The sequence below is a fragment of the Pteropus alecto genome, unplaced genomic scaffold (assembly GCF_000325575.1).
Source record: "Pteropus alecto unplaced genomic scaffold, ASM32557v1 scaffold45, whole genome shotgun sequence".
Lineage (NCBI taxonomy): Eukaryota > Metazoa > Chordata > Mammalia > Chiroptera > Pteropodidae > Pteropus > Pteropus alecto.
The window spans coordinates 20,075,083-20,145,681 of record NW_006442491.1 but is presented as its reverse complement, the minus strand read 5'-3'; the positions used below and the strand labels follow the sequence as shown (position 1 = coordinate 20,145,681).

The window sequence follows — 70,599 nt, the reverse complement described above, 5'->3', positions numbered from 1 at the left end:
TCTGCTGAGTTGAGTCCCAGGCCTAGATCCTGACGTGTTGCCTTTGTTTCCCCGAAGGGGTCTTCAAGAGACCGCAGAAGCAAACAGGCTCAGGGTCTCTGAGTGATCTTTGACATTCTTGTGGCCCCAACTGCAGTTGTTTTATTTTATTTTTGCATTTTGAGTGTATCTGCTTAAATGCTACTAGGCAGTTTTAAAAATATACAGTATAGTCTATGGCCATGCCACCCTGAACAAGCCCGATCCCGTCTGATCTTGGAAGCTAAGCAGGGTTGGGCCTGGTTAGTACTTGGATGGGAGACCACCTAGGAAGACCAGGTGCTGTAGGTATAAAAAATAAAAAATAAGGAATTGTAGGCTGACAAGATCCTTGCAATCTGTGAGGTCAACCGAGGGTTGCCTTGCCAAAACAAACAAACAAACAAATAATAAGAAATAAAAAAAAATAAAAATATACAGTATATGCTTTAGAAAAGCTTACTTTGTAGTATTGGTCCCTAAAAGCATAAGTCTATCAATCGTACTTACACAGAAAAATTAAATAATGAGATTGCACATATATTTTATGGTTTTAAGAGACTTTTTGAAACTATTAGTTGCCTCATTACTTTGATATTTATAGCCGGTAATACAGTTTGAAACAGCTGAAATTCATCAAAATGTCATATTTTGGTTGACTTGAAGCGCTCTTTTAGTTTCTGCTGTTTGATAGTTTAGTCTATAGATGGCAAAATTTCTACTGTAGACACATTTCTAATTCACACTGAGGTCCCCCTCAGCCTCTCATCCTTAGGTTGAGAATGTCTCTATCTGGATTCTTGGTGTGGATCATTCTGAGAAAGTAGCATCTCTGAGTGTTAGATGCCTGGATCATCTCCTGGGTTAGCTAATTCCCAAGACTTTCGTCTAACTCATTCACACCATTTCTTCCTCACTGAGCCAAGAAACATTTGCAGACCTACTATATACCTAATGTGCAGAGAACTGAGTCAAAAGCTAAACCAGACCCAGGCCTTCTCCTGAAGGAGCTCACCATCTGGAGGTGGGGCAGTGGGGAGATAAAATATAAACACTGTCTCCACATAGACTACTTAAAAATCCTGTCTGCTTTGTGGTGAATCTCTGGCCTTAGATAAGACCCTTACTTAGTTTCCATATTGGTTGAGTTTAGATCAGAGATCACCAATAGCTTCCATTTTGAGAGTCAGCTTCCCTGGTGGCTGCTAGGAGTTCTATATTTAGAATGGTTGGGAGGTCTTGTCTGGACTCAGCAGAAGGGAACTGGAATTGTTTAGCAAAGTCTACCATGGATACAGCAGGGAAGATGTGTAGCATCCCAGGACAGGTTCCCCAGTGCTTATGTTCTCTGAGATTTTTCATAGGACAAGATCTTTCTTGGGCAAACTCTGCCCCTGGTCTCCAGGTGGAGCTTGGCCTATCTCTTGCCTAGGATAGGATTTGGCACATAGTAGGCACTCTATAAATGTTAGTAATGCCCCTCTTCTCCCATTGCATGTATGTAGAATTGATATTATTTCCTCCTTAAGTATTTGGTAGCATTCTCCAAGAAGCCACCTTTATAGAAAGGTTTTTAACTGTGATTTCAATGTCTTTAATAGCACAATTTAGATGATCTATTTTTCTTGAATGAGCTTTGGCAGTTTCTGTCTTTCAAGGAATTTGTCCATTTTGTCCAAGATGTCATATTTATCAGCATCAAGTCATTTGTAATCTTCTCGTAGTATTCCTTCCTTTCGGATGAGAGCCCTCTTCTGCTTTTTCTTTCTCTCTCCTCCCTTTGTATTGTTCTACTTAGTGGTTTCAAGGGCACTCTCAATCTTGTGAGAGAGATTGCTTAGCAAACCCACCAGCTCACCAATGTGTCATAGATGCTGAGATTAGTTCTGTCCAGGGACTGGAGGAAGAGGCAGTGGTTACTTCTCTCTGGGTGGTCAGGAAAGACTTCCTGGAGGAGGAGATGCTGGCACTTTATGAACAATAAGCAGAGGTGGATATGAGGTGGAGGAAGGGCATTCCAGGCAGGGGAGCTGTCTGAGCAAAACCATAGAGGAGTGAAGTGACTTGACTTACTGGGGAATTGTCTGGGAAGTAATTCAGCATTGTTTGAGCCTAGTGTGTGAAGAAGGGAGTCGAGAAAGAGGAGACTAAACAGATTGATAGATCCTGCAGGGCCTTGAATGCCATGCTAAAAGAATTGGATTTTCTCTGGAGGGGAAGGAAGAGCCATTAAAAGATTTTCAGCAGGGGCCCACATGGTCAGCTTGAGGCTTCAGTAGTATCAACCTGGTTTGGAGAGAGGCACAAATAGTTGCAGAATGGGTGGGGCCATGAATGGGAGGGAGAGGCTGGTGGTTTGTCTTAAGCAAGCTTGGATAAGAGGAAGAGTCTGGAGCTTGTGGCTTTCTTGATAGTTTTCTTGAGCTTTTTCTTAGTTGAAGTCTCTTTTGAACTTCTCTCCTGACCCAGCAGTCTTGTGGAAGGAGTGATTTCACCCAGGACAGCAGAGGGGTGGACGTGGGCACTGGGTCAAGAATCTTTGGATCACAGCGCTGATCTGAGAAGCCTGGAGTATGTGAGGGAGCTAGGATGCTGGATTGTGGCTGGACCTTTAGATATGGGAAAGTTTGTGGAAAAGGTAAGGACTGGGCAGTAGCCCCAGTCTGAGACCAATGCTCTTGGGAGCCTCTCTGGGCCTAGGTTTCTAGAACCCAATCACTGGATTCTAGAACTTCCCTGCCCCATCCCACTCCTAAGACCATCTCCAAGGGGCCATAGAAGGGTGGTCTGTCCTTTGGGTGAGAACTCAGCAGGGCAGCTGGACATCTTTCCTGAGGGCTGGATGGGTACAGAGCCCCCTCAGAACATCCTAGGACAGATATCACTGGCAAACCCTGGGCGCCAGCCTAAGTCAGGGGCTCAGCTGGACTTTAGGAACCCCCCATCTGCCTTCTGGACCTTTTCCTCTGTGAGGGCAGGGGTTTGCATAAATATATTGAGTCTATTCTCAGTCACAGGGGTGTGTTTGTGACCAGAGTCTGGGCCCAAGCTGGCAACCAGCACGCCTCTGTCTGCTGCTTAGAGAGGCCCATTGTGTGAGCAGACCTGGAGCCAGGGCCAGCCTGGGCCCTTGGAGACCAGGCCTGCGGGAAGAGGGGGCACAGCCAAATGCCTTCCCTTTCTCTACCCTCAGTGTGGCTGTCAAGCCAGCGGCAACAGTGAGCCTGTGATGCATTAAAAATAATACTAAAGGACAGTTAAAATTAATAAAGTAAATCTTAATACTTTGTACAAAGGGAAAAATATATCCCACATAAAGATTAGGCTTTTAAAAGATACAGGAACAGAGTAATATGTACATAAAAGGCACATACAGTAACAGAAATTACTATAATCCCCATTTTACAAAGTCACCAAGGTTTGTCGAGAATAAATAACTCCCTTCAAGTCATACAACCAATAAATTGGCAGACTCAGAATTCACACTGAGATCTGTCTGGTTACAGAGGCCGTTATTGCTTCAGTGTTGAATAATACCTACCTCCCATTGTTATTTGCAAGGTTAAAAAGTAATGCATGTAACTTGCAGAGGCCAGTGCCCATAGTAGGTACTTATTTATTTATTTAATTTGCTATTTATAAGGATGAGACAATGCATTTGAAGTACATAATACAATGTCTTTCACATGGTAAACATTCAATAAAAGTTAATTTTACCATCATCGTATCAGCATCAGCATTATTGTTTTCTCCAGTAAACTCGGAGGTCTTTGAGGACAGGAGTCATATGTAGTTTGTCTCAGAGCCCCAGGCCTGGCACTGAGCCCAACACAAACATTATATCTTGGTGAAGTGAGAAATATCACTACGGTACATCTTTGACCCTTTCAACTTTATTTTTAACCTCGTTAGTTGAAGTCGACTTTCCTAAATGTTTAAGATGGAACTCAATGCTCAAGCTGGGCCTGACTCCTGAGAATTTCCATTATGAGTCCTCAGAACTCCAAAGCCAGGCCCCTGCTGACTTCTCCACTGGGAGATGGACACTGTCAGGTGTCCTGCCTCAAATTTGGCTCAGTGCATCACCACTGTCAAAAGTGGGATGTTATTAATGGTTGCAGCTAATTTGAAGCTACCCTGCTCGGCTTAGCCAAATCATGCTGTGCTCCTGACGTGCCTGTGGGACTTGTCCTGGGAACAGAATCATGAATGGAGCCCCCGTCCAGTCCTCCCATAGCTGCAAAGACCTGTTGTTCTAAAGGGAACATTTGTTTGGCTACATGGTGTGCGAGTGCATGCACACAGGCGCGGCACATGCTCACGCACGCACGCGCACACACACACACACACACACACACACGGTTTTGGGCCATGTGACTCCCACAGGCAAAACTTGGCTAAATCCAGCCGTGGCCTGTTCCCTGGATCTTGATTAAAATGCCTGTGGGGTTCTGGGGGCAGGTTCTGGCCTAGATTAGCTGTGCGAGCTAGGCTGCTGATGGTGGTGGAAGAAATAATAATGATAATGATGATAATGATAATAATAGTGATGGTAGTGTCTGCTGTTCATGGAGTACCTACAATGTGTTAGGTACTACGCTAAGTGCCTTCCGTATGTTATCTCACTGAATCCTCAAAACCACCTCTGTGAATTAGGTACATTGTTCATCCCATTGTGCAGATGAGAACACTAAAACTCAGAGAGGTCAAGCTATATGCTCAAAGTCACACAGTAGCAGAGATGGAATTTGAGCTCAGATCTGTCAGATGCAAAATATGTTCTTAAATATTTATACTGCACTGCAAGTCATGTCACTCCTATGAGACTCAGTTTATTCAATTTATTCAACTGTTAAAAAAAGACATGGTTCCATTTCATTAAATTGATGTGATTAGATGAAGATGTGTTTGTGAGAGTTGAACTTGGTGCTTGGTATATAGTAGGCACTCAAAGTATTTTATTCTCTCATTACCAAGATCCAAGAACCCTTCACTTCCTGAGTTGACGAGGGCCTCATCTCTGAATACTGGCTTAGATGATGTGGAATGTGGTGGTATATTTTTAAAAAATAAACTAGATTTTAAAAAAATGTAAAAAGTAATATATGCCTATAAGAACCGCCCCCAGAAGAGCATAAAGCAATTATCTTTTCATAGAGATAACCATCATTGATATTTTTACATACTTTCAGAAAGCGTCCATTTTTGTTTTTGTCATTTAACAAGTTGAGGACATATTTTCAACTCAGTAAATGTAGCTCTGTTTCATTTTTTAAATGATTGTATAACATCCTATTATTGGGATTCATACATTCATTTACCGAATATTTACAGAGCCTTGGCTCTATGCTGGGACTTGATATAGGCACTGGGAATATAGCCATGGACAAGACTGAATGGTCTGCTGGTCAGAAAGCTCACATCCTGTGTTTAGAAGCCCTTACCTATGGACATTCAAGTTTTCCGAGACTCTTGCATTATAGACATTTGTGCCATGACCTCTCTGTGTACCATGAGCGTTTATCTGAAGTGGGGTTCCTGCAAGATAGATATTGTTAGGTCAAAGATTTCAAGTGCCTTTAGGATCTTGGTAGATGGTGCCCCCTATACTGCACAAGGGTATAGGGAGGTGAGATTATTTTTTGCTCCAGAGTGTGACAACCTAGGCTCTGTTGGTCAGCCCTTCTGCAGGGCCTGCCAGGGGCTGGGAACTATTTATAGTCCAGCCTTGTTGGACTAGCAGGACTTTAAAGGTCATCCCTTTCAGAGCCCATTGGAATCCCATGTCCACTCCACACTATCTTTTGTGGGCGGGTGGGCAGCCTGGACTTGAATCTTTACAATGCCTTACTCAGAGAGCTGGTGTATCAGTGTCCATTATATAGGCGAGGAAACAGGCATAGAGAAACCTTGGGACTTGCCAAGGCCAGATAGTAAGTGACAGGACCTGGATTAAAATCTTTGTTACCATAATCTGTGCCCATCTCCTTACACTGTCACATTAAGAACAGCAGCAGAGATAATAACCACACTACTATTTATTGAAGACCTATGTTATACTAGGTGGGACAAAGTGCTTTACAGATATTAAATTTCAATATGCTGGAAGGTAGATATATTTTGCTCCCATTATAAAGATGAGGAAATAGAGACTCACAGAAACCAAGTCACTTGTCCAAGCTCACAGTAAGGAAGTTAAACCCAAACCTGCATCACTCCAGAGCTCAATTCAACGCCATCTCTCCAGGCTGAGAAGCCCTAGGCCTGTCAATATTTATTCATATAACAATTTTCTTGTTTACTGATTACCTGGTATATGTCGGGTACAATTCTAGATGCTGGGAATATGAAAGTGAACAAGAAAACAAGTCCCCGCCCTCATGGAACTGACATTTTGGTTGGAGGAGAAAGGCCATAGACTAGTAAGCAAATGGATAGATCTTGTAATTTCAGGCGGGGGCTAGTAAGTGATTACCCACTGAACAGACAAGGAATAGCTTGAGCTTAGAGGACAGGCTTTGGCCAAGACTCAAAGCCAAGACATTCAGTCACAAACATTTATTGAGCACTGGGATAAATACTGGGGATACTGTATTGAGCCAAAACAGATGTATCTCCATCTCTCCATAACACATGTTCCTTTCCAATTGTGTTGGGCCAGGCAAATGGTCCTGCCTTGTCTATTACTTGTGTTTTTAGTGAAATCTATTACTGGCTTCTTGGTTCCAGGGCTAGGTCCTAGCTTCTCTCCTTGGCAGAGCTGAGAATCGGGGCCTCTGGAAGGGGCAGTGTTTGTGTCTGTCTCATCTTCCCTGTGGAGGAAGGGCCCATGTATCACTACTTTACTAGGCTCCTGGCCATGGCCTTGACTCAGGAGGGTGTGAACACTGAGTCTATCCTTGGAGTCTCAAGAATGCTGGCCACCAGGCCATGGTTGTGCCCTCAGCTCTCCAGGCTACTACCTTTGGGCAGTCCTGCTCTGCCTGGTAGGATGACTCAGGCAGAAATCAGAGCAGGGAGGAGGCCTCCGAGTTGGGCTATTTATGGCCATACTCTGGGGCCTCTAGGACCTCACCCCCACTTTGGGACAGGCCAATGACTTGTGAAATCCAAGCCCCGTTTCTGGCACCAGCTTGGACAGGGTTGCTGTTCATTTATAGCATGTTCTTGTGGGAAAGGAGGAGGACCCAGTTCAGGGACAGCCCAGTGAGCAGGGGCTCTAACAGTTTTTCTGGCTTCCAAGTTGACAAGTGTTCATTTGCTGAACATGTAGCATAGGAGATCCCTGCTGTATTCTGGGGACACAGAGATGAGTCAGATGAGGTCCCCGCTCTCACAGTGTTCCAGCTTGGTCAGGGACACAGATTTCCACAGAGACACAGGGGGATGGGCTCTAGAGGACTTCAGAAGTGATGGCTGTGTTGGATCAGTGTGGGCATCTGGGAAGGTTTTCTAGGAGGGTGATGTCTGAGCTAAGCTGTGACCTCCTGGACTGTGGCACTTTCTCCTTTCTGCTGTCCTGTCCTGGCATTTATTTCTCCAGTCACAGGACACTGATTCTGGGTTTGAATCAAGCGCAGTTTCTGTCCTCTGGAAGCTCCCATTTAGGGGGGTAGGACAACCCCAGTACACAAAATCACAATAGAGTTCTAAGAAGTGCGGCCAGGTGTGGCTGATAGGTACGAAACATATTTCTTGAGTCTCTAACTTGTTCCATAATCTCATTTAATTCTAACATCTCTCTGAGGTAGACATTGTTATTCCTCTTTTATTGACTAGCAGATTGAGGCCCGGAGAGATGAATTACCTTGCCCATGCTCACACATCTAGACAGTACTGAAGCTGGACTTCAAATCCGAGAATACCTGTCCTCAAGCCATGTACTAAGGGCATTCTGTGCAGAGGGAACTGCATTTTCAAAAGTGTAGAAGTTCATACGTCTTCTGAGAGCGCTGGGGAGGTCAGTATGATTAGACTAGATGGTGAGATTCGGGATGTGGCAGGAAATGAGGCCAGAGAGTTAGGCAGGGTCCAGGTCCTGGAGAACCTTGAAGTTGGATGAAGGGTGCAGGGGAGCCAGAGCTGGCCTTTGAGCTGGGCAGGGACATGGCTAGTTATAGCAAGGAGATCAGTTGTATCCCTGAGTGAGGATGGGGGCTATATTAGTCAGGATGTTTTTATCTGCAAGTCACAGGAACCCAGTTCAGAGGGATTTAAACATTGAAGAAAAAGTGTTTTTCTTCTGGAATACCTAAAGGTAGCATGACTCCAGGGTAGATTAATTTAAGGCCTCACCATCTTCAATATGTAGATCTCAAACCCTTGTGGTCAAAAGGTTATTATGATTGCTCTAGGACCAGATCTCCTCCTAGCAACTTCTAAAGGCTAGAAGAAAGGAAGGAAGTGTACTTTCCCTCGTATCTCATTGGCCAGAATTGTATCACCTGCTTCTTTCTAAACCAATCACAAGCAAGAAGAATGGAATGATCATGATTAGCTTTGACCAATCGAGATTCTCCCCTTGGGTTGGGAAGAAGCCCAGCCTGTAGGGCTCAGGGTTCTGTTAGCAAGGAGGAAAGGGCTGGGGGAATGATTTAAATGTCAGATAGGCTGTGATGTGTCTCACCTCCATTGTTCCTTGAGACATAATCCAACAGTCAGTCCTGGGGTAAGTCATTGCTGTAAAGATGAGGTTGAGTCATTTTTAGTACTAGTCCCCAAAACTTTGGACCTATGCTTAGTTCTCTCACAAAAACTTGTTCTTGTTTTCAGCATAACTTCTCTTCCAACCCCCGGTAAGGTTTCTAATGCTCTCTCACTTTCCCCCCTGTATGCCTTGGATCCTATCTGAGCCTCCAAGGGCAGTCTCCTGTGACAGAAATAGCTTCTTATCTGGTTCTTCCAGGGACCTGGGCCAAGAACTGCTTTCTCACCCCATCCTGGCCTGAGCATACTGGTTGGGCCTTGACTGCAAACATCAGATGACTCGCAAGCCAGATGCCATGGGAGCAGGGTAGGCTGAGAGAAGAGGAGGGAGGCAGGCATAGTCACCCTTCAGTAGGGCAGCAGAGGGGACAACCTGGCTAAGAAAAGAGAGACTAGTGCTTGAGCAAGTCTTTTAACTACCTTGATATACACACTGTCTTCCTAATAGCTCATTTTAGAGGTAAGGAGACTGCTGCTCATGATAACTGGGAATAGTCTTGATGCCAGGGCATATGTGGCAGACACTGTTGGTTGCCTGCTTCTTAACTATTTCCTCTTTTTCCTTGCTAACAGGAGCCTGATTTTATTGGGTGGAAATATGCTCAACCCCAGAGGCTAAATTGTGATTGGTCTAAGTCTTGACTATCCCTTCTTACTAATGATTGTGCTGGAAGTGGGTATGCAGCCCAGGTGGGCCAATGAGATATAAGGCTTTATGGAAATATTTATTTCTTTGATATGGTTTTAGGAGATAGCCCTATTTTTGCCTGTCTCCTCCCTTCCTGCTTTGAGTTTTGTCATATAAGGAACAGCTAGCTTGAGCTGTGGCAGCCAACTTGTGCTCATGAGGGGAAGACCAAGAGAGTGGCAGAGAGACTTATCTTGAATCTGGTATTATTGAGCCACTGAACTAATCCTGAAATTGCTTTCCTCTAGTGTTATTGTTATATGAAATCATAAATATCGTTATTGCTTAAGGCACTGTTATCATACATTTTATTATTTGCAGCCAGACTCATCTAACTGGTGTAGCAAGAATGATCAAAATGTTTTATATTACCTATCAGCCTTAATTGATTGATAATGGCTGCTATAGAACACTATGATTAATTCATGATGTCTTCTATGAACAAGAGATAAAGAAGTGGTAGTGCTAGTGTTCTATGTTCAGCATCCCAGTCCTACCTAGGGCCAGTCCAATACCTGCCACACAGCAGGTGCTCAAGAAAACCGACTTGTCTCTGAATCTCTCCTCCTACCAAGCTCTTCTCAGATCAGCCTTGTCTTCATGATGCCTTTCACTTTTAGCTGCTATTGTTAGTGAGATCTTTCTTTTCTAGAAAGGCATGGGATCCAATGCCAATCAAGACCCTTTCGGTTGAAAATATAACTCCTGTTGAGATGGTAGCCTGACTTTCTAAAGCACAAATATCATCAGAAACTAGAACATTAGCAGGTGCCTGGCAGGGATTTCTCACTGTCTCTTGACACACATCTTCACTGATTTCCTATGTACAAACCAGCTTCCTCCTCTCCTTTGTTCCCACAGCAGAAGGTAGTTGCCTGTCATGGCAAGTTTGTTCAAGACGCCAGTCTAGGAAACCTTCCATTCTCAATTCGAGTAGCCTAGTGTGGGTCAGGTGTTCACCCCTGGTCCAGCTAGCATAGCCAGGAAATCAGGATCATATATAAGAACATGACTTTATGAGTCAGTTGGGCAGAGAAATAGCTCTGGGCTGCTATTCTAGAACTATACTTTCCAATATGGTCACCATTAGCTCCATGTGACTATTTGAATTTATTTTTAAATTAATTAGGGGTGTTTCCATAGAGTAGAGGTTAGCACGTCTACTTTACACACAGAAGGTCCTGGGTTTGAGCCCCAGTGGAGCCATGGTCCATACCCCGGGTGTGCCAGGCCCCGGGTGTGTACCCCAAACGTGTGGGAGGAGATGCCCCACCTTCAGAGATCCAGTTTTTAAGGGGAGACGGCAATATCCGTAGGTCAGGGGTGGGAGCTTAGGGGGTGTTGGAATTAATTAAAAAATTTTTTTAAATTAATTAAAATGAAATAAAAAGCCTCTTCCCCCGTGTCTGTGTGGAGGTTTGTGTCTCCTGCTAGGCTGGGAAGCACCATGAAGGCAAGGAACCTTGTCTGACTCATAAAATAAAAAATTCAGTTCCTCATTTGTATTAGCTACATCTCAAGTTAGCTACACCTCATATGGCTAGTGGCTACTGTAATGGACAGTATACATATAAAACATTTACGTAATCACAGAAAGCTCTGTTGAACAATGCTCTTCTTGAAGGTATCCACTATACTCGATGATGACTGGTCAGAGCTAAGAGGGCCCCTAGGTACCTATATTGGTTAGATCAAGCTATGCTGCATTAACAAGAGACCAATAACATACCATGGCTTAAATATAATAGAAGCTCCTTGCTTTCTTAGGTAACAGTCCAAGTCTGACCTGACATCTCTAAAGTGTTAGCATCTATTTATTTCTCTTTTATTGGTCGGCCGTCCTTAGAGTGTGGCTCATGTCCTCATGGTCAAGATGGTGCCCCACTAGTCTGTGTTCCAGCTAGCTCAACCTGTCAGGGGAAAAGAGGGGGAAGGAAGGGTATGCCCCTTTCTTTAATAGACAGAACTTGGTAGTTGCGCTTTCCTTCTGCTCTCATCCTATTGGCCAGACTTAGTAACACGGGCACTTATAGCTGCAAAGGAGTCCAGAAAATGAAGCTTTGAGTTGGGAGGTTATCACTATATTGGAAGACAGTTAGGTGCCTCTACCACAGGACTATCTCATTCAACCCCTCCTTTTTGCAGGTGAGAAGACTGAAGATATAGAGACAGACAATAGGACAGTGGCAGAGCCGTCACATCTCCTGACTCCTGTCTCAGTGCTCTTTTACTGCCTTGCTGCAGTTGTTGTCTATTCCCTTTAAGCAGCCATCCCGAAGGTCTAAACACTTCTACTTACCTGGTTAGAACTTAGTTATATGGTCACACCTAGCTTCAAAGGAGGCTGGGAAATGTAGTTTTTCTTCCAGGTGGTCACGTATCTGTAAACCAGGAGAAAAATGAGAGAATGGATGTTGGAATGCATATAGTATTTTCTACCACACTGCCCTGTCAGAGACTTTAGCCTAGAGGAGGATAACGATATTGGACATATATTAAACTCTTAATGAATTAGTGACACTTATGATATGTGCTGCATGTGAGCCCATGTCACATGGTAATTGCTAACCTGTCCCCTGACCAGTCAAGTACATGAAGGAGGTCTCACCATATTTCAAGAACTCTGCCGGCGGGACTTCAGTTGGCTGGGACTCACCTCCTGCCTCACCCCTTCAGCGGCAGCCTTCCTCCCCTGGCCCTCCACCCCGGGACCACAATGGTGCCAAACATGTGTCCTTGAAGATGGCATATGTGTCGAGGAGGTGTACCCCCAATGATCCGGAGCCTAGGTAAGCCTGGGGTTGGGGGGGCACCCCAGATAGACATCCTCTGGTATTAGGTGATGGGGCCAAAGGAAAGGTACTCCTTGTGTTGCAAGGGACAAGCACAATGCCTGAACATAGTAGATGCTTAAGAAATGTTTGTTGAATGGATGCAAGAGTGAAGTTATGGGGATGATGGTGTGCTTTGCTTCCCCTCTTCTTCCTCTGGGCAGTTCACATCTGAGGAGGAATTTGGTCTGCGGAGGAGCCCTGGATTCCAGTCCTGATTCCCTTTTCCTCACTGACCTTTAGATTTCCTGTTGTGAAATCAGGTTGTTGGACTCAGTGATTCTCCTCAAGGCTCTTCCAACTCTCCTGAGGTTCTGAGATGTCTGGTAACATTTGTGTCAGGGCCATGGAAGGTTACCATCCTTCATATCTGAGCAGCTCTTAACAGTTCACTGATGATAAGATTGATACCAGCCAACATTATCGAGTGTTTACTCTGCATAAAATTTCATTTAACTCTTACAGCAACCCTATGAGCAAAGTCCTATTATTTCACTCCCATTTTATAGATGAGGACAGAGAGAGGAGGTAAGCTGACCAAGATCACACAACCAGGAAGGGATGGAACTTGCTTCATTCCAGGTAGCTCTCTCTGCTTTGGCAGCTGCAGGTGCCTGAATGATGGTGGTGGTTGAATGGAATATATGTTGATCAAGTGGGGTATGCCATTTTGGGTGTGGTGTATATATGGCATGGGCATAAAAGGCTGTGCTGTGGGTCCTAGTTACAGCCGAGGTTCAATGCCAGGCAAATACCCAATATTGGCCTGGAGGGCGGATTAATGTTCAGCATCCGAAGCTCCTGGCCCCACTTCATGCCCCAGCCCCAGCCTGCCCCCATGAGGCAAGAAGTGGTAATTCACAGGTCATTAACAGGTGCTCCGTAACAGGGGCCTTTTATGTTGGGTGAAGATGAGATGATATTAGTCCTTCCTGAGACTCATAGAACCTTAGGTTAATCATAGTTCCCAGCCTGATTCCGAACATCACCTGAGGCATGTGTCTACATGTACTTCTATGTGTTTGCATGAGAAGATGGCATGCAAATGCAAGTGTTTGTGTGTATATGTGAGCATTTGCAAGGGGATGAGTATAGATTTGTGCCTATGAGTTTGTGTCTGTTTATGTTAATATTCACATATGTATATGCATGTACACGTGCTTGACCATGTTCACACATTTGTAACTACATGTATAACTTGATTATAATTGGGGTCCCATATCAGCACGATATCTTAGTCAAGAAAACATAATCTGGTAACTAAAATATAATGGAAAATATTTCATTTTCACTTTTACTTAGGGTTACATTGGGTTGCAAGTATCAGAAAAATCCCAATAAATGACTTAAATAAATAGGAGTTTATTGTTCCACATGTTTAAAAAGAAGTTCAGGGGTCAGCTGTTTATTTTGGCTACTGTCACTACTCAAGAATGCCTTCAAGGAATCAGAATTCCAGCTTTTTCCGTTGTCATCTTTATTGTGGATTTTCTTCTTGGGGGCAGAATGGTGGCTGTACCTCTAAGCATGTGTCCATATTCCTGACAGGATGAAGGCAAAAGGGAAAGGAATTTTTCCCCCGATATTTTGTTCTACAGCTGTATAACAAACCATCCTAAAATTTAGTGTTGTAGAAGATAAATTTATCACTTCTCTCAATTTTATGTTCTGGGTTGGTTCAGCTTGCCAGTTCTTCTGCTCTGTGTGATATCTTCTGGGGCTGGAAGTCTAAGGTGGCTGCTTCATCCACATGTCTGCTGCCTCAGCTAAGGGCGGGCCGAGCATTCCTCTTTTTGTGTGGCCTTTCCAGGTGCCTAGCTTGTTCTTCCTCTTAAGATTTCACGGTGGCTTGGGAATGCCAAAACGTCACTTCTGTCACATTTTATTTATCAAAACATGTCACAAGTTCAAGGAGAAGAGAAATAAACTTCACTTCTTAAAAGAAATGAACCGTGTATACAGAGAGGGATGGATTTGTTGGAGGCCATCTTTGAAGTCTAACTACCACTTCTAGGAAGCTTTACCTTTCATTCAGGGAGGGATTTCTATCTATATGTCATTGGTCAGAACTGGGTCACATGGCCAGTCCTGGCTGCAAGGGAGTTGGAAATTCAAGTATTTTTGCTTTCTAGCTCTGCAGTAGAGGAAGGCAAAGGTGAAAGGGGTTGGAGTGGGTGTTGTGTGAGCTGTCCTCCAGTTTTTGCCCCACTTCATCTGTTATAGAAAGGCAAAAGAAGCGTGAATCTTTAATGCCGCACAACACATTTTAAAATCCGTTCCCTAAAAAAAAAAAAAAAAAAAAAAAAAAACCCTCTCCCTGTCACTACTCCTCTGGGTACCTCCCTGAATCCCTTCTGCTACACTTGCCTGCATGGCTTTTCATCTCCCTCCCTTCCTTTTCCCTAGTCCATTCCTCTTGTTCTTTTTATCATCTTGGCCTATCAAGCCTGCCTCTTCAGTTTCTGTATTTTTTTCTCTCTAATTAGTGCATTACTTTGGTCCTACACCACAAAAGAGAACTTGGAAGCTGGCTCAGCAAGACAAACCTTTCATTAGAAACCATGAGAAAAAAAAAAAAGGGGAAAAAAATGAGGAAAAAAAAAGAAACCATGAGAAAAGGGCAAGATTAGGAATCTTTCATGCAGGGATAATTTTGGCCCCTATCATCCGTGTTTGAGTTTGTGTATATTTGTGTGTGTTTGTGTGTCTATACCTATGTGTGTATATGTCATAATCTCTTGTCCCTAGACCCTCTAGACCCCATGAGGCCCCAACAACTGTGCCTGGAGCCCCAGCAGCAAGTATTGCTTTTGATTCTCTCATGGACATCCCCTGTGGTTTCTTCTAGTTTTGCAGTAGATGGGGTTTCTTGAGCCAGATTTCAGAGTTGGACATCTGCAACCCAGTGGACAGGCCCTCCTCTCTACCTCGCTTGTACCTGCAGGTATCTGGAGATATCTTCAGCAGATGGCCAAGACACCCTCTTCCTGAGGGCCAAGGATGAGGCTAGTGCAAGGTCGTGGGCAGCTGCCATCCAAGCCCAGATTCACACTCTGATGCCCTGGGTCAAGGACGAGCTGCAGGCACTACTGGCAGCCACCAGCACAGCTGGGAGCCAGGATATCAAGCAGATTGGCTGGCTGACTGAGCAGGTGCCTGCTGGGCCTGGGACCTGTCCTTTTTTCTCTTCCCCTCCTCTAGAGCTGACCCCATTCCCATTTCTCCTCACTGTCTCCCAACTCTGGCCCTCTGACCTCTCTCCTCCCTGCCCCTTCTCACTACTGCCTTGCTCCCTGCAGCTACCCAATGGGGGCACAGCGCCCACCTTGGCCCTGCTGACTGAAAAGGAGCTGCTTCTCTACTGCTGTCTCCCCCAGACCCGTGAGGCTCTGAGCCGCCCAGCCCGGACTGCCCCACTCATCACCACCAGGTATCCACTGGCAGGCAGGAGTGTGTGTCTCACTTGGGGGGGTGATGCCCCATATGCCTCAGAAGCTGGGGACTCCAGCCCCATTTTGCCCTGAGTTATTCCCCAGGTGATCTGAAGCAAGTCTGGGCCTGTCTGGACCTTGGTTTCCTCATCTGTAAAATGGGGGATTGGAACAGAAGGATATGAGGTCCCACCAGTCACTCATTCATTGACACCTATTCTGCCCAGTCTGTGCTGCTTTGTTTGGGGAACTGGGAGCTGACCCCCATAGTCTGTACCCTCAGAGAGCGCCCACTCTGGGTAGGGGGAGACTGACCCAGGAACAGCCTTTGCAATGCAGAGTTTCAGGAACCACTTAACTCTACTTGGCCTGGTGGGGGAAGGCTTCAGGAAGAATGTGACATTTGAACTGAACTTTGACGGATGAGTCAAGCTTGTTGTTGAAGAAAGGGTAGAAGAGCATCTCACACAGAGAGAACAACATAGTCAAAGGTACAGAGGCACGAAGGGCTGTAGTGTGTTCATGGAGCTATGAGTGTGCTATAACCAGTGTGTAGAATCTATGCAGGACATGGAGAGAAATGAGATAGGGTGTCAGCAGGGCCAGATTTTGCGGAGCCTCTATTACTTGGTTAAGGCATGTTAGATTTATCTTAAAGAGTTGTGGCAGAGTTGAAGGGTTTTAGTCTGGGTTGTGTTTTAAAAGAATCCCTGTGGCTGCCAGGTGGAAAATGCTCCTGAAGGGCAGGATGGAAGCTGGGAGGCTGCTGCAGTCTTGCAGGAGAGGTGGTGGAAGTGGGTGGAGGCAGCAGATGGAGAAGAAAGGCCGCATTTGCATTGAAAAACACATGGGTGGTAAAATTAACTGGGCTTAGTACTTGCCAGATGGGGAGGGTGAGGGAGTTGTCAGGATGAATGGATGAACGGGAGGCTTGGAGCTTGTGTCTGAGCAGGCAGCAGGACCTGAGGTGGGAGTGCAAAGGGAGGAAGTCAGAGCAAGATGCTAAGTTGAGTCCAAAGTGTGTGGGAGATGGGTAAAGACCTTGGCTAGGATGCTTAAAGACTTGTGGGTCTGTAGCTCAGGGCTGGAAAATGGGAGACTGGGTATCACCAGCAGCTCCAAGGGGAAACTGAGGCTATAAGAGAGAGGGAGGGTATGTAGTGAGGAGCAAAGAGAGCTAAGGGCCAGAACTCTGAAGTCTGTTGTCCAGAGGTTACACAGCAAGTGAGAATCTAGCTGCAGGGTCTGGGCCCTTGTCACCCATGTCTCTTGACCCTGGGCTGGGCTCTGGCTCATGTGTTAGGAGCCTGCTGCCTACTAGGGATAAGCTGGTCATGGGTTGCTGACCTAATCAAGCGACTCATTAATTCAGACTACAAATGTTTATCGAGCACCTATTATATGCCAGGCATTATTTTAGCTGGGAATATAATGGTGAACAAGTTAGATAAAAATTTATACCCTAGTGATATTCTAGTGAAAAAAAAAAACAATTAAAAAGTCAGCAGAGTCTACTGCCATGCCACCTTGAACAAGCCCGATCCCGTCTGATCTTGGAAGCTAAGCAGGGTTGGGCTTGGTTAGTACTTGATGGGAGACCACCTAGGAAGATTGAGTGCGCAGGTGTAAAAAATAAAAAATAAGAGATTGTAAGCTGACAAGGTCCTTGCAGTCTGTGAGGTCAACCAAGGGTTGCCTCACCTAAAAAAAAATCAACTGAAACAAATAAGAAATAAGTATAATTTCTGGTACCCTTGTGAAAAATAAGGCTGGTGAGTGGCAGGGGTACTGTTTTAGGCAGGGAGGTCAGGGAAGGCTTCTCAGAGGTGATGACATTCACGCAAAGACCTGAGGAAGTGAGGAAGTGAGCAACGCAGATGATCAGGGAAGAGTGTACTTAGCAGATGGAACAGCATGTGCAAAGGTGCTGAGGCAGGATTGTGCTTGGTGTATTTGCAGACAGTGGTACAGCTGGAGCTAAGGTAGTGAAGGGGTGGGTGGCAGGAGATGGTCTCCTGTAAGTCAATCATTGCTGGTCTGGAAGTCCCATCCACTCATTAGGTGGTGAAGGAGTCACAGGGTCCCTTCCCAGGTTACTTCTACCTTGGCCGAGAACTATTTCCCTGCTTCCTGAGGCCTCATGCTTAGCCTGTGGCCCCATACCCCTTGCCCCAGGCTGGTACACTCAGGCCCCTCCAAGGGCTTGGTGCCCTATGATGCAGAGCTCTCCTTTGCCCTGCGCACGGGCACACGCCATGGTGTGGACACTCACCTGTTCAGCGTGGAGTCACCACAGGAGCTAGCTACCTGGACTCGCCAGCTGGTGGATGGCTGTCACCGGGCTGCTGAGGGTGTACAGGAGGTGTCTACAGGTGGGTTGGTTGGTCTGGGAGTGAGCTCTCTGGTAATGAGCCTATTATCCCCAGAGACATTCAAGTTTCCTTCTTTAGGGTGCTTCAGGAAGGGGAAAGGAAGCGGGGTTTGGGGTCTCTTAGGGCCTTCTATTTTGGATGTGTGGGTGCCCTGGTAGGTACTGAGACTCTTTTCTGGGGTTTTCCTTGCCCTGGTTTGTGATTCTGCTGATGAGGCTGTGAGAGATGGCACTTGGAGTAGGGTTGCCAGAAAAAAATACAGGGCACCCACTTAAATCTGAATTTCAGATAAACAACAAATATGTATTTTTTAGTATAATATGTCCAAATTATCCATTGTTTATCTGAAATTCACATTTAACTGGGCATTCTATAGGTTTCTAAGGTCTCCATGCTTGGCGGATCTGCTGTTGCCTTTATAGGGAGTGGGCTTCCTGTCCATGCAGAGTTTAAGCTCCCCATTTTCACTTTTGGTGCTGCTAGAAGTGGGACTAGAACTGTGGTGTGATTTTTCTGTAGGCCATCTTTCTTATTTTAGGGTGGGGGGTGACTGTGCAGGGTGGGTGTACAGATGGCATGACAGACAGTGAGCCTCCCATCCTTGGTAGTATTCAATCCCCATTTTTGGAACCACCAGTGGGGGTTGGAGATAGTGCTTTTGGTCTCTGAAGTGCCAGCTGTTTCTATGCCCACATACCCTCCGCATGCCCACGCTCCCTCCCTGCAGCCTGCACATGGAATGGCCGTCCCTGCAGCCTCTCTGTGCACATTGACAAGGGCTTCACACTATGGGCAGCTGAGCCAGGTGCGGCCCAAGCTGTGCTGCTCCGACAGCCCTTCGAGAAGCTGCAGATGTCCTCAGATGATGGTGCCAGTCTCCTTTTCCTGGACTTCGGTGGTGCTGAAGGAGAGATTGTAAGTGGGGGCGGGGGAGGGGTCTATACTATCCTAAAGGCCAGGCTAGATGGGGCTCCTGACCTTTCTTTCTTCTGACCTTTCTTTCTGTCCACTTGCAGCAGCTGGACCTGCATTCGTGCCCCAAAACCATGGTCTTCATCATCCACTCGTTCCTTTCGGCCAAAGTCACCCGCCTGGGACTCTTGGCCTAGAGGTCATCCGATGCATTATCCCTGAGGAGGGGGTGTCTACCACATGGCCTGACCTGGCCCTCCACTGACTGACTTCCTGCTCACCACTGGGCTGAGGGAAGGGAGAGGAAATGAATAAGGGTTCAGAGACCCAGCCCGTGAGGGAGGCTGAGATAGTCTTGGGGACTGGGACCCAGACTCAGGACACAGTGGATCCTGCCTGTGATGGGTAGCTTCCTTGTTGCCCCCACCCCCATCTCCCCACCAGTGCCTTTTGCAGAGAAATATTTTGTATACACAGAAGCCATTCCAAGCTTGGGACCTGCCCCTGTGGGGATCCTGACTCCAGCCACTAACTGCCAGGCCTCCTAGAAGCCCTTAAGCCACCCCCAGAGGCCCTGAAGCTGGAGTTCCCTGGGGTCCGAGGCAAGAGAAAGAGGAGGAGCCTTTTTGTTCATTTCTCTCTCAGCTCCACCACCTTGGGGCTTCTGATTTTTCCCTTCATCCTCTCTCTTTCCTCCTTACTCTTGGATAAATAAACATCCTGTGAGCACATGGGCATCCTGGTCCACTGTCTTTGGTTTGTGCCTTGGCCTTTCGGTTCTGTGGTAGCCCCTGGAGTCCCAAGATGGATCAGACCCAGGACTGGGGCCCCTTTCCTGGGAGAAAAGCAGGCGGTTAACCACAGGGTCCAAGGGATAGTGTATTGGTTATCTATTGTTGCGTAACAAATTACGACCAAGTTTAGCAACTTGAAACAGTGGATATTTATTATCTTTCACATTCTATGGATTAGTAATTTGAGAGGGGCTAAGATGGGTTGTTCTTGTCTACAGGTCTTTCATGAAGTTACAGTCAAGATGTTAGCTGCGCTACTCTCATCTGAGGGCTTGACTGGGGCTAGAGGACCTGTCTCCAATATGGCTCACTCATGGCAGGAAGCCCCAATTCCTCACCACATGGGCCTAACTATAGAGTTGCTTGACTGTGCTCATGACAAGGCAGCTGGCTTCCCCAGAGAGGAGAGAGCCTAGAGGAATCCACAAATGCCTCTTATGACCCAGTCTTGGATGTCACATACTGTCACTTCTTTTTTATTCTGTTCATTAGAAGTGGGTCAGTAAGCCCAGTCAACATTCAAGGGGAGGGGAATTAGGCTCCATCTCTTGAAGAAAGAATGTCAAAGAATGTGTGGACCTATTTTAAAACCATCGTAGGAGAGTCTCTGTCCCCTTTCCTGCAGGATGGAGGACATTCAGAGCTGCTTTGTGGAATGTCTTTGGAAACTGTACCATGCTGGCTGGATGTGAGTTTGCCATGTTTATAACTCCCTACTTGCTTGTATTGTCCAGAAAATCACAGTGACAACAGTAATGATAGCTTATATTTGAGAGTGCTTGCTGTTCGCCAGACACTGAGCATACATTTCCTCATTGGATCCTCACCACACATCTTTGTGGTAGACACAATGATCTCCATTTCACAAATAAGGAAACTGGGACTCTCAGCGGAAGAGTGACTTGCCCAAAGTCACATGACTAAAATGTTTAAGCTTGAATTTTCAAACTCGGCCTTTCTGTCTTCAGAGCCCTTGTTCACCTTAGAGACTTTCTGGCCCTGCACTAGCCAATAGAAATACTACGTGAACCACATATGCAATTACAAATTTTCTAGTAGCCACATTAAAAAAAAGATGAAAATAATTTTAATAATGTATTTAACCCAATAGATCCAAAATATTATCACTTTAACACATAATATAAAAGTTATTAATGAAATGTTTGACATTTTTTCTCATATTAAGTCTTCAAAATCTGATGTATATTTTATACCTGCAACACATCTCTATTTAGATGCCAAAATTTCATGGAAATACTTGATCTGTATTTAGATTTCATAAAAAATAGATTTCATAAAACGTACAGTTTAAAAAAGTGAATTCACATATTCAAATTGTTCCAAATGTACTAAAGTTTTCCAATAACTAAACTGAGTATCAGTTTTTAAATTAAAATTAATTTAAATTAAGTTAAATTTAGTTTCTGATGCATACTAGCTGCATATCAAGTGCTCAGTAGTCACATGTAGCTAGAGGCTATTGTATTAGCCTAAGCAGTTCTAATTATGCCTCCGTGTGAGGAAACTAAGGCCCACATGAAGTCACACAACAAGCCAGAGCCAGAGCTGGTTCTAGAAACCTGAGGAAATGCAGGTAAGCAGAGATAATCCATCCTTGCCCACTCATCCATCCGTCAGTCTATCCATTTGTTAATCCACTGTTTGGTTGAGAAATATCTAGTGCACACCTACTTTGTGCTAGTACTTGGGGCCAGGAGCTAATTTGCTGGGAGTAAGATTGATGGGTCCCCATGCACGGGGGGAGAGAAACTCAGCAGAAACTCTCACAATCAAACATATGACTCAAATTGGGCAGACACTTGGAAATAGAGAGGCCGGTGGGGGTCTGACCTGCTCTGGGGAGTTAGAGGTTTCAGAAGGAGACCTAAGGCTGATGTCCACCTGAAGGAGCATACTAAAGATCAGCTACTACTGCAAGAATGTTGTGGGGGAAAAAACCCCTAATCTCAATGGCCATAGCAAGCAGCATTTATTTTTATGCTCCTGGGGCTGCGTGTTGACTGCCATTTGACTATTAGAAGCTGGGCTTGGCTGGGTGGCTTTGGTCCAGTTTGTGGGTTGGGTTCAGGTATACTCTAAGTTTGTTTGTTCTGGAGCTCAGGATGAAGGGCATTCGCTCCCAGGGCAGGCTCTTTTCATGGCAAGTCACTGGAGTTCAAAGACAAACAAACTGCACAAGCACATTTATATCCTCTGTCTGCATTAAGTCTGCTCTCATTCTGTTGGCCAAAACAAGTCATGTGGTTGAGCCTGACATCAGTGTGGAAGGAGGATGAAAGGAATAATTGCTCCGTAGCAATGACAATTGTCAATGAGTAGGAGCTTTAGGTGAAAGGGGTAATAGTATCCCAGGTGACAGATCCCAAGGTGGGATGGAATATGGGGCTCCCAAACTTCTAGAACCTTGGGATTTGTTTTCATCACCTTGATTGACCAAAATACACTACTAAAACTCCACAACACGGCAACTGAAAGTGGACCTTTGTGGCTGAAATATGATGAGTAATGGGGGTGGTGGTTGGATATAGTCCCTGGCCCCCATGTAGGCTGGTATGTCCAGGGGGCGGGGTATTAGGGATCTTGGGGATGGCTGTTGAGTGAGTGAGTGAGTGAGTGAGTGAGTGTGTGTGTGTGTGTCTGTGTGTGTAGATAGGTAGGTATGTGGGGGCAGCATAATAGGCACCAGAGAACACCCCTCATGCTGCCAGCTTTGCCCCATAGGCAGTCAGAACTGGCAAAAGGTAGGTCTAACATCCTCTGACTTGCTGCCTCCTGCTTTGGCCAAAAAGGGAGAAGGTGACACCTCCCTGTGAGGCTGCTAAAGAAAGGTCCAGATTTGGAAGAGCACAGTTCTAAGAGGGTGAGGGATCTGGGTTCAAATCCTGACTGCTCCCTGACTCCCATATTGGCAGCCCTAAAAGTGGTTTCCTTTCAGCTCTAGAATTCCTCTCTCCTGTGATTCTAGGAGAATAAGACAGAGAATGAAGAGGGAAGGGCTATGGTGAAACAATAAGTAGGACCTGAAACAGGGAACTGCTGTCCCTGAAGGACAGGGTCTGTGCTTGGGAGTTCATCAGGAAGGAGAAGGAGCATTTTCTTCTCTCAGTATGGTAGCTAGGAGGCTCCCTCCTCAACATAACTTCTCTTGGGATGTCGGTGCTACATCATGATGGGGCTTCCCCTTGGCCAAATTAGGACAGTAAACCTGAATATTTCTACAACTGCAGTCTTTAAAATTCAGAATGTCCAGGAACTTTTTGCTAGAGTCTAAGACTTTTCCAGGAATTCTGAAATTTTGTACTTTCACGGTGCTAATAATTCCCCCAAAGTTATCTGGAGAACCACAGTAAAAAACAAGAACCATAATACAATTCTTGGCCTGGGTTTGCCTTTGTATATTTGACTGAATTAGCACCCAACAGTCATCTAAGTAGACAGTGGGAACTTTATTGCAGTATGCTTGAACTCCTGAAATCTGGGTTTGTTTCCGTCATCATCATTGCCCCAAGACATCACACAGGTCCAGGACTCCTGTCTGGACAACTGTCACAGTCTCCTAAATGCTCTCTTGATTTATATTTATGCCTTCCTGCCCCCAACACAGTGTATTTTCCACACAGCAGCCACTTTATAGGCAAAGAAACTAGGAGTCAGCAGGGGTAACTGATTTGGCCATGGCTATGATGGTGAGCATCAGAGCCTTGATGGGAAGCCAACTAATCTGACCTTAAATTAGTAAGTGGTAAGAATAGTGCTTTAGGATCAGACTCTCCTGTGAGTGGATCCCAGTTCTGCCATGCACTAGTTGTGTAAGCTTCAGCACATGACTGTCTTTTGTATTTTAAGTTTTCTTGGCTGAAAAATGGGCCAGTAATAACCTCATAGAGTTCTTAGTAGAAGCCAAAGAGGTGAGACACAGCAGGGGTTGTCAGGGTCCCCATAGCCTTACTAATTCACAGTGCTGTGGCCAGTGTCTGCGTCTTATTGACAGAGAGCTTTCTTCCAACCACAGACCTCTGTGCATAGGCAGAGCTGAAGCACTGAGGAATAACACATGTATGAGCATATTTCCACCATGACTGCTAGTATATAACTATCACAGCTTCCTTGGGTGAAATAATCCTGAAGTCTGTGTTTTATACTGTTTTACACTGTTTCCCAGAGCTCCCCAACAGAATTAAGACCCAGATGCTCATCATGGTAACTGGCTTTATAACATCTTTTGCTGGCTGTCTCCCCTCCCCTGTTTCATTCCCTGACTACGCACGCTTTCAGTGTTTCCTGAGATCACCTACGTGCTCTCAAATCCATGTCTCAGGACCTGCTTCTGGGGAACCCAAACAAAGACTTAAAGCAATCATTTATTCATTCAAAAAATATTATTAAGTTATTCTATGAGCCTGGGGATATTGCAGTGACAAGACAGAATGTGTCCCTGCTCTCAAGGAGCTAAAAGTTTGGGAATAGGCAATGACCACTAAAAAAATAATGCTATCATTTTGCATAGTGACAAGTATTGTGAAGAAAATGATGTAATAGTGATGGGAATAGTTTATATGGGTTGTCAAAGGGCCTCTCTGAAGATATAGTATTTAAGCTGAGACATGAAGGATGAGAAGGGGCCAGCCATGAAACAATTTGGAGGAACATTCCAGAAAGAGAATAGAAATTACAAAGACTGAGATAAACATGTGCCTGGGATATTAAAAGAGTAAAATAAATTATGTAATTGCAGTGTAGTCAGCTAGAGAGAAAATGCTAAAAGCAATTAGTAAGAAGTAAGTAAGTGGTTGGAGAAGTACAAGTAAGCAGAAGCCAGATTATGCAGGTCCTAGGACACAGTAGGAAATCCAGATTTTATTGCAAAGGTAATGGCAAGCCACTGGGTGTTTTCAGCAGAAGAGTGATGTGATCTGAGTTGACAAAACAAACTCTCTTAGGCTCTATGTGGGAAATAGTCTGTAGGAGACAAGGGCAAGGGCAGACGCAAGGAGAACAGTTAGTGGGCTATTGCAATCATTTCTAAGATGATGGTGGCCTGCACTAGAGCTGTAGCACGAGAAGAATAGGAAAATGGGAAATGGACGGATTTGAGACATTTGGAGTTATATAGATCACAGGACTCACTGACAGATTGCCTATGGAGATTGAGGGAAAGGAAACAAATATGACTCCTCGGTTTCTCCTAGTGCAACTGGGAGAATGCTTGGGTCATTTACTGAGATGAGTTACACTGGGCAGGAACAAATTTTGGATGAGGACGTGTGTGTGTGTGTGTGTGTGTGTGTGTAAATGAAGAATTCTGTATTAAGAAGGGATGGTCATTAGACACCCAAGGAGAGGTGTCCCCTAGGCAGCTCAACTTTGGATCTGTAACTACTGGAGCCAGCGGGGTTCAGGCTGGAGATATAAATCTGGGTCTTTAACCTAGAGTGCAGCACTGTCCACCCAAAATAGAATGCGAGCCAAGTATGTAATTAAAAATTTCCCAGTAGCCACATTAAAAAGTAAAAAGAAAGCAGGTGCCGGCCTGGTTAGTACTTGGATGGGAGACCACCTAGTACGTTTTTTACACGTACTGTAGGCGTGTAAAAAAAAAGTAAAAAGAAAAGTGAAATTAATTTAAATAATATTTATTTAATCCAATATATCCCAAGTATTACTTTAACACATAATCAATATAAAGATTATTGATGAGACAGTTTGCATCGTTTCTTCGACAACCAGAGTGTATTTCACATTTAGAGCACATTTAACTCGCACTCATCACATTTCAAGGGCTCAGTTGCCACAGGATGGCTACTGGGTACCGGATGGTTCACGGGGCAGTGAAGGTTTTTCAAAGTCGGGAGCCTGGACCCACCCGGACCGTATAGAGAAGGCACTTCCGTTGGAACCACCCGGGCGGAAGTCGCAGCGAAACAAAAGTCGCTCGTGTGCGTGCGCGCGCGCGCAGCTGCGGACAGCTGTGAGGGGTACCGCACCAGCTGAGAGGGGAACTGCGCGAGCTGGGAGGAGCCTCGGCTGCTGGACGCTGGGCGCTCAGGCTGCGGGAGGTGAGCGGCGCGTCGGGTAGAGGTGGCCTGCGCACCCGCCCATTCCCGCGCCGGGGGCGCAGGGGCGGCGGAGGCCCGGAAATGCACGGTGTTCAAGGGGAGGATGGCGCGGTGGTCACGGTGCGGACCCTTGAGTTATACTGTCGGAGTTCGCATCCCAGCCCCTCTGCCTACTCGCGGTGACCTTGGGCAAGTCACCGCTCTTAACCCTGAGCCTTTGCGTCATCACCTGTGAATTAGGGATGTTAGTAGAACCTGTCTCACAGAGTTACTGTGAGGGTTAAATACGGTAATCCATGGGACGCCTTTAGCGCCACGACTGACAAAGTTGTAAACCACCCAATAAAATGGGATGCATTAGTGTTTATGTTTATATTGAGATGAGGCTGTTGTCTCATGGTTATTGCTGACTTCTACCACAGACGCCTCTACATTGTGCTATGAACGCATTTTATTTGTATTATCTATCATATTTCATCCTTCCAACAGGAGGTAGATACTATTATCCCTATTTTATAAATGAAGAAATGGAAACTCACAGAGTTTTAGAAGCTCCTAGGTGCCCAAAGGTACTTGGCTAGGGAGCAGTTGGGTCAGAGTCTAACTCTAGCGTCTTAACCACACTGCTTATAACCACCATGAGAGATGGGGTGTGGGCTCTGGATGTGAAGTTACTGAAAACTTACTGAATGCCAATTTGGTTTTTAATTCTCACATCTCTGGGATGGGGGTAGGTAGGTACTATTTATATCCTTATTTTACAGATGTGGAATTGATGGCTCAGTGGCAGGAATTTGACTTACCCAAGGTCCCACAGGGGTCAGAAATGGGTGACTTTAAAGCTCACACTAAAAGTCTGCTGTTCTCTGACACTCGAAGGTAGGTTAGCATTGCCTGTCTGAAGTGCTAGTAGCATATACAGCAGGTGATCAGTGTGGAGAGGTAACAGGCCACATCTGCTCATTTTACATGTACAGCACCTGCCATGAGCCAGTTACTAGAATGGGAGATGCTCAGGATGTAGATATGAATGAGATTTGTTTCCTGCTTTCAGGGACCTCCCAGCTTATGAGGAATGGCAAAAGTGTAAGTAGTAAGTAACAGCATACTTTAATGACTCTTGTAGTAGAGAATTAGAAGGAGGCCTTGAGAATCCAGAGCAGGACTGCAACCTAGACTTTGGGAATGGTGTTCAAGACAGTCTTCCAGGAGGAAGTATAGACCTAGAAAGTCGCATAGGAGTTGGCTAAGTCAATAGAGAAAAGATATACCAGCCAGAGAGAACAGCATGTAAAAAAGCCTAGAAAGCTAGTGAAGATCAGTACAAAGATGTCTGGTGTGGCTGGAGTGAGGCAGTCCGGCCAGAGATGTGAGGTCCCTTAAGAATATGTGATGGAAATTATATCTCCATCTCTTGTGCTTTGAATCACCTAGGTTTCTTCCTGGGAAGCAATCACTGTTTCCTATGCATTCTAGAGATGTTGTGAGCACTTACAAATATTTCTTAATATTTATACCTTAATATTTCTGCCTTCCTCCACAGATTCAAGTATAACATACTATAGGTAGTATCTAGCCCTTTGCTTCCTTGCTTCTGTTATGTATAGGTTTAGTCTAATTTTCTAACAGTTGCATCTTATTCCATTGTATGGATGTGCCATGACTTATTTATCTAGTCACCTATTGATGATATTTACATTTCATTCATTCCTTTGCTATTAGAAACATTGTTGCAACAGATATCCTTATACATAGGTCATTTTGCACATGTAAGGGTATATCTGTAGGGTAAATACCTAGGAATGGAACTGCTTGGTCAAAGGGTTTTTGTGTCTGTAATTTTGATGGAAATGGCAAATTTCCCTCTGCAAAAGTTGTGCCATTTTCCATCCCTCTAACTATGGATGGGAAGTTTGAAGACACTGATTTGAGACTCTTGGATGGTGGAAGGAGCCACTGACCAGACATATTGTACTCCATGTTAGATACTTTACTTTTGAATGAACTCAAAGGAAGATGCCCTCAGACAGTTAAGTGGTTTTCATACTATTGGGAGTCGGTGTAGCAAGGTAGCCAGCTCTGCTGCTTACTGGCTGTTGGGGATTAATAAGTTCCTCAGCTTCTCTGTGTCTATTTTCGCATCTCTGAATGGAATAATAATAGTGTCTGCTGCCTATTTTGCTTAGGATTGCTGTGACGATTTTATGGATTAATATACTTAAAGCCTTTGGAACTGGCACCAAGTGCTAGTTTATTTTGTCAGGGCTTCTCATCTCATCTCTACCACACCTTTGTTTTGAAAACAGACTTTCTGGATTTGTATCTCATCTCTGGAACTCCACTGTGTGAAGTTGGGCAAATTGTCTCAGTTTTTTCATCTGTGAAATAGGGATAATAATAATAATATTATTAAAAGTATCTTCTTGTTTTTTTCCTGAGGATTAAATGTATTAATACACTTGAAGTGCTTAGAGCAGTGCCCTGTACATAGTGTTCAATAAATGTTGGTGATGTCTGTTATTCTTTTGCAGACTTTGGGCTGTTTTAGTGCCATGCATCATTTACAGTGTATCTTCCAAGTGCAGAGGAGTCTGAGGTGTGGGCCCTTGGCCTCTGGGTCCTGTCTGCTGCTCAGGACCTGCAGAACACACAGCAGTTTTCCCAGCACTGCATGTCCTAGCCCAGAGGGGCAACAGGAGGATGGAGTTCGGAAGGATTTCAGCTCAAGACTGGCCACCGGACCGACTTTTCAGCATTTTTTAAGGAGTGCTTCAGTTCCTCAAGAGAAGCTGCTTTCTCCAGAAGTGGAAGACCCACCCCCATATCTCACAGTGGATGAACTTTTAGGGAGGCAGAGAAAAGGTTGGTTTTACTTTTCTTTCTTTGGGCTTTCTGCTTTGCTCTTTTTCCAGCTTCCATGGCCTGATTCTTAACTGTTATTTTATTACATACTTGGCTTTGGAGGGTTACAGTGTGGGAAGGCTGCTAAGTTATAGAACTTTAAACTCTACCAAGTAACATTAATATAAAGAAACTTATAGTATTGGTACACGCAACTGGAGGATAGAGTCCTGGGGAGTCCTCTTTGGTTACCTTTGGAAACCCTATAATTTCTGGTCTGATTTTTAGCTTGTCTTAATTATAAGGCAGCTTTCACAATTGGCGCTGTAGAAATTCACTCTTTATGTTTAGGCAGAGGTTTTCTTAGAAACATTATGCAATCAGTTAACTGCCTTGAAAAAAATGTTTGTTTGAAGAGACATTAGGGACAGTCAGACCTCTCCCCCTTTGCTCTGTTTCAAAAAGTATTTCTTTTATAATTCTTAAAGATTTGGTTGCAATCATATGGTGAAAATTATTTGTAAGTTGCTGTGTTTGTTTAACATTTTCCCAAATACTACAGCCTTCATAATTAAATTTTTAAAAATTAGTACAAAATATCACATTGTGCTGTACCATGTTTTCCAACCTGTCCCCTATAGTTGGACATTATGTTGTTTCAAAATTTTTATACTATAAATAATACTATAAGTGTCTCATCTCTATCTTTATGTATTTCTATCTATTTCTATGAATAGAGATATAGATATAGATATTGATAGGTAGATATTGTTTCTCTTAATTTTTTTTTCCAAAATGAATCACTAGGAGTTAAATTAGTAAATCATGGAGTATGTACACCTTGTGGCTCCTTATAGATATTTTGCAGTTCTTTATAGTTTGTTGCTCCATTCAGTCCCTCTCTGACATAAATATTGGTGTTTTCTTTTTTTAGACAAGGAAATTGAGTCAAGGAAAGTTTTTAAAAAAAATCCTGATTTTCCCTCCCCATCTCTCCTTTCCTTCCCTTTCTTTCTTTCAAAATTACTGCTGTTTTCTATTGGTTTTCATATGATTCTTTGTCATTCAACTTTTAACTCCATTTGGAATTTATTTGGGTCTCTGAATTAAAGTGTGCTGATGGGGACAGGGGTTGAAATAGGAATTTAGTTTGAAGAGGCTAACTAAATTGCCCGAGTGTGAAATTGATGTTCTTAAAACTTGGTGCAAAGTGTGTTTTATGTCATTATAACCCTGCTTGCTTTCATTTAGATGTTTGAAGTTACCCTAAGAAGTTGTCTCATTTTTATTTTGTGGCTTTATGTACCCTCTGGCTACTGCTACTACCTCCAGAGGCTGGAGGACCTCATTTTGAGAAGGAGTGTAACATGTGGATTTAAATTTATTTTTTTCCTATGTTGATAATCAATGCTGTTAGCTAGCCTTCCCTTTTCTAATGGTTTTTATAACCATATTTCCTTGATTCTTAAGTGCATGTTTTCCCCATATTTTAAATGACATGGCTTACAATTGATGTATATATAGAATGTAGTATTTCTTTTATTCTAAAAGGTTCTCATTAATTTGGTAGTACATCTGGCAATTAAGGATGACTTAGAATTGAGGTATGAGGGGACTTAGTGGATAATCAGTTGTGTCAAGTGTTTCTGGGGCATTTGAGAAGGAGACTGTTTGAGACATTAGTCCCTATTTATCTGCCTACCATGAAATCCCCCTCTTGTTGCAGTCTACCTTGAGACCTATGGCTGCCAGATGAATGTGAATGACACGGAGATAGCCTGGTCCATCTTACAGAAGAATGGCTACCTGAGGACAAATAACCTCCAAGAGGTATACATATTTCCTATGTATTTCCCCATGTTTCCTGGGTTTGGGTGAGACTCTCTACATTTGTGCCAGTTCTTGGATGCAGTTTTAGGAACAGGGTACAGCCTGGTGAGAGTGAGTTCCTTTGAGTAAAGTGTGTCAATGAGATTGAGGTATACATTTGTTTCAGTTATTTTTGAAACTTTTATGGTGGTACTCACCTTCATGCAAGGAACTAAGTTAAAAATGGACTGCAAGGAGGGAGAGAATGGGACTTAGTGTTTAATGGATACAGAGTTTTAGTTGGGGAAGATAAAATAGTTCTGGAAGGTTGATGGTGGTGATGGTTGCACAACAGTGTGAATATATTTAATTCTACTGAACTGTACACTTAAAATTGGTTAAAATGGCAAATGGTATGTATGTTTTTCCAGAATAAAAAAAGAAAGGGCTGTGGGCAGTTATTTTACAAGGCTAATTTTAAAGATCATCATTTTCTTTTTTTCCCTTTCTTTCCACTCAGGCTGATGTTATCCTTCTCATCACATGTTCTATCAGGTGAGAATTTGTTCTTTACTTAGAGAGTGAATATATCATATATAATAATATCTGGCACTACCAGCGCTAACATTGCCAGGCTGGTCTATCTATGAGGATGAACCAATGGATTTGCAGTTTTACAGTAGTAGAGACAGTAATGATAGAACTGGTTGACATTTGCTGAGCATATACAGTTTGTCAGGTCATGTGCTGAGCACTGTACATTTATTAAGTAATTAAATTCTCACAATGATTCTAAGAGATAAGTGCTGTCATCAAACTCAATTTATAGATGAGGAAATTGAGAGTGTGCTGACTCACTCAACTTTTCCTAAAGTTTTTCTTGCAGTTAATGGCACATGTTTTATGATGTAGTTCACATTATAGGGATTAGGGTGTAGTCAGTGGCTGAGGGACAAGTTCTTTTGAACAGAAATCGGTGGCATTTATCATAGGTGAACATACCCTGTTTCTTACTTAGTTAATGTGTACAAGATATGCTAATGTTAGTGTTAGTGTTTCCTCAGATGGCTATACTACCAATTCATTCAACATTTTCTTCTGAGAGTCTCTGCTACAAGATACTGAAATAGATGCTTTGGGAGATTCAGAAATGAACCTTTCACAGAGCCCGGCTTTAAGGGGCTTAGGCTGATATGGAAACTAAGACAGACAGACAAATAGCTCTAACATTTGGTGGAAAGCACTAGGTAAAAAAAAAAAAAAAAAATCAAACAATAAAAAGGATAAATTGCTAAATACAGGGAAAAATATGAAGTGATAGCATAGTTCAGAGGAAAGAGCTGGGAAGGCTTTATGAAGTAGATTGCTTTTGAGTTTGGCTTAAAGGATTGTCAGGACTTGGAGATGTACAGGAAGGCGTCATTCTAGGAATGGTGAATTATAACAAGTGGTGCTTCTTCAGTTACCTCCCTACCTACCTTCCCTAAGCCAAAAGGGTAGATAATCATTTAAAGGGTTGAAGGTTATTTTTATTTTCTTCCCATTGTCCTACTCTTTTAGATTGCTCTGTAGTTTATTTGCAGGTTCAGGTCTATCTCTTTTGCTCTCTATAGGGAGAAGGCTGAACAGACCATCTGGAATCGTTTACATCAGCTTAAAGTCCTGAAGACAAAACGGCTCCGCTCGCGAGTCCCTCTGAGGATTGGGATTCTAGGTATCCGGTAATTTGCAGATTTTGTGCGTTTTGAAACCTGGGCTCCATGTAGCTATATGTGTTAGGGTATTCCTTAGAGGTTGGATTCCCAGTGTGTGAAGAAATCTTTATCCTGTACTTTATGTCAGAAGCTATAGGATTAAATGAGATAAAACTCATAAAAGGCTTTTCATAGTGCCTTGAAGTAATAGTACTCAAAAAGTGGTCTATCCTTCCAGGAATCTAATATAGCTTATGGAGGTACAGAGTTATGGATAGGGGAGAGTTTGGAATCTGATTCCTGAAGCATGCCCAAGTGAAGATTTAGATCTGCACTGACCCGTATGGTAGCCAGTAGCCATTATTTCAGTTTAATTAAGCTTAAATAATATTAAAAATTTACTTCTTCAATCTCACTAGCCATGTAGTGACTGCTCAGTAGCCACTCTCGACTAGTGGCTTCCAGCGTGAACACTACAGATTAAGAACATTTCTATCATCTTGGAAAGTTTCATTGAACAGCTCTCATCTAGATAGCTGGGAAGCATATTTTAAAAATAACTTTGTACCCTTTTGTTTCCAGAATGTAGTTAATATTTTTAACTTTAAAACAGACTGTGTCCATTTTAGAATAGTTAAATTAATTCTTCTTGTGATGGGTGAAAACACAGTTGGAGCATATCCTATTACACAGTTTAATGTACTAAGTGATACAGGAAGATGGAAGGATTAGCTGAAATGTTGCATTTCAGTTCTTTCGTTGTAGATGTCCCTAGGTGTATGTTGGTTAGGAATTTGAGAAATCTCAAAAAGAGTTTTTTTAATGGTAAAATATGTAACATAAAATTTACCATTTTAACTCCCTCTCATTTTAACTCTTTTAAAATGTACAGTTCAGTGCCATTAAGTACATTCACATTGTTGTGCAACCATCACCACCATCCGTTTTCAGAACTTTTTCATCTTCCTAAGCTGAATCTCTATCCATTAAACAATAATTTCCCATTTGCCCCCTCACCTTAGCCTCTGGCAACCACCATTCTACTTTTTGTCTCTATGAATTTGACTACTCTAGATACCTCATATAAATGGAATCATACAATATTTATCCTTCGTGACTGGCTTATTTCACTTAGAATAGTGTCTTTAAGGTTCATCTATATGTGTCAGAATTTCTCTCCCTTTTAAGGCTGAATAATATTCCATTGTATGTATATACACTACATCCATTGATGGACACTTAGGTTGCTTCACTTTTTGGCTGTGGTGACAAATGCTGCTGTGAACATGGATGTATAACCAAGAATAGTTCTTAAACACATGTTTTCAAAGGGTGTTTGTAATAAAATGGACTTTTTATTAATTTGATAGCTTTACTAATAACATTTTTTTAAGATATGGAAGATACCAGCATGGATGGTTAACTCATTTCTTATAGGTTTTAGTAAGTATTTTGGGCAAGAAGAGAGATAAAGAGTATAAGTACAGTTGTGTATAAGTAAGTTTTATTTTTAAAAATAAGTTCCTGAGCAAAAAATATATATATATTTTGTGGCAAGTAAATTTTCAATTGAGAAAAGAGGTGGTTCATACGTAAAAAGGTTTTTGGATGGTGGTTTAATTTTTTTCTAGGCATTTAATTGAATTGCTCTTGAGCCCTTTTCCAGTGGTTTTCTTGTATAGGAAGATGCAGGTTCCAGTGCTTTGGAAGTGTTGGGCTAATTTAAGGGATGATGCTAAACTATTAGAGAGGTTTCTGTGCCCTGGTCTCTGATCCAGCTGGAGATACTGTGTACTGAGAAGCTATAAGACCTGATGAATTTGAGAACATGCTTATTTTGTTTCCCTCTCAGGTTGTATGGCTGAGAGATTGAAGGAGGAGATCCTCAAAAGAGAAAAAATGGTAGATATTTTGGCTGGTCCGGATGCCTATCGGGACCTTCCTCGGCTGTTGGCTGTTGCCGAGTCAGGCCAGCAAGCTGCTAACGTGCTGCTCTCTTTGGATGAGACCTATGCCGATGTCATGCCAGTCCAGACGAGCCTCAATGCTACATCTGCCTTTGTGTGAGTCACTGACCAAGAGACAGGGAGTAAACTTTCTCACTTTTAAAATAACATGTTAATTCTGTTACATTAAAAAAATAATACATGCACATAGTGCAAAAGACAAAAAATGATATATAAGACTCTCTCTCACACCTGTCATCCCATCTCCTAGGCTACTTCTCAGAGGCAGCTGTGTTAGTAGTTTCTTGTATAATCTTTTGAGAAGTTTTTTTTTTTTTTTGCTTATGCATTCATATACCCTCCCTTCTATACTCTTATTTTTTCACTTAAGAAAATACCTTGGGCTTTACTGATTCTTTTTTTCCCTCCCCTGATATTTTAAGTTAAAAAAAGAAGTAAAGATCTGGTGACAAAATAGTTCACATTAATTGAAGAATGTGTAGAAAAGATATGAAAACATAAAGAAGAAAGTAAGAATTACCTATACCCCTACCACCTAATGACAAACTATTATCATTTTGGTGTATATCATTGCTGTCCTTTTCTTTGTGCTTATGTGTGTATGCTTTTTGTATGTGTTTGTAAAAATTGGCTTTTGGTGTACTTGATTTTATAATCTTTTTCTCATTTAAAATGAATGTTTCTTATGTTATTAAATTTGTTTTGTAACAGAGATGGGCAAATTGGCCTGTTTTAGTAAATAAAGTTTTATTGAAATATAGCCATGCCCATCTGTTTATATTCGCGGCTGCTTTCACCACTACAGTAGCAGAATTGAATAGTTGTGACAGAGATTATATGGTCTGCAAAATCTAAAATATTTATTGTAGTATTTTACAGAAAAAGTTGCCCATCTCTCTCATTTTAATGGCTATCCAATACTCAGTCGTTAGAATGCTTAATTATTTATTATTTAATATAGCTAACATTTAATGATTTTTCAGTGAACATCTTTGATACATGTCTATCAGTAATTATCTCCCTAAGGTAAATTGAGGCTTTCATATACAGGATGCAAATGAAAGAAAATGATTTAACTTACATACCTAGCATTTGGCCCAGAAGTAAGTATGTTTTAAATCCAAGATCTCTGCTCCTTATGTACACTTTATATTTTTGGGGTCTGGATGTAAAAAGTTCAAACAATATATAAATATAAACAGTAGAAAGCCAGGTGTGGTATGTCTTACCCCATTCCTTCACCACTGTGGTCCCTCAGGGTAACCACTATATCCATCATTTAATGTTTGATTTATATCCTGGGGTTAGATACTAGTTTTTAAAGATAAAAAATGTCTGTGTTAGCATTTCTTAGATCTCAGATTGGTCCAGTGTGAGCAGGCTGTCAAGAGAATTCAGAGTCAAAGGGTAATGCTAACAGAGCTGTGGCCTGCTCCTTGGGTTGGACCAAGACATGTTACTGCTGTTATTAAGTTCTGGTGCTTTTCTCCCCAGGTCTATTATGCGAGGTTGTGACAACATGTGCAGCTACTGCATTGTCCCTTTCACGCGTGGCCGAGAGAGGAGTCGGCCTGTTGCCTCCATTCTAGAGGAAGTGAGGAAGCTTTCTGAGCAGGTGAAAAGTTCTGGCTTTCTTACTGAGAGTGTGTTTTTGAGAGGATGGAGACAACTTCCTAATTTTGCAGCCTGTGCCGTCTTTAACTGTACAAGTTTAGAACCGTACTTGGCCAGAAAGAAATACCTGGGTGTACATCTTTGATTTGCTGCTTATGAATTATAGGCAGATCGTGACATTTGCTTAGGAGGCGGCACAGTAGAATGGAGAGAGCATGAGTTTAGAATCAGATGACTGAGTATGAATTCTGGCTCCACCATTCTCTGGCTTGGTTCCCTGGCACCGGTCATTTAACTGCCTTCTTTGAAATACAGTTTCTTCACTTTTGAAAGAGGAATGAAATATTAACTACCTTGCTAGGTTATTGGAAGGATTGTTATTGGAAAGATATGGTAGTTTAAATGTTTTTAAACTATTTGGCACATAGTAATTTTTCAGAGATTGATTTATTAATCTCTGTGTCTATTCTAGGGAAACCTCCCACATCACTTGTTCATTTTACCACTGGTCCAGCTCGCTAGTTGGGGGACAGAGAATAGATGAGGGTAGTGAATCAGATCAGAGGCCAGAAGAGAGATATCTGCTGTCTTCTTCCTGTTGGGAGCTAGTCTCTCAACTCTTGAGGTGGTCTCTCCCTGACCCTCTCCCAAATCTTCCAGCCATGCAGAATAGGACAATAAGCGAGAATATGGAGCTTTTCTCCCAGTAGAGTTTCCCTGTTTCCTTGCTTGGCTCAGGAACCATGGGAAGCTGGCCCTTGATCCAGTTCTAAGTCAGCAGTTTGCCTTTGTTCCTACACTCTGGCAATACTTCTTCTCTTCCCTCATCCTCAGATTCTTGTTTCCTGATTTGGTCCCTGACTGTTCACAGGTGCTGTGAGATATTCTGTTCCCCATGTCCTACCTCTCCAAGTGCTTCCCTGTCTAAAGTTGTCTCCTTCTTTTCCTCTTCCAGCTCCCCTACAGTACCAAAACTCCTCACTCCTTTAGGATAGAGCCATTCTATAGAGACATTAGGTAGATTCAGGTGATGAGAAAAACTCCCTAACCTTTCTAAAGTATTTGCATATAAAAGAAGGAACTTAATAACATTAAAGCGAATCGGAAGTGAATTCAAAGTCATTGACTTGTGAAAAGTTAAGATTCTGCACTGTGTTTTAAAGTATCTGTTAGTCACTTAATATTTTTTTTCCTTTTAGAGTAACTTTTTAAAAGTTATTTCTTTCATTTAGATTTTTAGACTACAGTTACAGAGAATATTGTTCCTTTAACAGAATGTTTATTCATTCAAACAATGGTTATTGATGGGAAGTTGTTTAAGAAAGCAGCCTTTTAAAAAGCCTCATTTTTTATATGAAAACATTTAAATACTCTGAAAAGAGAGAATAGTATTGTGACTCCTCTTCTCCAGGTAACAATCACTTAAATTTAATAATTGTTACATTTTGCTATATTTGCTTTATCTACTTTTTTTGTTGATAAAGTATTTCAAAATGTAGCATGATATTTTATCCTTAAGTAATTATGCATCTCTAAAAAATAAGGATATTTTCAATACCATCAATTCTTCTAATAAAATTAACAAAAATTGCTAAATATCTCAATCACAGATTACCCATGTTCAAATTTTCCAATTGTCCAGTAACTCTTTTTGCATTTGGTTATGTCTTCTTATATGTGTGTATTTTACTTACTTTTGTATTCTGCTTTTTTTTTTTAATATTTAAATTTACATAAAAGTTGCAAAGATAGTTACCTCTAAATGTTAACATCTTGCTTAACTTTGGTACATTTATCAAAACTAAAAGATTAACATTGGTACATTACTATTAACTAACTTCAGACTTTATTCTGATTTTGCCTGTTTCACCACTAATGTCTTTTTAGGATCCAATCTAGGATCTACATTGCATTTAGTGTATCCTGTTTTTTTAAATTAACACTGTGTTACAAGTTGTAAAAATACTCTTTTTTGAGACTAGAGTTATGACAATTAAATGCATAGCATTGTCCTGGAGTTGGATTCTGATCAGGAGAAAAAAAAAGTTAAAGAAAACAAGTTTTTATGTAGTTTTGATCTCAGTGTCTAAGCAATTTTATATCCTATCATTAATAGTGTGAGCATTTTCACATGTCATTAACAGCTTTTAACTTTATTTCTGTAGCCTTCCTTGCTATGGATACACTGTAATTTACTTATAGGACAACAGCTTTCAAATTGCTTTCAATTCTTCCTGTTAAAACAGTGCTGTGTAGATGTACATCTCTATTCATTAATTTTTGTCCATGTTGATGGTTATGTTCGTAAGATAAATTCCTAGACATTCCCCGTTACTGAAAAAGATAAAGAAAAGATATAAAACACTTTACTTGGACAATTGGTAAAAACTTGATTTTCTAGAATGTTGGATTAGATAATAGCATTGTATCAGTATTTCTGATTTTGATAATTGTCCTGTGATTATGTAGGAAATTGTTCTTATTTTTAGGAGATATATACTGACATATTTAGGGGTAAAGGGTATGATGTTTGCAACTTATCCTAGATGGCTCATAATAATGTGTGTTTACATGTATGTAGAGAGAGAGTGTGTATATATATAAGTGCGTGAATGTGAGTGATAAATAAATGGGACATAAAGTTAATGGTCAGTGAATCTGAGCAAAGGGTATATGGGAGTTCTTTGCATTACCATAATTTTTCTCATGTCAAAATAAAATTACAAAAAATAGTTCCTATAGCAGTTATCATTTTTTTGAAATTTTGTGTTGTAAATTTTCAAACACAAGACAAATTGAAAGACTAGTACAATAAATATGTTCATTAATATTCTGTCATGGTTACTTTATATGCCTATATCTATAGATGTTTAAATATATTTTTTCTGAACCTTTTGAACATAAGTTGTAGAAACTAGGCCACTTCATGCTGGGTACTTTAGTATGCATTTTCTCAGAATAAGAATTTTTCTCTTCTTAACCATAATACACTGTACATAATCACATGTAGGAAATTTAATAATAAACTAATATTATCTAATATGCAATCCATATTAAAAATTTATTAATTGTCCCAAATTATCTTATTGCTGTTTGATTTTCAAACTGCGATCCAGTCAAGATTTGTGTAGTTTCATTTAGTTATATTTCTTCAATTTCTACATTAGATTAAATAGCCCATTCTCTTTTCTGTTGTTGTTTGCTTTAAATGATGCATTAATTTTTTGAAGAGATCAGATACCACTGGATTTGTTTGATTGCTTCCTCATTTGAAATATTCCCTTGAATTCTGGTAAACTGGAAGTTAGATGTAAAGGCTTGATTCTATTAGGCTAAATATTTTTGGCAAGAATAGGCGATAATTATATAATAGTCACCTGACAAAATGGTGTTCTAATTTGATTTATGGTTATAAATTAACCATTATTGAACATTGAGTTTGTATCCAGTTTCTTGCTACTCTAAAAAGTGTTATGAAGATTAATGTTTATATAAGGTTTTATACTGAAGTTCAGTTTTTCACACAAGATGCCCAGGTATGAAATTATTGGGTAAAGACAGAACATGTTTATGGATGGCTCTTGGTAGGTTCAGCTAATTTTATTTTATATTTTATTTTATTTTTTAGAATTTAATTTTTTTCATTCAGCTAATTTTAATTAGTGATTTGACATAAAGCTACCACACTAGTTTTTAAATTGCTTCCAATATACATTTTTTTCCTCTTTTCAGGGGCTGAAAGAGGTGACACTACTTGGTCAGAATGTTAATAGTTTTCGGGACAATTCAGAGGTCCATTTCAACAGCGCAGCAGTGTCCACCAACCTTAGCCGTGGCTTCTCAGCCAACTATAAAATCAAGCAAGGGGGCCTTCGTTTTGCTCACCTTCTGGATCAGGTCTCCAGAATAGATCCTGAAATGAGGATCCGTTTCACCTCTCCCCACCCCAAGGACTTTCCTGATGAGGTGAGTGTCTGTTGTTAACTGTGTCAAACTGGAATCAGTATCCTTAAGCATCTCTGTCTGGTACAGACAGAATATAGTTTGAACAAAAGTAAAGGATTTGGGTAATTCATGTGTTTGGTTTAATCAGCTTCTTAATTATTTGGAAATTAACCTTGGAGAATAGTAGGGGTGGTATTCCTTTCTGCAAGATTTTTTGAGGAGACTTCGATGACCTTTAATGTGTTCTATTTGATCAGGTTCTGCAGCTGATTCATGAGAGAGACAATATCTGTAAACAGATCCACCTACCAGCCCAGAGTGGAAGCAGCCGTGTATTGGATGCCATGCGAAGGGGGTCAGACTTGCTTGGGGAGGGGTATCCTGTACCTTTCCATGTTTCCTTAAGGACTAGACAGTGTCTAAAGAACCTATTGTAGTTTGTGGCATGTAGTAGCTCCTCAGTAAATATTTATTATGTGAGTAAACCCATGGACATTGTAATTAGCTCTCGTTCACTCTGTAAGTATAGACTAAGGACTGGATCATTCATTTGTTTAGCCTATTTTAATTAAGCACCTACTGTGTGGCACACTATAAGATTTTGATCTTTTAGCTGTTAACATTAAAGTTCTTAGGTGCTGGAATTTAAGTGTAGATCTATGTGTTCACTTACTTTGGGAACAAGTATTGCAGAGATAAGACTGAAAGGAGAATGTGACAGATGGGAAGCTGTATGGAACTAGTGTTTTGCTTTGTTTCTGACATTGGCAAAGAGTTAGAGATCCTCTTAAGTGTTTAATCTGTCCTCACGTATTAGTTAAATACAAAAGGCTATTTAAAATAGTTTATGTTCTTGAACTAAAAATTCATAGGCCCTACATTAGGTTACAGTACAGGATTTGGATCATAATGGATCTTTTGGAAACTTTAACCTACTTTTATACTGTCCTCTGTGGGTGAGAAGTGATTACATGTGGTAATTCATAGTATTATCTTTTTATAGCATTTATTAAAAGAAGATTGGTTCATCTAAGCCTTTTCTTTTTGTTCTTTATTGCAGCTATTCTAGAGAAGCTTATGTGGAGTTAATTCATCATATCAGAGAGTCTATTCCAGGTACGTTTAAAAATGTATTCTGCTAAGCATGTTACTCTACCAGTGGCCACAGTCTTCTTGGTCAGATACAGGCAACAACGGTGGCAATACCTTGTAACACCTTGTATACTTGTTTTGCTTCTCTTCATTTCTATCTCTTTCTCTCTTTACTTCTTTCTGACTTTTTAATGTCTTGGTCTTGCTAGAAATACTCAGAGGTTTAGATCAGCTTGAGGCCTCAAGGCTAAAGAGATTTCTATAGTTTTTGTGTTTCTGAACATATGGGAGAGATGTCGTATTTTTTCATTAGTTGGCAAAGTTACGTATAGTCTAAATTAGTTCTGATTTGGGGGCAATTGATATCTTTAAAAATGTGTACTTAGAGGTAATTTTTTTCCTATTAATCTTAACTTATACTCTTTTTTCTCTTGTTCTTTCCTCCTAATAAAATTAGTCTCTAGTCTTTTTAAATTTTGTCGACAATGTCTACATTACCCCCTCCCCCCAAATTTCTAATTATTGTAACTTGTATTATGCACAAATACTTTCATTTTTGATGAGGCAGGATAGTGTGGAGGTTCTCTGGGCTTCAGTTTCCTCATCTGTGATATGCAGTTAATAGTACTTACCTCATTAGATAATTGGGATAATTAAATAAGTTGAGTTAAATAGATAGTAAAGTGTAGCACTTAGTAAGTATTCAGTAACTAGTCATTGTTACCATCTTAAATGAACATTATAGGTAAAACTAACTTCAAAAGTATATTTGTATGGGGCACTGCAATATTTTCACCAGTAAAAGCAAGACCATTTTGAAAATGTGGATTCCTACTATATCCCTAAATCCCACATTTGAAGTGAAAATACCTTTTCTAGTGCTGAGGGGAATGTAGACTGAGAAACCTGGCTCTGGCATGGGAACATTGTAGATAAGTAGGCCTGTCCCCCTGCTTGTTCTACAGTGACTGTTCAATTATACCTGTACATGAGCCGAATAGTTCCAGGAAAGGCCTTACAGTTGCTGTTCCTCCCTCTGTAGCCCATGAGTACCAAAGGCTTCTTTTGAAGATAAGCAGCAGTGGCGTGCTGTCCTTCATTGTTTGTTGGCAGGTGTGAGCCTCAGCAGTGATTTCATTGCTGGCTTCTGTGGTGAGACAGAGGAAGATCACCTCCAGACGGTATCTTTGCTTCAGGAAGTTCAGTACAACATGGGCTTCCTCTTTGCTTACAGCATGAGACAGGTGAGCTCTGGCATGGGGGAGGAGCTACTTCTGTGCTGAGAATGACATCATTCTTGACCAGTGTGGGGCTGACTACAGATAACTGGGAAGAAAAGATAGTGGCAGAAAGGTAGTCCTTGAAAAACCATAGGATTTTACCATTCATTTCTTTATTTTTTCTGATTAACCTGTCTGCTATTTTACATAATTCAGCAATTTGAGATAAAAAATAATTACCTGTACCAATATACTTTTTATTAGAATATTTTAAATTAGGTTGTTTAGAATTTGAATGTGGAGGGAGGGACATTATTCACTTTATAACAAACCTAAAATTATTTCTCAACGTTCAGAACTTTTTTGGCCTACAGATGTGATTTGTTTTACAGAGGCCCCTTGTCAGCCTCCCAGCCATCTTCATCTATTTTTAGGTTCCATTTTTCTAGGCTAAGTGAACTCACTGATATTCACTTTAGAGTGTCCCCTATAACACAGATTCCCAGGTAAACAGTACAAAAGGAGACATGGAAGGAAAGGGAGAGTAATGGATATTTCTTGCAGAGAGAGGATAGTCCTGGTCTGCTGCTATTTTTTTGGTGGTAGGGATCTGTTGCCTGGGTCATGTCTCATCTCTGCAGTCACCTTGGAGCCAACTTGCCTTGTGTTTAGACTGGAGGCAGAGGAGCCTCTGTGCCCATGGATTCAGGAAAGCTAACTGATGAATGAATGAATCTATGACCTTATCTACTATCAACTCAGCTGCCATCAATCAAGCTAATTTATACCTTTTAAAGCCCACTGCCTAGTGTTCTATAGGCAGTGTGAGTGGGCCATTTTGTATATTTATATCTCTTACAGAATTATTTCAGGGATGAAGTTTCAGAGGAGCTGTTGGGTTCCATTTTGCTTCTTTTCCATAGACATCATAAAGATGCAAGAGAAATTCTTTATAATATTAGATTTGGGAAATGGGTTTTCATTGTGTTGTGGAAGCATATCCTGTGGGCATTGAATATAAGTGTTCACATTTGGAATTTAATTCCTAGGTTAGAGTTAAAGTTTTAGAGACTTAATCGAGTAGCCTAGTAGATGAAGGCAAGCACTTAAATTGCTCTTCTCTCAATTAACTATGTGACCTTGGGAAAGGTCCTTTATTTCTTCATGTGAAATGGGGGTAACATTAGTATTAACTTCAGGTTGTTTTGAGGATTAAATAAGATGTATAAAGCACATAGAATAGTGCTTCGTAAAGTGCACAATAGAGGTAAATTGTTAATAATAAAACAGAATAAACCCACTAAGAGAATTCTGTTTTAGGATTCTCTACCCATTCTCCATTTTCCTCTGTGGATTTGGTAATTCTCTCAAAGACGGATTGATTTGGATGTCCAGACTTTGGTATACTGGTTTCTCATTCCATACTTTTGTATAGCTCAGTGGTTCTCAAACTGTATTATGAGCTCACGTACATAAGGTAAAGATATATTTAATATATAAACATATATGTACACTGTGGTTTTGGATAATGTAAAGCCTTTTCAAGGATAAAGTTTCCTTTTTGAGGGGTGGGACTAGGTAATACATGCTAATGGTATAAAATTTAAGAGGTTAAAATCATGCAGTGAGAAGTAGTTCTTCCCAGGATGCCTAGTCCCTGAAGGCAGCCACTCTTAGCAATTTCTTCTGCAACCTTCCAGAGATATTTCATGTATTTATAAACATATTTATACCCTTTCTACACCAAAGTTATTGTACATGTTCACCTGTACCTTGCTTATTTCTGTTAAGAGTATATTTTGGAGAGCAATCATATCAGTATATATAAAGCTATCTCATTCCTTTTAACAGCTGTGTAATACTCTGTTAAGTAACTAAATCATAATTTGTTTACTAGTTACCTAGTTACAAAACATTTAGGCTGCCTTTGCATCTTGTGACTTTATAAACTGTATGGCTGAGTAACCTGGTACATGAGTCATTTTGTATATGCACAAATATAATTTTTATCCTTAGGATAGCTTAAGGATAAGGATAAAGGTTACATTTGTATCCTATAAAAATATCAAGAACAATTTTGAGTCTGTGATTTTCATGTGCTAAATTTCGAATTTAAGTCTTACAAAAACAGTGACTTTACTGCATAGTTACCTTTTTCTCTTAGAAGGCTCCCAGAGCTAGAGAACCTTCATGGCATAGCTTGGATTTTCTGTACATATGTCTGTAACTTGCAGGTGGAATGAACATGGTCCCCCTCTATGTCTCAAGAATGGATTTTACAGGGCCTTGGTGACTTCTGTCTCTCTCTCTTTTTTTTTAATAGAAGACACGGGCATATCACAGGCTGAAGGATGATGTTCCAGAAGAGGTAAAATTAAGGCGTTTGGAGGAACTTATCACTGTCTTCCGAGAAGAAGCAACAAAAGCCAACAAGACATCTGTGGGTTGTACCCAGCTAGTGCTGGTGGAGGGGGTGAGATCTTATGTATATACATATACTTTGTTCATTTTTTGTTTTTTAGAACACAGTATTTATCTCTTTATTTAGATCTTTTTTTGTTTTTGTTTTTGTAGTTTTCAGTATACAGATATAGTACATGTTTGTTAGAGTTACACCTAAGTATTCTGAATGGTTCTTTCTTTTTTTTGGTGGTTCTGTTGTAATTGCTGTTGTGTTTTTAATTTCAGGTGTCCATGTGTTCATGGACTATTGCTATTATGTAGGAATAATTGAATTTTGTATGTTCATCTTGTATCCTTTGACACTGCTGAATTCACTTAATAGTTCTAGGAGGTTTTTTTTTTGGCAGTTTCCTTGGAATTTTCTATATAGATAATCATATCATTGTGTGTTTTTTTTTTCCTTCCTGATGTTCCAGGATTCTTTCTTTTGTTGTTTCTTTTCCATTTAGAGAACTTTCTCTAGACACTCTGGCAGCAGATTCTCTTTGTTTTCCATCATCTTAGAATGTCTTGATTTCCCCATTTATTTCTGGAAGCAGTAGCATATATATATTTTTAGAATCAATTTCACTGTCTGTCTTTAATCCTTTTTTAAAATCACACTTTCTTAGAAATGTACTGCGTTTCATTAAGTTTGTGGTTCCTCTAGGCTTCTGTAGTCAAGCCTGGGAGCTTAACCAACATTTAGAGAGAGCACTAAGTAGATTGAATAAGGGGTGATTTTGGGAATCTAATCTTTTGTGAAACTGCATGCTGCAGTCAGTGGAGAGGAGGGGAAGGAGAGAGACAGGGCCCTTTCTGTGACTCTTTCCTAGTCCCGGTTTGGGAAAGGAGAGTCCTGTTCCATGTGGTAGGATATGGCAGCATCAAAGCCGCCAATTGGCTGGTATTTGTGTTTGTTAGGACTCCCTAGTAGTGAGTAACAATGAGAAATTTGTTCAAGCCATTCAGTCTAAGCCGAAACGAGTTTTTTTTTTGGTACAAAATTTAAGGGGTATCTTATGGAGCCCAGGGGCAGGAATACTGCCAAGTGTTTGGAAGGGACTCTACTCAGCCTGGGAAGCCATCGAGGCTCAGACTTTCTTGTCTCTTCCTCCTCAGACCAACTTTTCCTGCTTCTTCATCTGTGTGACAGAATAGAGTAATCCTATAGTTCTTACATTTACATGTTATAGTTCCAGCTATTCACAGATCAAAGTTTTGTCTCTTAGCCCCAATTCAAATTTCTAGAAGAGGGAATCTGATCTATATACATTCTTGCTGTGATCTGGTCTAGCAGTGGCCGATGGATGGTGATGCTGAGCTGGTGAAATACTCCAAAAGGTGTTTGCCTCACTAAATGCTTTGTAATTTAGGTATCAGCTGTGATTCTGGAGATCTGTACATGTCTTTTCTCTGACTGCTGTGGCTAGGACTTCAATACTTTGTTGAATAAAAGTGGAGAAAGTAGACATCCTTGTCTTGTTCCTCATCTTAAGGAAATTGCTTTTAGCTTTTCACGGTTGAGTATGAGGTTAGCTGTGGCTCTGTCATATATAGCCTTTATTAGTTGAGGTATGTTCCCTCTATTTCCCCCTATTTTCACTTAGTTTTTATCGTAAATGGATGCTGGATTTTGTCAAATGCTTTTTTTGCATTTATTGATGTGATTATATGATTTTTATCCTTCATTTTGTTTATGTGGTATATCATGTCAATTTATTTGTGGATGTTGAACCAACCTTGCATCCCAGGAATAAATCCCACTTGATCATGGTGTATGATCTTTTTAATGTTTTGCTAAATTCGGTTTGCTAATATTTTGTTGAGTTTGTATCTGTGTTCATCAAGGATATTGGCCTGTAATTTTTTTGTAATGTCTTTGGTTTTGGAATCAGGGTAATGTTGGCTTCGTAAAATGAACTTGGGAGCCTTCCCTCCTCTTCAGTTTTTTGGAATAGTTTGAGAGAGGTGGGTGTTAATTCTTCTTTGTGTGTTTAGTAAAATTCACCTGTGAAGCCATCTGGTCCAGGACTTTTGTTTGTTGGGAGTTTTTTGATTACTGATTTGATTTCATTAATAGTTATCAGTCTATTCAGATTTTCGGTTTCCTCTTGACTCAGTCTTGGAAGATTGTATGTTACTAGGAATTTATCCATTTCTTCCAGATTGCACAGTTTGTTGGCATAAAATTGTTCATAGTATTTTTTTAATAATCCTTTGTATCTCTGTGGTATCAGTTGTCACTTCTCTTTTATTTCTAAGTCTGGTTAAAGGTTTATCAATTTTATTTATCTTTTCAAAGAATCAGCTCTTGCTTTTACTGACCTTTATTTATTTATTTTCTTAGACACTATTTAGACTTGTTTCTGCTCTGATATTTATTATTTCCTTCCATCTACTCAGTTTGGGCTTTTTTTGCTGTACTTTTCTAGTTCCTTTTGGTGTGAGGTTAGATTGTTTATTTGAGATTTTTCTGTTTCTTGAAGTAAGCCTGTATTGCTGTGATATTCCCTCTTAGGACTGCTTCCACTGTGTCCATAGATTTTGGGTCATTGTGCTTTCATTTTAATTTGTCACTAGGTATCTTGATTTCTGCCTTGATCTCTTTGCTAGCCCATTCATGTTTAGTAACATTATTTAGCCTCATGTGTTTGTGTGTTTTTGAGTTTTTTTCTTGTAATTGATTTCTAGTTTTATACCATTGTAGTAGAAGACTCTTGATATGGTTTCAATCTTAAATTTATTGAGATTTCTTTTGTAGTCTGTCTTGGAAAAAGTTTCATGTGTACTTGAAAAGAATGTATATTCTGTTGCTTTTGGAGAAATGCTCTAAAAATATCAGTTAAACCCATCTAATCTAATGTGTCACTTAAGGTCTCTCTTTCCTTGTTGAGTTTTTTGTCTGGAAGGTCTATTCATTGATGTTAGTGAGGTGTTAAAGTGCCCTACTATTACTGTATTGCTGATTCTGTCCCTTCATGCCTGTCAATATTTGCTTTATAGATTTAGGTGATCCTGTGTTGGGCACATAAATGTTTACAAGGGTTATAGCCTATTGTTAGATTGATCCCTTTATTGTTATGAAATGTCCTTCTTTGTCTCTTCTGTAGCCTTTGTTTTAAAGTCTGTTTGGTCTGATTTAAGAATGCTACCCAGCTTTTTTTTATTTTTGTTTCCATTTGCATGAAATATCTTTTCTATCCCTTTACTTTCAGTCTGTGCTTGTCTTTCAATCTCAAGTGGTCTCTTATAGGCAGCATATGTATGGGTCTTATTTTTTTCATTCAGCCACTCTGTGTCTTTTGATTGGAGTATTTAATCATTTTACATTTAAGGTAATTATTGATAGGTATGTAGTAATTGCTATTTTATTATTTACGTTTTTGATCTTTTTTTTTTTACCTTAGAGAAGTCCTTTTAACATTTCTTGTAATATTGGTTTTGTGGTGATGAACTTCTTTAGCGTTTTCTTGTCTGGGAAGCTCTTTATCTCTCTTTCAATTCTAAATGATAGCCTTGATGGATAGAGTAATCTTTGTTGTAGGTCCTTTGTGCCAATCCCTTCTGGCCTGCAAAGTTTCTGTTGAGAAATCAGCTGACAGTCTTATGGGGGTTCCCTTGTATGTAACTAACTGCTTTTCTTTTGCTTCTTTTAAGATTCTATCTTTGTCTTTAACCTTCAGCATTTTAATTATGCTGTGTCTTTTCCTGGGCCTCTTTGGATTTATCCTATTTGGTACTATGTGCTTCCTGGACTCTATGCCTATTTCCTTTGCTAGGTTAGGGAAGTTTTCAGTCATTATTTCTTCAAATAGATTTTCAGTCTCTTATTCTCTCTCTCCTCCTTCTGGTACCATATGATGTGAATATTGTTATGCTTTATGTTGTCCCAGAGGTCCCTTCAACTGTCCTCATTTTTTAAAAATTCTTTTTTCTTTTTACTGTTCTAATTAGATGTTTTCTTTTTGCTGTTCTAATTAGATGTTTTCTACTATCTTGTCTTCCAAATCACTGATTTGATCCTTTGCTTCATCTAATCTGCTGTTGATTCCATCTAATGTATTCTTTATTTCAGTTATTATATTCTTTGTATTCTTTATTTCTGACTGGTTCTTTTTTTATGGTTTCTATCTCTTCATGTAAATTATCACTGAGTTAATCTAGTCTTCCCCTAAGTTCATTGAGCATCCTTATAAACCAGTGATTTGAACTCTGTATCTGGTAGTTTGCTTGCCTTCATTTTATTTAGTTCTTTTTCTGGAGTTTGGTCCTATTCTTTCACTTGAGACATGTTTTCTTGTCTCCTCATTTGGCTGCCTCCCTGTGTTTGTTTTTATGTATTAGATAGATCTGCTGCTGTTGCAGGATTTTCGAACAGAGAGATGAGACACCAAGGCTATAAGCAGGAAGCAGCATTTATTAATGCCGGCACCGGCTCATTGGATTCTTATCCAAAGGTTGAGCCCCAATTGTAACATGGCGGGCAGCTTTATACAATCTTGTACTTTTGCATTCCTACACAGCTATAGATATTCCATATAAGGAAGGAGAGCTTAAGGAGAACACTAATTGGCTGCCAAACTATAAGGAAAGTGGCTTAATCGTTTAAGCAGGTTTTCAGACTGTTTTGGACTGCTGCATCAGCTGGAGAGTCCTGGGATGGAGGCGTGGTGCAGTCAGGAACTAACTCATTCGAGCAGGAAATAGTCAGGTAGGGTCAGGCTGCTACACTTCATCTCCTAGTCGTGGCAGGGTGGCCTTATGTAGTAGGTGTCCTATGGTGCCCAGTGCCACAGTCTCCTTGGCCACCTGAGCCGGGTGGTATAGGAGTGTCCCTTGTGTGGATTGTGTGTGCTCTCCTGTTGTAGTTGACCTTGATTGCGTTTGGGATGTCAGTGGGTGGGATTGACCATCAGGTTGATGGGCTGTGAAGATTGAATGTGACTATAGCAGATGAGTTGTTGTGCAGAGGCTGACCTTACTGAGCAGGATTCGCTTTAGCAGGGCTCTGGTGCCTTCCGAGTCTACTCTTTGGGTGTGTCATTTGTAGAGCTAATTGGGTGGTGCTGTGATATAGTCTGAAGCTCGCCATTGGGTGTGTTGGTTTTGGGGCCTTTTGGGAGGGGCTTTGGTGCAGGCCAAGGTCAGTGGCTGCCTGTGGCTGGCCTGGGGCCATATTGTAGGAGCTACAAAGTGTTCTGTGGTTTGTAGCTGCTTGTGATGGGTTTAGAGACTCCCGGGAGAGGATATGTTGCGAACTGAGACCAGATGTCATTAACATTGCATTAGGGTCTGCTCAGCAAGAGGTACAGGGCATATTAAGGCCAGCAACTGCTTGTTTGGGGTTTGTGGACCTTTCAGAGATTTTAGGAAAGTCTGCAGCATGGCCTGAGGCTGGCTGCTTGTGAGGAATAGCTGCTGAAAGAGATTCGGCTGGTGCGCAGCTTAAGTGGGTCAGGGTCTCAGGGAATCATCAGGGTGGGATGAGTGGTGTTAGCCAGGTTGATGGAGATTCAAACTTGGTGCTTGCTTCTGCCTGCGGGTTGTGTGGGAAAGGGCTCAATAAGGGAACAATGGCCTACAAGCACTTCTGTCTGGGAGAAAACTGTCTTTCCAGCTCTTGCACTGAAGTCACACAAATCAATTTCTCCCATATGTCCTTGGTGCTTTTTGAGCTGCTGTCCCTTTGCTGGAGCTTAGGGTGAGTGTTTGTGAACAAGTGAGTCTGTGCATGGGTCCTTTAAGAGGACATTTGGTTCTACAGCAGCCCTTCGTCTCATGTAGGTGGAGTCCCCGCTGATTATCACAGACAGATGTTGTGGGGACTATTCTCGGCACTGATGCTCTGGAATGGGGAGCTTGGTATGGGGCTGGGACCTTTTGCTCCTTGGGGTAACCTCTGAAACTGAGATATCCCTCCTAAATCTTAACCACCATACATGGGTGTGGGACCAGCCCATTTTGCATCTCCACCCCTCCTACAGGTTTTGATGTGGTTTCTTCTTTTATTATAGGAGTTCTTTTATTATATCTTTTATTATAGGAGTTCTTTTCAGCTAGACTTCAGGTGGTTCTTAAGGGTCACTGTTCTGTAATTTAGCAGGTCATTGGAGGAGGCAAGCATAGCATTTACCTACTCTGCCATCTGGACAGGGACTGCCTTGGTCTGTTTATATGGACTGACTTTTCTCCTGATTATGGATCACATTTTTCTGTTTTGGGCATATCTAGTGATTTTTGATTGGATGGTGGTTATTGCAATGTACATTTTTAAGTGTATGGATTTTGCAATAGTCTTTGTTCTGATAGATAGTGATGTTACTACAGTTCAGTTTGATTCTTTCAAGACTTGTTTTTAAGCTTTGTTAGTAAAACTTTTTTATTCTAGGGATAGTTTAGTCTCATTACTAAGGTGTGACTCTTCTGGAGTCACTACTGCATGTCCCAGGGAATCAATGAGGACTGTTTGGTTAATTATTTGATTAAATGATTCCCAGCCCCATGTGACCTCTGGGAGCTGATCAGTTGACAGTTTCTAGTTTACTTTCTTTGCCTGACTTCACAGAATTTCACTCTATGAAGCATGTACTAGTATTCAGCAGAGACTCAGTGGATCCTTTTGCACATTTGTATAGCTCTTTTCCTGCTTAGCTGCCTTCTGTCTAGAACTTGTTCCACAATTTCTAGCTGTTGCAGGCTCCCTGAGCTCTGATCCTTCTTTCCTCATTCCAGAGAGAATCACCATTCTCTGCCTTGAGATCTCCCTCCTTACTTTGCTTCCTTGTCTGCTGTGTGCCTTCTAGCACAATGCACAGGGATTGGAAGGCTTCATTTGTTTTCCTTCTCTTGGAGATCACAGTCTTGATCCGATCTCTATTGTCCAATATCTGAAAGTAGTTGTTTCACACATTTTGTCCAGTTTCTTAGTTTTTTAAGGCTGGAGGATAAATTTGGTTCTTGTCACTTCATCATGACTAGAAGAGAAATACTTATGTATATTCCAGAAGTTAATTCCATCATTCTGGTTTTATTATTCTCCTGGCCCTGTCTTTTGCATGTTGTGATGGAGACTCTGGCTTCGAGTCTGCTTATTCATTAGGGGCAAGTAACTCAGCCAAACAACCCCAGGACATTCCTGAGTGATTACTTTGAGACTGGATAAAGTGAAAGTCGATTTGTCAAGTGCATTACCCATATGTCTTTGGCTTTAGGCCTGTTTTTTTTTGGTCATTCTGTAATCAAAGACTCATTGATTGAGTAATTCATTAATGTAGAGTCCACAAAACTTTACTGAGTTTCTGTTGTGTGCCATGCACTGCTGTTGTTGATGGAGCCGTGGTAAACACTTAGTGTTCTTCAGTGATTCCTTGGTTAAGGAATGCTCTGTGAGTAAGACCCTTGGGGATCTGAGACAGAGAAGGCATAATTTCTCCTTTCCAAGAACTGATGACTGTGACAGATTCATAAAGTCTCTATTCTTTCTACAGGTCAGTAAACGCTCTGCCACTGACCTGTGCGGCCGGAATGATGGAAACCTTAAGGTGATATTCCCTGATGTAGAGATGGAGGATGTCACTAACTCTGGGGTCAGGGTCAGAGCTCAGCCTGGGGACTATGTGCTGGTTAAGGTAAGGTGTCCTTTTGGGCTTTTGGTTTGCACTGTGAAATGGCTGTTAGATATGATAATTTAGGGGAATGAAATTTTTTCCTGGAGAAATTCTTTATTAAAGTAAAAATCTCTTCTCAACCTGAAAAGTAGAAGGGCACCTTGAATTGAATATTGGATTGTTTCTAACTAATGCCTTTTTGGTTCTCTTCTCTCCTGCCCCAGAAGGGTTCTTTTTGGGAATTTGGTGAGGTTGGAGTACATTGTAGCATGCAGTTTTCTGCACCGGAAAGGCCGGGAAGTATAAGTGATTTTGAGTGAGTTCATAGTTCTCTCTGTCAGATCACCATGCCCTTCAAGGTCTCTGATGCTTTAGACATTGCTAACTTAAATGTGTTCTAGTTTCCTGGGCTCCTTCCCTAGACTAGCAGATCTAAGTGATTGGCTGTGAGATTTCCCCTTCTTTTCCCCCTTTCACTGGGGATAGTCTTCCTTTCTTCTCTTTTTCCTTTACTTTCTTCCTTCCTCTTTTTCTTCTTATACTACCATAGGTCTGCTACTGCCATCTTCCTTTCCTCCTGGTCCTCATGTCCACTTGTCCCAGAACTAGAGGCTGGCAGGACACATACCGATGAGGTGGGGACGAACAAAGCTGCTTCTCCAATACTGAGCTCTGGAGCATCTGCAATAGAGAGAGATGTAGAGAGGGTAATTGTTGTCCTGCTGATGATGATTAGTGTTTTGTGTTCTTACCTATTTCTTAGTGCCTTACCCTCTGCTCTGCCTTCTTTATTTGCTTTTACTGTTATCTCCATCATGAGTCATGGGAGCCATGGTCCATGGCTTGCAGCTGAGGGAGGCTCATTCTCCTGGCACATAACCTCTTTAGATTGGCCTGAAAATTTGCCAACACTTTAGAATTTTTCTTTTCTGTTCATCTGACAAAAACTTACAACACAATCAGTTTGCTTGTGGGAGACTTTATGATCCCATTTCCTTCTGTCCTTGTCCTGACTGGGGATTGTCTTACTTAAATGTTGCCTAGGAATTTCCTAAATAAAGAGTAATTTCTACTAGGCAGTAATGTGGTTGATCTGGAAACACTCTCTCGTAGGATTCTCCATTTTTTTTAATACTACCTTATTTTCTTATTTCTCTTTTCTGAATATTTGTTTCTTTAATTTTTAGTTGCTTTCTCATACCTCCTCCTACTGTTTCCACTGTAGCTAAGGGTTACTTAAAAAAAGGAATGAGGTTGGTGGGTAGGCTGTAGTGTTAGTATGATATTCTTTTGTAAAATGGAAAAATTCTAATTGTTAAGAAAGTTGGAAACGTCATCCTGTATTACGAGGTTACTCTCTTTTATTCCCAAGTGACATAGACTCCCAAGTAAGATTTAGTGCAGGGATCAGAATGAAGGAGGGCCTGTGGAACCAGGGATCTATCGGCTCTTTCTCTCTTGCCTGTCTGTGCTGCTTCATTTCTCTCCACTTAGAGTCTCTGGGCTGTGTTAGGGCCACTCTCATAAATTTCATTGTCTTGTTTCTCTTTCGTCTGTGGTGCTTATTTGGCTAAACCCCAGCCCTGGTAAAAGTGATTATCTGCTTCCTCTGCATCTGTACCCTATCAGCTGAACATTGCTGAGGAAAAGCATGCAGTTAATCTGTATTATGTAGATTAGGTCAGATGATGATGATTGAAAACTCAAAATACAGTGGCTTAAATAAGGTAGGAGTTCTCTTTCTCATAAATATCTAGATGTGAAAGGTCAAGGACTGGTGATTGTGATGGCTCCGTGGTCATCAAGGGTCGAGGCTCCTTCTGTTTTTGTTCTCTGTGTATGGCCTCCATTCTGAAGGTTGCATTGTGATCCAAGATGGCTGCTTCAGCTACCTTGTCTGTATCTTAGGTATCAGGTAGAAGGGAGGGGAAGGGCATGCCTTCTTCGTTTCAGGACACTTTGCAGAAGTTCTATGCACTATTTCTACTATAGTAACATACCACACCAGACTGCAAAGTATCTGAGAAGTGTGGTTTTCATTCTGAATGACCATGTGCCCAGTTAAAAATTGGGAGTTATGTTACTGAGGAAGAAAGGGAGAAATATTAGGAGATAACTAACAGTCTCTTCCACATAAACCAAATGCACTCAGTTCAAATTCATGACCATAAAACCCAAATGAGCACTGAGCATGCCTCTGAAATCCTGATCCTAGAAAATTTCCCTAGTAAATTGATTTTTCCTCTCTCTTTCTTCTTAAATCTTCATCTGCCTATCCAAACCCTAGTTTCAGCATATGTCTGCCTTATATTTCATTGATAAAGTTAAATGAAACCTCATTGTCTCATCATTATTTCTACCAGCTTACTCACATATTATATCAATATATATAACACTATTTATGCATTGTACTGTTGTTGGCCATTTTGGTTGTTTCTAGTTTGGAGCTATTATAAATAGATTTGCTATGAATATTTCTGTACAGGTGTTTTAGTACACATATGTATTTATTTCTGTTGGGTGTATGGCTTGGAATTGCTGGGTAATAGGGTTTGTATAATAGAAATAGTCAAAATGATTGTACCATTTTACACTCCCACTAGCCATGCATGAGAATTCCAGAGGCTTCATATTTCCTCCTTCCATTCTTGCCTTCCTCTAGTCTGTCTACCCCACAGTAGGCAGTGTGATCTTTCTAAATCAAATCACTCCTCTGCTTAAGCCCTCCTCTGATTGGAGCCAGCATGAAATGCAAGGTGTCCAAGGCCTTATATGAATTGTCCTAGCTACCTTTCCAACCTCATGTCCCCTTCACTCTTCTTATTCTCTCTCCTCCATCCTTGGTGGCCCCCTTTTTGTCCCTCACACCTAGTCTAGTGTCAGAGACTTTGCATGTGCTGTGTTGCTTGGGAGGCTTTTCATCTTTTCCTGGCTGCCTTCTTCAAAACCTTCAGATTTCCTCTCAAATGTCACCTCCTTGAGAGTCCTTCTCTGGCCACTGTAGTGCTAAAGCAGCTTCCCTCCATCTTGTCCTTGTTGCTATTTATCACATCAGCCCATTTTTTATTTATAGCTCTTTTCAGTGCCTGAAATCATCCTTGTTTATTTCTTTACATATTTATTGTCTGTTTTCCCCTGGAAGCTCCTTTGAGGTTAGAGTAAATAACTGTTTTGTTCATCTCAGTATCTCTAGCACTTAGGACTATTCCTAGAACATAATAAGCACTCAATAAATATTTACTAATGGACTGATTTGTTCTTATGGTAAGAAATGAGACCACTGGTAACTTTGGGGTCACATGCTTTTAGCTCACAAAGAGGAAAGAGAACCTTTTCACCAAATTTTGGCCGTAAGTAGCCTAAGGAAGGATCTAACTAGTCCAGCCTGGATCACAGCTTACCTGTGGGGTTAGGAGGGCAGGGTCTTTGATGGGCAGCTCACACCTGAACTTTATGGTTGGTGCTGGGGAGGAGCTACCTCCCAAGAGAAAAAAAGTAGCTGTTTGGGACCTATTTTTGAACTTCTTAAATTGTATGCATTACCATTGCATCAGAGGTCTCTTCCTCCCAAGATTGGGGGCATACAGGAACCATGCAGTCTCTGCTGGCCTTTCATCTCCATCAGGTCCCTTTTGGTGGCCCCTCCTTGCAGGCTCCATATTAAGTCCCTGTAGAACAGTCTTATTTACCTTGCCTTTTCCTGACTGGTTTTCTTTCAGATCACCTCTGCCAGCTCTCAGACACTTAAAGGACATGTTCTCTGCAGGACCACTTTGAAGGACTCTTCAACATATTGTTGACCTGAGTTATGGCCTGAGTTGATGTGAGCAGTCCTTCCCAACAGGAAGGGAGATATGACTGGTCACTAATGAAAGAGGTAATAAAGCTTTGAAGACAAGCCATAAGTGGCGAAATAACTTTATGTCAAATGGAAAATGCATCTCTTTGCTGCTACATGAACAGCCTTTATAATCATTAAATTTACCTAAACTAAAGTGGTCCCTGTCTCTCTACTTTTACTTCATTTTTGCCTTTGTTAGTGTTTCTGGAATTTTCCCTAGAGTGTCTGTGTTAAGTAGTTCCCAACCCAGTTTCTGCTATGGACACTGCTAACCTCTCTGGTATTCTCCCCTGGACCCCAGGAATTAGAGAACGAAGGGGAGGGGAGGGAGGAGAGAAACCTTTGCTTGGGAAAAACTGCTCTAGATTATATTTTGGTTTGATGACAATGACTCAGCTGCTTATCTCCTCACCTTATCCTCATATTTTACCTGAGGATTTCCCTCTGCTGGTCTGTTATCTCCATCAGGTCCCTTTTGGTGGGCTTTGCACCTCTTTTTTAGGCTGTCACTACCAAGATTATGTCATTTTGTGGGTATCATGAAAAAAAATCCAAAAGACGGTAGCATGGAATACTTGGAGTAAGGAGGACTTTTGTTCAAGTCCCCACTTCATCGCTTAAAACTTGTGTGAACTTGAGTAGTAACTTTATTCTTCTGTGCCTGAGTTTTCTCATGTGACATGGGGATAATAATAAAATGCTTATCTCATATGGAGTTCAATGATATTACACTCCTAAAGAGTTTAGCCCTATCTATGGAAAACAGTAAGTTCTTATCAAATGGGAGCAATCATTGATTTTGCTTCTAAAACAGACAGTACATGTTAGGATGTTCTGAGGCTTTATTGTGTGTCTGCCCTTGATCTCCTTTAGACCCTTTACACTTACCTGCACGACCACATTTGGGAACCCCAGGTTGGGAACTTCTTCCTCAGGTGCCGGTTTGGCCCAGGAAGATTGGTTTCTGCTCTCAAGGTCCATCTTCTACTGAGGAAAACATTTGTTATGGCTCCTCACCTCAGTTCTTAATTCAAAAGGCATTTTAAAACAAGTTTTGACATTTTATTTTACTTTTTATGAAAAAAACATACATATAAATAATTAGAACAATATAACAGGTATCTATAATGTATGAAATTAATGCTATATGAATTTTAATCTCAATAAAGAGGGAGAGTATCAGTAATATAGTGTATGTCTAATGTAGTATTAGACAATTTCAAAGCAAAAAATATTACCAGGTTTAAAGAAGGTCATTTCATCATGATAAAGGGGTCAGTTAATCTAGGGAACATAAAAATTCTAAATGTTTATTCACCTATTAAGAGAGCTTCAAAATACATGAAGCAAAACATGATAGAACTGCAAAGGGACAACAGGCAATCCATAATTATTTTTAAATATATGGACTTTAGTAAATAATGTATTACCACATGGTTGTGATTTATAATTCTTTTTATACAGTGTTGGATTCGATTTGCTGTTAATGTGTTGAGGATTTTTACATCTATGTTTACTAGAGATACTGGTCTGTAGGTTCTTTGCTTGTGTTGTCTTTTTCTGGCTTTGGTATTAGCGTAATGTTTGCATCAGAGTGAGTTAGGAAGCAGTCCCTCTGCTTCTATCTTAGGGAAGAGATCGTAGTGAATTAGTATAATTTCTTCCTTAAATGTTTGTTAAAATTAACCAATGAAGTCATTGAACCTTCTGCTTTCTATTTTGGAAGGTTATTAGTTATTGATTGATTCAATTTCTTTAATAGATATAGGTCTATCCAAATTGTGTATTTTTCTTGTGTGTGTTTTGACCAAGTGTCTTTCAAGGAATTGGTCCCTTTCATTTAGATTATCAAGTTTGTGGACATAGAGTTGTTCATAATATTTTTTATTATTTTAGTGTTCACAGGTTCTGTAGCGGTATCCTTGCTTTATTTTCAATATTAGTAACTTGTGCCTTCTCTTTTTTTCCTTAATTAGCCTGCCTACTGGCTTATCAGTGCTATTGACCTTTTAAATGTTATTAATCTTTTTAAGGTTTTGGTTTCATTACTTTTCTTTATTTCTCGTTTTCAATTTTATTGATTTCTGCTCTAATTCTTACTCTTTTCATTTTGTAAAAGAAAAGAAGTTTGGATTACTTTGGGCTAATTTGCTCTTCTTTTTCTAAAAGTTTCCAGAGGAAGCTTAGATTATTGGTTCTACATCTTTCATCTTTCCTAATATATGCATTTAATACCATAAACTTCCCTCTAAACAGTGCTTTTGTTTCATCTCCTAAATTTTGATAAGTGGTATTTTTATTTTTATTAAGTTAAAATCTTTAAAAATTTCTCTTGAGATTTCTTTGCAATTGCTTTCTTTCTTTCTCCCTCTCTTTCTCTCTCCCTCCCTTCCTTTCTTCCTTTCTTTTTTTCTTTCTTTTAATGTGGGTGTTTACAGCTATAAATTTACCCTGAGCACTGTTTTTACTGTATCCCTTATGTTTTGGTAGGTTGTGTTTTTGTTTTCATTCATATCAAAGTATTTTCTAATTTTTCCTTTTGATTTCTTTGACCCATTTTTGGTTTAAGAGTTTATTGTTTAATTTTCCACATCTTTTTGAATTTTCCAAATTTCTGTCTGTTGTAGATTTTAAGTTTCATTCCATTGTGGTCAGTGTAGTTACCTTGTATGATTTCAATCCTTTTAAATGATTGAGAATCATTTTGTCATCTGACATATGGTCTATCCTTGAGAATGTTCCAAGTGCTCTTGAGAAGAATATGTATTCTATTGATGGTAGAGTGTTCTAGATATGTTTGCTATGTCTAGTTGTTTTATAGTGTTGTCCAAATTTTCTATTTTCTTGTTTATCTTTTTTCTAGTTGTTCTTTCTACTGTTGAAAGTAGTGTGTTGTAGTCTCCAATATTATTATTGAACTGTTTTTTTCTTCAATTCTGTCAGAGTTCGCTCCATAAATGTTGAGGCTCTTTTGTTAGCTATATATATGTTTATAATTGTTATATCATTTTGGTGTGAATTGCCCTTTATTTTTGTATAATATCCTTTGTGTCTTGTAACAATTTTGTTTAAAGTTTATTTTTTATAATATTAATATAGCCTCTTCGGTTCTCTTTTTGTTAGCATTCAAATGAAATATCTTTTTCAAATTATTTATGTCCTTGGTTCTGAAGCAAGTTTCCTGTAGACAGCATATATTTAGATCATATGTTGTTTTTAATCCATTCAGCCAGTCTCTGCCTTGTAAGTTGAGACATTAATCTTTTTACATCTATTGTAATTATTGATAAGGAGTGACTTCAGTTGATTTGCTCTTTGTATGCTATATATCTTATAGCCTTTTTGTTCCTTGACTCCTCCATTATGGCCTTTTTTTGTGTTAGATATTTTCTAGTCGACTATGTTGATTCTCTTTTATTTTTTTTTTCAGTATATGTGTGTATACATACATACATATATAGTTATTTTCTTATTTGCTTTGAGGATTATAATTAACATCTTAATTTATAAATGCCTAAGCTGGTACTTAGTTTCAGAAGTATTCAAAAACATTGCTCCTATGGAGTTCTATCTCACCCCTTTATGCAGTTATTGTTCTAAAATACATCTTTATGTATCTTGCGCCTTTCAATATAGATTTGTAATTGTTTTATGTAATTTTCTTTTAAATCATATAGGGTAAAAAAGAAGAGCTACTATGAATTACAAGCAACTTACCTTTGCTGTCAGATTCAAAAAAAGGGAAATTAGGTTCCCCCTCTTGATGGAAGTGGCTGGGTTCTACAAGAGCACGTGGGATGGTAGATATTGTTGGTGCCATCTTTGGAAATATAAAGTGTCATAGATCTCATGGTAGGAAAAAGAGCTTGGTGAGTTGGTGGGTTGAAGACACTGAGAGGTTACTGTAGATGGAACATTGTGAGGGCAGACGAGAGTGATGAGAGATAGGATCGGAAAGGTTGGCTTTGGAGACGTCCATGACTTTTGAGGCCTGATGAATTTTATTTAAATACAGTAGGCAGGCATTAGGTGGTTTTTGTTTTTTTAATTTAATTTCTTTTTTTATTTTGGAATATTTTAGATACCCAGAAAAGTTGCAAAGTTAGTTTAAAGAGTTCCCCTAAATCCTTCACACAGCTGCCCTGATGTGAACATTTTATATAGCTATAGTATACATTTGTCAAAACTAAGAAATTAATACTGTCATGTTACTATTAACTAAATACAAACTTTATTTAGATTTCACCAGTTTTTCCACTAATGACTGTACCTTTTCTGTTTTAGGATCCAGTCTAAGATACCACATTACATTTAGTTATGTCTCCTTATTCTCTTCTGATCTGTGCAAGTTCCTCAGTCTTTCTTTGTTTTACATGGCTCTGATACTTTTGAAGAGTACTGGTGAGGTATTCTGTAGAACGTTCTTCAATTTGGACTTTTTGATGTCTTCTCGTGATTAGTACCCTCTTCATCAAATCACATCAGGGAGAACATGATGTAAATATTCCTGCTTCATCACCTGGTTAAGGTGCCGTTTGCTGTGTTTCTTCACTGTAAAGTTGCTGTTTTTGCTTTTCTAAACTCTCATTCTTGAGAAGTGAGTCACTAAGTTCCATCTACCCAGAAAGATGATGGGGATTAAGCTCCACCTCCCAAAGGGAGAGTGTTTACACATATTATTTGGAATTTTTCTATCAGGACTACTTGCCTCTTTTCTCCTGTTTATTTATTTATTGTATCATTTATTTATGTCAGTATGACCTCATGGATGTTTACTTTGTATTTTGGTTTACACTCTGATGTTTATCCTGTCGCTCAAATTGATGCCAATTTGGGAATTGGGAGCTCTTTCAGATCGGTTCTTGTGTCCTTTTATTTTTCTTTCTTTTTATTAATGTTTTGTTTATTTGTTTATAAGCTTTTAATTTTAGAACGGATTTAGTTTTACAAAATTATTTCAGAGACAGTACAGGGAGTTCCTCTATACCCCACACCCATTTTCCCCTATTATAAAATCTTAATTTAATGTGGTTCACTTGTTACAATTAATAAATCAATGGTAATATGTTATTTGCTAAAGCCCACACTTTATTCAGATATCCTCAGTTTTCTCCTAATCTCTTTTTATTGTTCCAGAATCCCATCTAGGATAACATAGTACCTTCAGTCATCATGTCTCTTTAGTCTCCTCTTGGTTGTGATCATTTCTCACTTTCCTCATTTTTGATGACCTCGACAGTTTTGAGGAGAACTGGTCAGTATTTTGTACAGTGTTTTCTTAGTTGAGATTTGTCACGTTTTTCTCATTATTAGATTGGGGTTATATGTTTTGAGGAGGAAGAGCACAGAGGTAAAGTGCTATTCTTATCACATCATAAGGGTATATACTCTTTATGTGTTTTATCACTGTTAATGTTGACCTCGAGCACCTGGCTTGAGGTATTGTTTGTCAGATTTCTTTCCTGTAAAGTTGTTCCTTTTTTCTCCCTTTCCATACTATGCTCTCTGGAGGAAAGTCCCTATGTGTAGCCAAAACTTAAGGTGTAAGAAGTTATGTTCTACCTCCAAAGGGTGGAGTAGCTGTGCAAATCATTTAGGATTCTTCTATAAGGGAGATTTGCCTGTTCTCATTTATTTATTGAGTCATTTATTTATATCAGTATAGACTGCTGGATATTTATACTTTGGGTTATAATCTAATACTACTTATTTAGTTTATCAGATTATTTCAGGCTTGGCAACTCTTTCAGTTGGCCCTATATTCCTTTGACATACCTCCATTATTGTGGGTTGTTTTTTTATTTTGGTGTGTGTGCGAGCACTTTCTTATTTTCAGTAACTATAAGAAGCTCTAGGGCCAGCTTATGTATTTCCTCTCCAGTCTTAGAATTAGTCATTTCTCCAAGGAGCCCTGATTGCTTTTATCAAGAATGGTATCAAAAACCAACATCTGCTAGGTATGCTTGTTGCTACTGTGGGTTGGAAGGTGTTTTGTTTTTTAAACAGAGGTAAAATTCACATAACATAAAATTAATAATTGTCAAGGGAACAATTTAGTGGCATTTATAATACATTCAGAATGTTGTGCAGCCACCACCTCTATTTGGTTCCAAAACATTTCCATCACTCCAAAATAAAACTCCATGCCTATTTAGTTATTCCTCCTTGCCTGCCCCTCCTTGCCCTCCTGGGAACCACAATTTTGTATTCTGTTTCTATGGATTTACCTATTCTGAATATTGCATATAAATTGAATTGTACAATATGTGATGTTTTATGTATTGCTTCATTCACTGAGCATAATCTTCTCGAGACACTGGGCACAGTGTTCATGGTATCACCAGACCCTTACCTACTCTGTTCCATTCAGCTTTTAGCATTTGGTTTTTGCCTCTCGATGTTTAACATGTGATGAAGGGGATGTTGATTCTAGCTTCTGTGTGATTTTCATGTTGGGCTAATGGGAAAAGAAATCATTTGGAGTTGGAGAGGGCAGGGCAGAGATATAAGAAATAAAGTCTTAATCATCATCACGATTGTCCCTTAGCACATTAGATAAATTAATCTTGGGTTTTGTCACCTCATCATTCATATTATTAATTTTTATATTCCTAGTATATAGTGCTTTTACTAGTCATAAATGTACAAATTTTTGTTTGTAGAAATTGAAGACAAGTGAGTCATTTTCTGCATAAAAACAGGTTAATTATTAAAGAGATGATTACAAAATGCCAAAATCCCTATTCTTGCTTTTCTTGTCCAGTTAATTCAAGGTAAAATTCCAAAGAATAGTTGACAAGTTTAGAACACTATTCTACTTGACTCCTTGATCATAAGGATGTCCTTGGCTCAAAATTTCTGAAGAGAAGTTTCGGAATGCTTTCATTCTAGGAAATTCTTCGGTATCACATGTGCTGGGTTTAGTTTGCAGCCTGAAGGTCATTCTGTGGGAAGATAAAACAACTAATTAAGTCCTTTTTTGTCCTTTCTGCTTTTACTTTTATTAGCATTTATTTTATGCTGAATTTACTCCTGGGCCATAAGTTTTTGTTTCTTTAGTTTCTTCTTTTTTGTGTGTGCAACCTCCTTTCTGGTTCAGGAACAATCTGCTTTTTTCAGTAAGGATCATCTTAGTGTGGCAGAGAGAGCTCAGGTATGGGTTAACCCGCCCATGACCTCTGTAAGCTCTGTGCTGCATCCCGGGAGCTTTGTTCACTTGGATGTGCTCAGTGACCAGAGAGTCTACATCTAAACCCTTAAGTTGAGCATTACTCTCTGCATTTTTAAGCATGTGCAACAGATATTCAGCACTCTTTTTGGACCACCAACACCTACCAAATCCATCATTGTAACGATGGAATGGCATACATCGCTTCTGTAAAGTGACATCCTTCGTATATTTGGTGGCTTTTCAGATATGCATACCCTGATGGCCTGGGCAGTTTCAGAAGTGTTCTTGAAGTGAACACAAAAATTTGAACCTTTCGATTTGCATGATTTTGTGGGGTTTTCTGGGTCAATTGAACAACAACCTATTTTTAGAGGTTACCTTAGGCGCTTACAGGAAGAGCCAACTACTTACACTCTTAAATATGTAAGCTGGCTGCAGGCACAGGCTGTATTTCCCTGACCACAGCACTTGCTTCAAGGATGGGGATATGGAACAGTTCAGGCCAGTGGGAGCCCCAGAGTTTAGTTTTGGGTGATTTGTCATTTGAACTATTCCAGAAAGAAATGGATGTTGAAGCTCTTAGTGGGTGGAAGACCTCCATGTAGAGCCAAAATAGAGCTCACCCAGAAGTGGTAGAGCTAAGAGATGGATTCTGGTATCATCGTTTGGGCCCTGAATAAAGCCACTACTGAAGCTAACACCATCTCTGGATGTTGAATACCTCCAATTTTATTGTTGTTGCTTAAACCAGTTTGTTGTGCTTTTTCTCACTTGTAACTGAAAGATAGTTCGCATTCATCTGATCCAATCTATTGATTCAAGGCTGACTTGAGGAGGCTAAGTGATGTATCCAAGCCCACTCAGAGTTATGGAGCATAAGGGCAGGAGGTAGAAAACCAACACTGAATCAAATGCTGATTTTATCATGCTCTCCACCCTGGTAATTGATATGGGGACATTTAGGGGTTAAGTAAGATGGGAATGTACAACTCTGAGCTTTGAGTCACCATGAAAGAAGCTGATATTCTCCTGGTCAGATAACATACTCATTAAGCATGTTTATCAAGAATGAAACAGCTACAGGTGATAGAGATTTTAAGCTTCTTTACTCTTCCTAGTTCCACCCTTATCATTTAGTATTTCCCTGGTGACAAATTTAAATAAAAATCCCATTCTTTTAATGGTATTTCAGGAATCCAAACCTCCAGGGGTAGGAAAAGTCTTGCTGGCCAGGTCCTGGGTTTCGTCTACTCTGGGATTTGGGAAATGTCACTAATTTCCTGCTTTGGCTGCCTTGGCAGCTCCCAATCCCACCAAGAAGAGAGGAATGATAGGACTTTGCAAAAACAGTTGGGACTGGGGAGCGACCACTGAGACTCCTAAGGGGCTTTTTGTCCTGTGATGGCCTGCATGATGAGTCATAGTAATTTGGAGAAGCTGATAAGTTGCCACCTTTTCTGCCCTGAGTGTGGTGAGGAGAGTTCGTTGGGTGCCGGGGGTGCATATTTCGTATGGTGTTGCAGTTCACAGCCCCACCCTCTTCTGTCTGTCACCCAACTGGATCCCAAATGAGTCTTGGCCATCTCCTTCCATTGACCTGGGCAGCCCCAGGGTGGTTGGGTATTTGTACTCACAGTTCTGGCATTCGGCGAAATCACTGAGATCAATGTCACATGATTTGGAATTTTTCATCTGTGAATTAACCACCAGTTAGCTTTGCAGAGGAAATGTAGCAGGCCCACCCACCTCCTCACCTCCTCTTCTTCTCCCCTGTCCTCTTTCCCTTCTCCCTGTCCTATTTGCTGGCCTTCTTTTAGGCAGAACTCATCCTTCTCCCTCCCTGTTGCCTGAGTCATTGTCCTATCCTGCTGCTGGTCTTTTGGGGCCAGAAGGGCTGTTGCTTCCCCTAGTTTCTGGACTCCTGAAGGCTAATGTCTTCTGAAAGCCGATGTTGTCTCCATCCCAAGTCTCCTCCAGCATTAGGCCATATCTGAGGAAAGGGCTTCTTCCTGTCTTACCCCCAATGACATAGACTTCTGGGTAGTGCCCTCCCCCTTCCCATGACTTACATTCTTCTGCATGTTAACTGTGAGCAGTTTAGGAATGACGGCATCCAAAGGCAGAGGGATAGGGAGAGGCAAAGAATCTGTGAGTCTGGGAAAGATACGTGCGGAGAGCCATGTTAGTCTTGCATTTCTGGATTTTGCTCAAACATTGGAGATAACCCATCCGTTGATGATATAGCTGCAATGATGTCCTGCTGCTTAAATTGTGCAACCACCTGAGCCTTTTCACCTTAAGTTTTAGTCATTAAGAAAGATGCAAAGATACCCGGGAAAATTACCAAAGCCAGACACCTGACCCAACAATTCCACATAGAGAGATTTATCCTTCAGATACCATGCACTCTGGTGATAAGACTTGTCTGGGACCGTACTAATTGGAGTTGATTACAAAAGGTAATTGGAAAAAATGAGTATTCTTTGACAAGGGATTGGTTAAATAAATGATAGTGCATCGTCATAATGGAGTACTAGGCAGATTTAAACTAAGAAGAAACTATATACTGATGCAACAGATTCCAGACAATTTTTTATGTGAAACAATTGGAGTAGAGACAGGTGTATATAATATCCACTCGATTTCTGTATATACATGCAAATTTGTTGTATATGCAAATAATATCTGAAAGCCAACAAAAGGGACTGGATTCATTGGTTACTTCCAGGGAGAATAATTATCCAGCTGGTGTACATGGGCAGAAGAGAGACTCACTATATGGCTTTTCATATCTTTTGAATTTTGATCCAGGTGAATGTGTTGCTTATGCAAAAACATACATAAATAAGTAAAACCAAGTGCAAAAGTTTGCTTAGCAGGTAGAATGCAGGCAGAGTGAGGGAAGGCTGTTTTCAAACATAGCTGGCAGTTCCCAAGCGGAGACCCATCTCCGGTCCTCTGTTTACTGATCCTTCAAACCACTGGGTTGACTGAGCTTATCTCTGAGGGTACCCTTTTGTGCACCATTGGGGACATTCTGGCACATCCAGAAAATGACAAAAATGCTCTCACGTACATCTTCTCCAAGCGAAGTTTCACTTCCTTGACCTCGATGTCCTTGTCCTGGACTTGAAGGTTGGTGCATTGGGTGTCGTTTGTGGAAATTCCAATGTCCAGAGTCACATCTCCATCCACTTGAAATCCCAGTAGGTTGATTACAGGTCCTGCCAGGCTGTGGAGAGTAAGATACAGGTGAAACCAGATCTGGCCATCAGATATTGCTCGGCCAAAGCCAAAGGCATTCTGAGAGTCAGCCTCATGTATTTGTCCAGTTTACTGGAGAGAGGGAAAGTTTGGTGCTTTCTAATGTGCATGCCCCTGTACACAGGTTGGCTGTCCCCTGTACACAGGATTCAGAGCCTGGCTCATGGGAGGCATTCCATAAACATTAAAAAATCACTCTCCTGACTAGGCCTCAGGAAGTCTTTTGTTGGTGGCACCAGGCTGACTTGTAACTAGATGCCCATTACAGGTTCACTTTTGTACCCAGCACCCCGAGCTGTCTGTTGTGTGGGTGACAGCATAAGAAAAACCCACTATTTACTAGAGGCTGTTCTTGTTAACGTCGGATAGTCTGGAGAAGACTAGATCTTTTCGATGCTGCTAATTGTAATGGTCGCAAACATGGGGTATGGAAGCAGAATGCCTGGGTTCAAATCCTATCACTGCCATATTTCAGCTATATGACTTTGAGCAACGTTTATGACTGTTTTGCTAGTCTCAACTGGTTTCCTAGTCTTGAGACAAGACTGCTTTCCTGATGAGGTTGTCAAGAGGCTTCACGGAGTTCAGATAGCCTCAGTTAAGTACCTGGGTGGAGCTTGGTTGGTGAGAGATATAAGTACTGTGTGTGTTAGTTCAAGAAGTCTTCTCCCCAGTATGGATTCCTGCTCCTCTCACGTCTTCCTGTGTGCCCTGGGTCTATAATGTTGACCTGTTCTTCCCTGACATGTTGACTCTCACTGAGGGCAGGGGCCACCATTAGTCATCCCTCTGTGTCCAGCACGGAGTCTGGTACAGAGCAGTGTTTATTAACTACTTGTTAGGTGGATGAATGAATGTATGCATGCACGCATGCTTAAATTTGTAGCTTCCTGAGGGCAGTTAAAAATCTCTGTCTCCCCCAACTGCCTAGGACAGTATAAGGAGTGGGCTGATTCTCTTTGGAGAGTCCAGATTATTTGGAAGGTACATTTCCTGTAATACTGGTGCTGTCAGTACAAGATGCATTCTGTACGGTTTCTCTCTCCATTGGCCATCTGTATAAATGTGCATATTTCATATGGAAATCTGGATTTCTGGCTTTACACTATTTGAGGATGGAGCTCTATGGAGTCATTGTCCTACCTTGCTCCTCTGGGTTGGAGGAGAGGGGAAGCTGTGCTTGGTGCCTAATTTGCCCCATCTTCAGACATCCTGCCTTACTCTGTGTTGTCACTGCCTGGCCCCTGGACACTGGATATTAATGGCCTCGTCCAGGCCAACTCAGTTGACATAGAGACAGGCTCACCCTTTTCCACCTATTAAGGCAGTAGTTGATGCTTTGACGAGGATCTTCTGAGGATCTGCCATGGTCAACATCATGTTCTCCACAGTTGCATTTTGAACCTCTAATCTGTAAAGTGACATTTAGGGTCAGTCCTGGGCTCAAGGGATCAGGTTGTGCAGCAGGAGCAATGCCTTTGAAGTAGCCAGTTAATAGCCTACGAAACCATCCATTCCCTGGACTCCCCAGTTCCCTTACCCGCCCAGTTCTTTAAGCTCGAGAAATCTTGTTCCTGTTTCCCGCCAAAGGGTAGAATTTCAGCATAGAGCTGGGATATTGCTTTGTGAAAACATGGTCGTTCCTATCCATGGAATTGTGGGAGGTTGAACTTCAGCATCCCCAAGCAGCAGCTTTCTCTTATTCCATGCCTTAGGGTCAAGGAATCACTTACCCTATCAAGAGATCTTTCACCTTAATATTTCCCAGCCCACCAATGAGCGCATCCATGGTGTCAGCTGGTAGTGCACTCTTTAGTAAGCCCGTGGTGGATTCTTTGTTGACCACAGCACTCAAGGGCTGGAGGAGATTTGAGACAGGTTTGGCCTGTGGAGGGATGGGTAGTATACTGCCCAGGATCCCTTGGCCCACGGGTAGCAGGTTAGTAACAGCAGAGGCTTCTGAGAGCAATGGCAATGGGAGGTTTGAGGACTTGCTGCTACTCCCCTTGCCCAGGACTTCACCAAGGCCACCACCACTGAGGATATTGAGTGGGGAAGTGTCGCTTAATAGAGACAGCACGTCCAAGTTGGACACTGTGTCCAATACTGTCCCAAGCACACCAGCCAGATCCATCTCCGCACACATCAGCATCTTCTTGATCTGCAGGGGCAGGTTGGCGTTCAGATCTGAAAAGGAACAAGAGACATGTTCCTACTGTTAGCTGCCCAGCTGGTCCAGGCAGAGGAAGCTTCCCAACTGGAGAGCCAGCACTGTGGAATTGTGGGGCTCACAGGCGGTATATATCATGCTTCCTGAAATGCCGATCCCTACTTCTGTCCACTCCGAGAACAGCCTATTGTTCCAGAAGTATACCTGTTTCCTGTTAAGAGTTAATGTTTATTAGCACCTCCTTGAGGCCAGCATGATTTTGATATGTTACTCTAGTGTGACTTGGACATGGAATAAAAGGACCTTGTTTAGCTTTTGAACCCAATAGCCCAGAATATAGTCTAGTCTCTGCCCCTTGAAGGCTGAGTCTTAGTCTTAGCACCTGTCCGGGGGTGCATGATAGAACCTGCAGCATGGAACACTGGATGGAGGACGAAATGAATGATTGACGTTTTAAGTGCTGAGTTGGGCAAGGAGGCAGCTGGGGGAAGTGGTGGTGGAGCTGACAGATCTAGGCTTCCCTGTTCTCCATCTGTGTGATTCTGTGCAAGTCTCTTCTCTAGGCCTCATTTTTCCCCTTGCAGGTCATTGGGAGGTCCTGCCATCTTTGATCAGTTGCCTCTACTAGAACTCCCGCATCAGCCCTCATGCTCCTGCAGCATTGTTATTATCAGGGTGGAGGAGGTGCTAACCATGGCTTTGCCTCCACACTGGAGAGAAGCAAGTCAGGGAGAAGCAGAATCCCAGGAGATGGCGGGGAAGGGAAGGAGAGTCAAGAGCCAAGTAGCAGAGCTATGAAGTCAGCTCTGTGTATCATGTCGCTCTTGATGGCCTGAGGAAGGAACTCAGTTGAAGAGCTATCACATGTGGATGGTGATCAACCTTGGCTGCCTCAGCAAGAAGCGACTGGGACTGAGGGACAATATTCCTGGCCCAGTAGAGTAGCGGGAGGAAGAAGTCTGCTAGTACCAGCCCCTGTCGAGCTGCTGGGACATGGCTTTCGGAGCCTTGCTGCTGCTTCCTGTGCCTAGGGCTCTGCACTCTGGAGAGCCATTGCCTGTGTAGGGTGATGTGGATATAACCCCACCCCCAGTTTATGCCCTAGAGAATCTCCTGCACATGTGAAGCTGGAGACCTGCACAGGAGTGTTTAGTCAGCATTGCTCGGAATAGCACACAATTGGACAAAAATAAAATGGATAGATGTGCAAATCATGGAGGATTCATCAGGTAGAATATCGCAGTGAAAATGAACGGACAAAAGTTTCTCATTACAACATGGATGAAACATAAGTATGAGAAACAATATAAGCAGGCCACCTTCTGGGAAACTATAACATGTAGTACAAATTTTTATATTGTGAACCACATGTCATAAAATATAAAGAATGGTAAGGGAAAAATAATCAGGCCTCTGGAGGGGAGGAAGGGAGGAGGAGGGAGGTGGTCTTCAGCCCTGTAGCTGGGTATTATTTTTTAATCTACACGTTGGGTACAAAGGTTTTTGCTCTATATATCTTTTTAGTTTTTGTTTGTCTGACAGTGAAATTCACCACCACCACAACCATCACCAAATCACTGATTGATGGGTACACAGCTGTTCTTTGTACCACTGTCTGACCTTTACTGTATATTTGAAGTATTTTTGTAATAAGGTAGGATGGTTAGAAGAATGGAGCACATGCTCTTTAAGAGGTAAATTAGGAGCGGATGAGCTGTGGGCCTGGGTACTGTAGTCACTAGGCTGGCACTGGATCCTCTGTCACCCTCTGCCATCTTGCCCTGTCATCGTGGAAGGCCCACCTAGGCTGCGGCTCTGGGGACTTTTCTGCTGGCTTTTATTTGCTGATGAGTCCTATTCCCTTTCGTTCCCCAAAAGGAGTCAATTTTTTGCCAGGTCTTATAATTCCTGACTCCTCCGCCCTCAGGCTCTGGGAAATTGGTGGAGGACAGAATTCCACATCTCCTTGAGGAGGAAGCTGAGACTCAGGGAGGGAATGAAAAGGGAGCTTGGGGAACGTGAATCTGGTCAAGGAGTGGTTTGGAGGTGGACCCAGATTTTTAAATTTCTGGATCCTGGTCCACCAGGTT

At 41.1% G+C, this 70,599-nt stretch overlaps 2 protein-coding genes, 1 non-coding gene and 1 pseudogene across 4 annotated transcripts in view; all 4 read left to right on the top strand.

Annotated features, from left to right (window-relative positions):
• Window positions 1-19,692, top strand: part of SNTA1 (syntrophin alpha 1) — a 25,457-nt gene extending 5,765 nt beyond the window's left edge. The window contains exons 4-9 of the mRNA XM_006921722.3: window positions 11,997-12,201; window positions 15,188-15,395; window positions 15,543-15,673; window positions 17,850-18,046; window positions 18,774-18,961; window positions 19,063-19,692. Of these exons, the coding sequence (XP_006921784.1) occupies window positions 11,997-12,201; window positions 15,188-15,395; window positions 15,543-15,673; window positions 17,850-18,046; window positions 18,774-18,961; window positions 19,063-19,155 (1,022 nt within the window). The 3' untranslated portion in view covers window positions 19,156-19,692. The remainder of the gene's footprint in view (window positions 1-11,996; window positions 12,202-15,187; window positions 15,396-15,542; window positions 15,674-17,849; window positions 18,047-18,773; window positions 18,962-19,062) is intronic.
• LOC112471114 lies at window positions 212-330 on the top strand. Its single transcript, XR_003043216.1, has one exon. It is a non-coding gene; the product is annotated as a 5S ribosomal RNA (ribosomal RNA).
• On the top strand, window positions 17,184-17,300 carry LOC112471328 (annotated as a pseudogene).
• A 5,983-nt stretch (window positions 19,693-25,675) lies between the features above and the next one.
• CDK5RAP1 (CDK5 regulatory subunit associated protein 1) lies at window positions 25,676-56,061 on the top strand. 2 transcript variants are annotated; one of them, XM_006921720.3, is made up of 14 exons: window positions 25,676-25,829; window positions 28,361-28,691; window positions 30,397-30,500; window positions 31,000-31,034; window positions 32,093-32,193; window positions 34,026-34,236; window positions 35,635-35,755; window positions 39,487-39,720; window positions 39,957-40,054; window positions 40,760-40,815; window positions 41,905-42,035; window positions 44,335-44,484; window positions 51,944-52,084; window positions 55,783-56,061. In XM_006921720.3, exons 2-14 carry the CDS (start codon window positions 28,382-28,384, stop codon window positions 55,861-55,863), a joined length of 1,773 nt encoding a protein of 590 aa, XP_006921782.1. In that variant the 5' UTR covers window positions 25,676-25,829; window positions 28,361-28,381; the 3' UTR covers window positions 55,864-56,061. The 2 variants fall into 2 exon arrangements, with proteins under 2 accessions (XP_006921782.1, XP_024895708.1); XM_025039940.1 differs by lacking the exons at window positions 25,676-25,829; window positions 51,944-52,084.
• The last annotated feature ends 14,538 nt before the right edge of the window (window positions 56,062-70,599 follow it).

Coding starts and splice junctions, on each gene's coding strand:
- CDK5RAP1 (XM_006921720.3), top strand. CDS start 28,382: ATGCATCATTTACAGTGTATCTTCCAAGTGCAGAGGAGTCTGAGGTGT. Junction 39,721..39,956: donor CCAAGGACTTTCCTGATGAG/GTGAGTGTCTGT, acceptor CTATTTGATCAG/GTTCTGCAGCTGATTCATGA. Junction 42,036..44,334: donor TTGCTTACAGCATGAGACAG/GTGAGCTCTGGC, acceptor TTTTTTTAATAG/AAGACACGGGCATATCACAG.